General features: G+C 44.0%; 2 protein-coding genes across 2 annotated transcripts; both read left to right on the top strand.

Annotated features, from left to right (window-relative positions):
• The first annotated feature begins 4496 nt into the window (after positions 1-4496).
• On the top strand, positions 4497-5825 carry LOC137915099 (E3 ubiquitin-protein ligase RNF26-like). The gene has a single exon (XM_068758585.1). The coding sequence runs from the start codon at positions 4497-4499 to the stop codon at positions 5823-5825; it is 1329 nt and encodes a 442-aa protein (XP_068614686.1).
• Positions 5826-25576: 19751 nt separating this feature from the next.
• Positions 25577-58421, top strand: LOC137915092 (dedicator of cytokinesis protein 10-like). The gene is made up of 56 exons (XM_068758577.1): positions 25577-25735; positions 31793-31912; positions 33316-33405; positions 34236-34318; positions 34777-34849; positions 35137-35268; positions 35420-35554; positions 36054-36240; positions 37019-37107; positions 37478-37561; positions 37694-37852; positions 38184-38411; positions 38528-38650; positions 39128-39210; positions 39292-39414; positions 39494-39573; positions 39654-39841; positions 40004-40069; positions 40175-40267; positions 40361-40484; positions 40579-40700; positions 41116-41199; positions 42072-42164; positions 42335-42453; positions 42719-42788; positions 43200-43313; positions 43404-43475; positions 43567-43713; positions 43947-44030; positions 44683-44779; positions 44905-44937; positions 45195-45373; positions 46643-46759; positions 47546-47663; positions 47746-47867; positions 47965-48079; positions 48358-48424; positions 48667-48714; positions 50242-50352; positions 50756-50868; positions 50953-51068; positions 51702-51839; positions 51920-52102; positions 52186-52296; positions 52396-52611; positions 52701-52758; positions 53331-53432; positions 53762-53868; positions 53986-54108; positions 54247-54360; positions 55385-55531; positions 55839-56049; positions 56127-56317; positions 56404-56504; positions 57009-57147; positions 57473-58421. The coding sequence occupies exons 1-56, from the start codon at positions 25577-25579 to the stop codon at positions 57518-57520; spliced, it is 6549 nt and encodes a 2182-aa protein (XP_068614678.1). The 3' UTR covers positions 57521-58421.
• The last annotated feature ends 595 nt before the right edge of the window (positions 58422-59016 follow it).

Genomic DNA, 59016 nt, shown 5'->3' on the forward strand with positions numbered 1-59016 from the left:
CTAGACAGTTTCCCAAGCTGTCTGTTAAATAAAATCAATCATGACAACGTAATGGCATTCCCTCTTGTGTGAAGTGTCGCTGTCTGTTGGAAACAGTTCAAAGAATGGTGGGATAGTTATGCACGTTGATCTCTGTGGCCTTTGCTGCTTGGAAAACACCTCCGTGTCTGCCCATCTGTGCCTGCCAAAGAGCATTGTCTGTGTGTGCAGGTCAGATCCACAGAGGAAGGAGGAGGCGGTGATACCAAAACATTCCAGTAAAAATGCTCCACAACGGAGACGACGTCCACTGCTGAAGTACAGCTGGACGGTGACAGTCGACAGAGGAGGACAGTTTACCAGCTGTCGGTTTTGTATGACGCCCCCCCCACACACACACACACATTGTCGTGGCTGTGAAAGACAAAGTTGTGAATAACTGCTCAACACAGATTGATTAATGCATTTCATGTGTTTTGTTTAATTCTGGTTTGGGCTATTTGGCGAAGGATTTTATCATGTTCACAAAAAAAAAGAGTTATTAGTCTCAGCCATAAACTGCTGTTGATGTGGTTTTCTATTTGTTTTCGTTTTGTGGCTTCCAAATAAAGAGGTCATGAGAGCTTCCGGGAGCGGTTTTCTTTTTCTTCAACTCTAGTTGTGTGTGCGCTAAATTGGGTGAGGTGATAGGACAATTCCATCCATAGTTTTAGTGTAGATCTTTATTTTTTGGATTGTGCTGTGACTTTCAAATATTAGAAGCAGGTAAAGAACAGAAAGAAGACAGAAAGAACATTTTCTGGTTCTGTTTCAATCAATCTGTTGGCCAGAGGTGAGTGGTGCTCTCTGCTATGAGACGGGATCAGTGGCTGCAGATACTGAACATGTTGCTTTGTTTTGATGGAAACGTTAGGCCATTACTGATAAAACATTTGCAACCCTCTCCCTCTGCTGGGACATTTGGGCTTCTGTTGAAGGGAAATCCGTGCAACCTTCTCTCTGGATTGCTTTACCACGTCTGCCACACAACTGCGATTGTCGGCCCCGTCACTATCAGATGTTTCATGTTGATCAGAGACGTCCCTGCAAAATATTTGCAAAATATATTTCTTACAATATACATTATATTAAACTCAACAAAACAATGGAAGGTCCATTTGACTAGGACACGGTACAGTGTATGTGGACATGAAATTTAACATAAAATCTGAGGTGACAATTTTTCTCGTCGGAATTTCAACAATGTCCAAATGTTGCCCTTTATTTAATAGGGAGTATCGGAAATCCAAAACAGGAAATGCACAATGTCCTCCCCGCAGTTTTAAAAGAGACCTCAAAGCCCTGAAGCATGTTAGAGCGCATGCTTCTCAGCCTGCAGGAAGCCTCCAGCTATCCACAAAAACCGCACAATTAGCACACAATAACATCTACAACAGGGGTGCGCAATACGTCGATCGCGATCGACCGGTCATTCATGATCCCATCATACAGTAAAAAATAAAATAATGTAAAATGTAAATGAAAAAAATGACTCATTTTCTCTGTTAACTCCAAATGAAAATGCATCCTGTTGTCCCAGAGTCATTTGAAGGATGCCGTTCCAGCTGCAGCGAGCTGTTGGCTAACATTCCTACCTGCCATAGAAGCACTTTGCAGTTCTCAATAACGAGGCCCGTCCACAGGGGCCGGCTGGCTGACTTTACACACATACAGCCTGAATCATGCCCTGGAATGTTTGACTACGTAAAGCATGATGTTTGACTTCACTGCCTGTGATTTTACATTTACAGCACAAGTTAGAATGAAACAGTAACATCCAATCTGATATGGTGTTTTCCTTGCTTTGGACATGCTGATAGGCTGATCCGTTTGAAGTGTGAACAGAGCCTGCCGGGCTGTTTCCCTCTGCTTCCAGGCTTTAGGCTGAACAATGCAGCTTTTGTCTCTACCTCTATACACTTGTCCTGTATGCAGCCTGGTATTCCCTCGCTCATCTCATTATGAACAAGAAAATCCATTTAAATATTTTTCCACAATGGCAAACAATTTGTTTAAGTAACATTTATGCAAATTAGAACCAATAAATGTGACATCTTTAATTTACTTGACTGAGAAATCAACTTTTTTTTTTTTACTGCACTCTGGACTGGCTCATTCTACCAAATAAATAATTTTACTTAGTACGTCAATCCCTCCTGTTGTTTGTACTTCTGTCCCTTTAGTTTTGTGAAATTGTAAAACCATGAAACATTTTGACATTTGAGTATTATTGTGGTAGTAAAAAATATGACTGACCCTTCCTCCATTGGTTCAATCCTTTATCCTCAGATACTCTTCTCAAGAAAGTTTTCACCCTCTATATTCTAGCTTTAAACCTTTCCACCCCTGGTGCCCGTGTCCTTACCATGGACCCCCATGTGCAACCATTCCTTGTGTGACATGATGGATATACACAACTTCTGTTTATCTTACCAGGGCTCTCAGTGCTCTGCTGATGGGTTAAGGAAAAGCTGGAGGAAGGAAGGAAAGGCGAAGAAGTCATTCTTTCCAAGCTTTCAGGACCAGACTGAGAACAAGTTGTTTTGGGGGGTTGTCTACCCAACATGAGAGACATCTATTGTCAGAGGAGTTCCAGAGGATGGGGGGGCTTTTTGGGCATCTACTTGTATGGAGAGGGGACATGGGAGTGGGAGTAAAATTTGAATTTCTGCTAAACTACGTCACACCAGCAGGGAATGTGACAAAGAGACACTTTGATAGCTACATGGGACCAGAGATTGAGCGTAGCTTCTCCATGGTGATTATATGTATTAGGGGGCATTAATCATTGCTAATCTATTCACGGACATGTTTTGTCATTTCAAGAACCACTTTAGAGAGAATAAAGTTTTTTGTTCTGTCTAAAATTTGAATCTAAAAAAAACTTATTTTCCTAAAGCTGGTTGAACACAAATGCAAAGATAGAAAAAAAAAAACATTCAGATATAGAGCTCTGGTTCCAAAACCAGAACAGTCAGTAAGAGCAGTCAGAAAGAACAGGCAGAAAGAACAGGGCTCAATCTGAAAAAAAACCCAAACAAACTGGCAAATAGGATCAAATACAGAAAACATGAATTACTGTACAGTACAAGGTAAATGGCTTGGTTGAATATATTTAACAATGTGACAATGAAAGGTGAAACCAAACCAAATTTAAAAAGAACTTAAAAAGAAACGAGTGGTTCATTAAAAATGATTTCCTAACGTTCCTGCTTTGGGTCCCTCTGCCAACTGGAGTGAATGTGTCACGGATGAAAGAGAAATAAAGTAGTCGTTTTATGCTTAACCTTGTTGTATGAGTAAATGCAAAAACAAGAATGTTTTATCAAGTGACCAGAGGTTCAGAACAGGATTTCCCATGATTGAAATGACAGTTTCCCTTTGCAAGGAACAGATGAGATGGGGAGGATGAGGTACAAGGCAAGGAAGGAAATTTGGTAGATATTGTTCAGGACTGCAGTTGGTGTGTTTCATTGTTACTGAAGTGGCTGAGGTAATGGGAGAGCATGGCTCAATGTGTGAGACGGTGTTAATGTAAAAGGCATGGAAAACCCAAATGACTCATGAAAGGTCATGAATAATCAGGAATGGTGAAAATTGTCTTCAGTTGTTTTTGTCTCCATCCCTCTCAAACACACACACACACACACACAAACACATGCACACACACATTGTTTAAGATCTAGTTTTGTTTTGTTTTTAGCACATATATATATCTTGTGTATCCAAAAAAGTAACTGAATGATATAATATAAAATGACACAAACCTAATGGTTGTCTGTCTGTCTGTGTGTGGCCATGAATTGGCGGCTTGTCCAGAAAGCGGTTAAAAAGATAAATGAAATGGAGGAGATGTAATGTTTCACACTGAAATGAAGTTTCATTTATTAATGTAATACTTGGGTAAAATAGAACACAGAGGTGAGGTGTTTATCATGGCTACAGCCCTACAAAAAACGTGTTCATTTTTTTCTGTCTGTGACGTTGCGTAACATCCCCGGAAGTACAGTGGGAAGCTGAATGACCATGACCAAAACAAATATGGCGGCCAGCTAAGCGACGGTAAAATTATCAATCGTATTGCTGTGTTTGTCGGTTTTAAATACTACATATTTTTAGAAAATTTGATTTTAACTCATGGGGATGTTTGTGTGGCACTTTCTGAACGGAAAGGCAAAAAAAAAAAAAAAACGAAAAACTAACGGAAGTGCCTTCCTCGTTTGAACCTAAACATCCGTCTCTCCGTAGCGCGTGCTTGTTAGCTCCGTCAACCGAGCAGATAACAGGGACGAATTTAAAGTAATTCTTTAATTAAATGTAACGAACAATGGCGTTAATTCCCGTTGTTTGTGGCACGGGACAAGCTAACGTTTGCATGTCTCGCCATAAGCAAATAAAGAAGACGTGGACTTTGCGCAGGGGACGAGCTGGGAGCACCGAGAGGCGAAGCGAGGTCATCTAACGATATTTCTGCCACCATGGGTTTGCTTAACCTCGTAATATCCAGCGTAGGAAAATGTCTGGACGCAGTTTGCTTCATGCTGGATGTCAATTTTCTCATCGTCCACACGGTGGTTCGAACTATCCTGGCGGCTATGGCGTTCATAAGCAGCCTGCCCACCCTCTTCCTCAACTCGCTGATGGACCTCGTGGACCTGGTCGTGTTCGGCCTGACGTCTGTGGCAGAAACGACTTCTAACGTAGCCCACGGGACCGCCGCCGCGCTGTGGCGCTTGCTGCTGTTCCTGGAGGGGCTGCTGGAGAGCCTGAAGATGGTGGGCTACCTGTCCAGCCACGTCGTGCTTCGGTCGAAGGAGCAGCTGTGTCGATGCTTCCTGTCCACGCTGGAGGGCTGCAGCATTGCTGCCAGTTTAGTTGTCTACCTGACCAATACTGTGATCAATTTCGCACTCATTGCCGCCCAGAACATTTACGCGGAAGTGGCCGGCGTGTGCCAGCTGGTCTCCAGTCCGCTGCAGACGTTGCTGGAGCTCGTCTTCACCTCCTGCACCTTTCTGTGCAGCAGCCTGGCTGGGACGTCGTCCTTCCTGTGGTCACCCTGTGAACTGCTGCTGGACTTTGCCGTTTCACTGGTCCAGATGTTCATCAGCGTCTTCATACTGAACACCAATGGCCTTGTGCTCACTGTCGCTATCGCTCTGATCACCACCGCCTACCTGAATCCGGAGCAGACACGAGCGATCGCTGTGCGACTTGTGCACCACGTCAACTCCTTTCCTGCCCTGCGTAGACTTTATCTGGTTCTCCTTGACCTCGCGTCGACCTTGTGGGGTGCGCCGCAAGTCATGCGTGGTGTCGTGCAGAGTCTGCCCAGGATTCTCCATCAACTCCACCTGCTGGAGAGAGGACTTCTGCAGCAGCTGTCGCAACTCAGCAGCCAGCTAGCTGGGAGGACGCGGTTCCACAGAGTGCACGGCGACGGCGACCCCGGGCAGGAGCGGCGTGACCCCCCGGACGGAAGAGCAGGAGACGTCGCCCACCAGGAGTTGGCTCCCCTCTCAACGAGACAACTAAAGGAGTCGGCGCCTTCGACTTCTTCTTCTTCTTCGGGCAAAGTCGGTAAAGCTATGCCCGCTGAGGATCTGCTTCAGCTGCTGAAGGAGCAGGAGGACAGGAAGAAGTGCGTCATCTGCCAGGACAGCTCCAAGACGGTGGTGCTGCTGCCCTGCAGGCACCTCTGCTTGTGCAGAGGCTGCACCAACATCCTGTTGAGGCAGCCCGTCTACCAACAGAACTGCCCGCTGTGTCGCCACATGATCTTCAGCACGATGGATGTGTATCTATGAGGGACCATCGAGGGTGGATTCGTGCGTCCACACGGAACAGTCGACGTTAGGTTTTGCTACTCCTGCTATGGTGTTGTGTGCCTAATTGTTTTACGAGGCTGTGTCGAACAACAGGTCTGGTGATTTTGTACATTTTTCTTCCTGTCAATAATCGGCGCTTCATTCCATCTCTTAACGCTTTTCATACTTTATTTCCTGACACTGCACTCGTTGCTTTTGTCTAAAGATGCAAACATTCAAAAACATTTATTTTCTTTTTTTTGGGAGTTTTCAACGATTGTCAACCGAACGGGAGGAACATTTCCAACTGCATGACATTTATTTGTCCTCACAAACAACGCTAGTTTGTAATGTTAATTGTTCATTTTGTGTTTTTGTGGATTTATCGTCAGTAACAAAGAGAATGCCATCAGGCAAGCCTTAAATTTAATATTTAAAAAATAGGACATACACTTACACAGTTGTAAACTATTTGCTATCTGTGTGCACTATGAATGAAATTGACATAATTGTCATTTCGACTAGTCAAGTAATGACATGCTTTTATTGTTGAATCAAATTACAACATTAAAATGGCATTACTAAAAAAATTGCTTCATCCACGATTAGTTTTTGTGTTTTGTTCTACAGTTTTTAGCGACAGTGATTATAGCAGTGAAACGTGTGCTATATTTGGGCTGCACACTGTCTGCTTTGAGCATTTCATTCATTCATCTTCTGAACCTTTTTATCCGTTACCGGGTCGTGGGAGGAAGCCGGAGGACCCGGAGAGAACCCACGCAGACATGGGGAGAACGTGCAAACTCAGACAAGGCACCCAAGGCAGATTTGAACCTGTTCAGAAATGTTCTGCTTTCCTTTGGCCAAGCCGAAAGAAATTCAACTTGCACTGTACTTGAATGCAAGTGATTCTGTTGTGTGGTAAACAAGCATTCCAAGCAGCACCATGTTTGTTTTGTCATCAATGTTCTGTAAATGCTGACCTCTGTAAAGAGGATACATTTTTTTTTCTGTATTTAGGGGAAGCGATATATAACATGAATGAACCATATCTAATATTCCAGTCCGACCTGATGAAACGCAGCTTCGTCTGTTTATTTGCTCCATCGATGGGGGTTATTCCAGTCTTCCATTAGAAGCACATTACAGTCACCACCAACACACAATCCATAAAAGGTTCACTCTTTCCTTTATTATTGTAATAAAACACAGTTTGCGTTGGATAAAAGGACTATAAACTAATAATTCTTTACAATTTCATTAGCTTTTGTTTCAGCAAAGCTGAAGTGTTATTGATCGGCGTTAGAGTTTATGGGGCATTATGTCACCACCATTCATTTGGGGTTTTTCTTTTTTCTTTTCGATGTTTAATGGCTTGAAATCATTAGATTTTTTTTCCTATTGTAGCTTTGATACCAATGTCTGACCGAGCTGTCCTCACACCTGCCGTTTCAATGGCACAGAACATATGCTGTGATTCAAATGCGTGAATGTCTTTTTTTGGAAGGCGGGTATGTCTGCCGCATCTGTTTTTAATAAAATAAAAAAAACCTGAGCATCAGTCACATCATAGTGTCTGTTTTTAATAAAAAATAAATATTTGACATGTTCAGTTTTGCCATAGTTACCATATGAAATATGTGTTTGCCATGTAAACAGAAAGTGATCTCATCTTTCGACTTGTGAAAGCTAAAATATAAGCAGCAGAAAGTGAAAGTGTTTGGTTGATGCCTTGAAATTGCTTTCCATGAGCAGACCTGCAACATAACACCACACCTGTTAGGCATAAAAGATTCATTTGTAGATTGGATAAACTCAGTTTTATCTGTAAGATCAAAGAAGAAACTCAAATAGGATCATCGCTAATCTGAGGCCGTTATTGAATATGTTGTTACAGTAGACATTAATCCGAATGCACCTCCTGCTGTGATTGAGAATGCGTAAAATCTGTTCAGCAGAAAACTAGATACTGGGGGAAAGGATTTAGGCAGGTGTGAAGAAATGCTTAAAAGTAAGAAATCGTTCAAAAATATATTCAATATTATTTTCCAAATACAAAGTGAGCGAATTTCTCTCTCTCTATATATGTATACATATATACTGTATATCCATTTCTGAAACTACAATCAAATTACCACGAGATACGTAGACCACGGATGGTCAACTGAAGTGTGTTTATCTGTTGACTTCATCGTACGTCCCATGCATGCTGCTGGCTGTGCTGCCTTCAGGTGTTCCCACCAAAAGTCTCAGGACTTTTCACTAGTCATTCGGTGTCGTGGCAGGTCTTGGCACAGGCACGAATGTAGAGTGTAAGTAAGTGTGAAGTGCTTGTGCTGAAGGACTGTAAGGTTAGAAGAGTGGGACTTTAATAGTCACACGGGGATTAGTTCCACCACGAAATGGCAATCCACCAGTGTTTCAGAGCTTCATTCCGCTTCTCAGTTTTCCCTCTGAAAAGTTTTCCAGATGCAAAGTAGGCTATCAAAGAATATACTTCAAGTAATGTGTATGAATTGAAATATAGAATTAAGGTTTGATGGGTTGTTTTTTTTTCACTTGTCCCTTAACATGAAATGACCAGATCAGAAAACAAATCCGCTATCTGTTTATCTTCTCCTGACCGCCAAGCCCCAATCTCAGCAGTTTTTATGCGTTCATGTCGGTAATAAATGAGGAGGAGAAAAGGATGTTTAATGTCAAGGGAAGAGTGACGGTAATGTAGTGATTTCTGCTCTGGGGATGTGACCTTTTCCCTCTGACCCCACTGGGCGTGCACAAGCAGCAGTGTGGGAAAATGCCTGTGCCGATCTGGGGCGGTCCCTGTCCTCATTGTGGGCGCTCACAAGAGAATTTCCCTGTATAAGATGACGAAGTAACTTTCCCCCAAAAAATTATTTTAGGTTCAACGTATTTAAATCTAAATGCCTTTGTGTTTTAAATCTTACATTTTGTTTCCCCTCTGGGGAAGGGGAGTAGGTAATTACAACTGAAAAGAGACTGGAAAAGGGAGGAAAGCATGCAGCAAAGCACCCAGGGTAGCCTCAAACACATTCCCATGTTGGGACTGAATGACAGGAATGCCATAGCTTTAATTATTTATTTTTTATTGAATATTATACTGTAAAAACAGGAAATTAATTTCTAATTACAACAATCAGTATTAGCATCACTTTATCCATCTACAGCAGTAAAATCAGGTTTTGTATTAAAGAGAGATGTTAAATTCTAGAACATATAGTTTTAATTTATATTACTATGACATATTGTATGAATTTATTAGATTATCTTTTTAAATATGGTATTAGTCCTATTACTGAAGTGGAGGGTGTGAATATTCCCTATAGAAACTACAACTGTTATCTAATTAAAATAAGTTTTGGACATTAAAATTAAGCAATGAGAACAAAGAGAAGTACATTTGGTGTGACTTCCTCACAACTGCATTTCAGAACTTGGTTTTAATTAATCCAGATTAACATGATGAACTGGAATATTTGCAGCATGATGTGTTGCTTTGGCCATGCAGAGATTAAATCTGGTGAGTCCCTAAATTGGAAGCTTGATGATAGCCATCAGGTTTGAGGGTCAGTTTATGGGTGACCCATGGGAGTCGAACTTTCACCTACTGGCTGACATGGGCTACTGTTCCCTCCCAGAAAGCCAGAGGGCCAGTGGGATAGATGAGATGATGTTAAATAAAAAAAATACTGATAAACCGCTCCTTGTTGGTTGATGCGCTTTGTTTTATTCGGACATTAATTCAGTGCGTGTCATGTCATGTTTTAGATAGTAATCCACACAAAACACCCAATAAAAGTATTTGAAAATAAATGAACAGTGATGTGATAGTGCCCTCTGCCGGACACATGTAATACATTCACCCTGCAGATTTTCTTTAATTGTACTTTGTTTGAAAAACCGATCAGAATACAATTATGTGCAATGAGATCCTTGTTTCACTGCCAGGTTTTATTTGATACTAATTTTTATGACTGAACTAGTGACAAGTTTAAAATAATTATTTAAAACAAAAGCTAATATGCATAATATATTTTACCAAAGTACGTTACACCTAACATCTACGATATTGGCAGTTTTGTGGTGAACTAAACAGCAGCAGCAAACACGTAAATAATCCCCCCCCCACGTGTTGATGAATGGGCAGTACATCCATCAACTGTTATTTTGCCACTATTGTTTCCTTTGAAGGGATCTTATGATTTAGGCAACATTAACTTTTGGATATTCATAATTTCACATGCAAATTGAACATAAAAGTTTGGTTTTGAGCGAAGCTTTATAAAGTAAAGCATTTGGATGCTTTTTTGCTCGACTGTGTTATTGTTGTTTTATTGCGACACGCTGGAGTATCCCGTTCATACCACTAGGTGTCGCTGTGGGTCTGTATTTCTCCCACATTCTCGCACAAACACTGTAAAAGGTTTTCCATTCATCTTTGGTCGTGGCTGAACTGCTAATGAAATTGTGACATGTTTTTATTTATTTTTAAATCTCCCCTTGATTAATTTACGTGCCGTAAACAGCATGATATATAATTTCATCCGGTAATGCTGCTGGAATTATTCAACTAGGCTTAAAATACATTTAAGCTCACAATGAATTCATGTATACAAGGTAAAATATAGAAATATATGTTAAAATAGCTAAATGAAAAATGGAATTCAGTTGGATGACCGAAAATCTTTTTACGCGTGAAGATAACAAAAGCGATGCTGCAAATGACGGTTTCAACCTCCGGAATAAACGCACTCCTCTCCCATTCGTTCCATTTCGCTTTATTTTGCCAACCCCTGTTTTAATGTGAAAGTCCTCACCGGACGTGCTTTTTTTTTTTTTTTTACTATCAAGCCAAAGAGACAACCATCCCTTGCGCTCAGCACTCCGAGAGTGTGTGTATACGCACGGTGTGTGAGAAACGTGTGTATGTGTGTGTGCGTAAACACACCTCGTGAGATGAGAACTGACTGCCGCAGAAACTAACAGGGTTGAATTGTGACCGCTCAGATGAGGAGATGGCAGCCGAATCCAGCCGGAGATTCACGAAGAACCTGCTGAAGCCGGGGAGCGCGGCGGAGATACGGCAGACGGCGTGCAACGCGGTGCGGCACTGCGCGGCGACGGTGAGTAGAGCCGAATGAATGAAGAGCGACAACATGGTGGTGGAGTGGGAGAACGCATCACCACCTGTGGGGGGGGGGGGGGGGTCCACTGCGCTGTTTGCTGCGCCGGGCTTCGAACGCGCTCCACCTGGGAGGCTTTTGCGCTGCAGCGGATGAGCGGCGGCGGCGCAGCGCAGGAGCGCAAAAGCCTCCTGCTGGGAGAACAATTCATTACGTTCTAAACGGATGAGCACATTTCATCTCCACTATAATGGGAAGAATCCGCTTATTGGCTGCTAACGTGGCTATAAAGCCGTAGAGCGCGCCCCCCCTCCTGTGCGTATAAATAGGAGCGTATTTCAACGTGGCCGCCTGAAATGAATGAAACGCAGCAAAGGAGCAGGTTCGGCAGGAGAGCAGCGAGATGCGGTTTACATCTGTCTCCAGCGGTGTGGAGAGAAACCCCGGAAAGATGGAGGGAGAAACCGAGCAGGAGTCAGGAGAGGGAGAAACCGAGCAGGAGTCAGGAGAGGGAGGATCCGAGCAGGAGTCAGGAGAGGGAGAAACCGAGCAGGAGTCAGGAGAGAGAGAACCCGAGCAGGAGTCAGGAGAGGGAGGATCCAAGCAGGAGTCAGGAGAGGGAGGATCCGAGCAGGAGTCAGGAGAGGGAGGATCCGAGCAGGAGTCAGGAGAGGGAGGATCCGAGCAGGAGTCAGGAGAGGGAGAACCCGAGCAGGAGCCAGGAGAGGGAGGATCCAAGCAGGAGTCAGGAGAGGGAGGATCCGAGCAGGAGTCAGGAGAGGGAGGATCCTCCGCCGGCCTTCACTGGTTCTGCCATCGGGCTGGTTGAATGCGTGACATAAAGGCTCCCCCGGTGGGTGTGTCGCCAGTTCAGGACCGGATTGACGCATTCGAGATGGAAGAAAAGGTTATCTCTGGAAAACCGCCACTTGCACACATCATAGATGCGCGCGCGCGCACACACACGAGGAGGATTTGTGCCCCCCCCGCCCCCATGATGTCCTTTTGATTCATCTGGCCGAGAACAAATCCTCATCCTTACGCGCGCGTGTATATGCGTGTGTGTGTGTGTGTGTGTGTGTGTGTGTGTGTGTGTGTGTGTGTGTATGAACATGGAGAAAGGGCTCTCCTCTCCAGTTGCTGCTCCTCCACATCATCCTTGGCTCGGATTTTAGTGTGTCAGTGGGGCACAGCGTAGTCAGTAATGATTGATCTCCAGCAGGATATCATTCAGTAGCGTGGATACTGTACCCCCCCCCCCCCCCCCCCCCCCAGGCCCAACAGCCCCCTTTAATGTGAAGACAAAAGCAAACCCCCCGTAAACACAAAGGTTGAAATGTGGATCTACATCAAACTACACACACTCATCAGTACCAGCTCCCTAAATATGACAGATTTCTATGTATATTTTCTCATCAACATCCAGAGAAGAAACATCAAAGCAAGTGTTTATTATTTACGGATTATATTCTGGTGCAAGACTCTTCTTTTTTTGACTTTTTTTTTTCCTGACAAACCAACAAAGCAAATCAATGGACTTGTCTGAAAACACAGCTTCCTACGCTGAGGCGATAAAGAGGGGAAATACACGATTACTTGTAAAAAAAATTTGTCTTTATTTTATTGAGTATACATGGCAGAAGGTGAGATTAAAATGCAGCAAACGCGGGGAAAAAAAATCACATCTAATGACATTGATTGATGAATCTGATCCATTTTTAATGCCACTAGGCTCTGCTGAATAGAACAAATAGCCATGCAGGAGCATTTAAGAGAGCAAAGGTTTTCTGACAGTATGCATTTGTCACGGCCTCAAATGGACGACAACAGAGCAGTTTATTGATCGACTGGTGGGTCACCTTGTGCTGTTATCATGATACGCATGCATAGGACCGCAGTGCAACACCTAAATGTCAAGCAAACACACACACAAAGTAAAAATAGAAAGGATGTGAGAAAATAAAATATATGGCCTGTTAGCGGAATGACGGACGGATGATATGCACAGAAGCTATAAAAGATAATATTCATTCATTCATTTTCTACTGCTTTTTCCATTTTGTGGGTCACGGGAAAGATAATAATTTATATAGTGGAACATATGTTATTTGATTTTTTTCTTTTTTACAGGAAACAAATATCACTTTTTTTTAAACTTTATATTCAATTTTTGCATTTGTTTTATAGGTTGAGTTATTCTGTGCTATAAAGATACACATAATTAATTGAAAACTAAGAAACAAATACGTGAAATAAACGGTAACTTATTTTTGCAACCGAGCTGCGGCATCTTCCCCACCTTTGCCAGGTGCAGCAGTATTGTAGTTTGTGTAATTATCACTACATACAAGCCAATAATATAGTATATAGTATATTAAATGGGGTATTCTACTTTATAGTACTTATATTTGATGTGCAGTTTTATGCTAATACTTTACTGAAGTTACATTCTGAATCCATTACATGCTCGTAACAGAATATTTCTAGTGATTTGATAGATAATCTACAAACAACAACTTTATCATAATACCATATATTTGTTTTGATCATTAAATGATAAATTGTTGTTGAATAAAATAACCAAAGTGATTTCAACTTGTGAATTAAATACCTAAATAAAATTAAGTCCAGAAATATATACCAGTATGTAAAATAATTCACTGTTCCCAATAATATTCAGTCGGCAACTTGTCCCCACAATGACGAGTTTGTATGTCATCGTTTCACATGGATATTGTTGTAGCTTTAAGGATTGATACTTAAAGCTACTGCATGCAAGTCGAAAGATGCAGTTTCTTTCTTTCTTTCTTTCTTTCTTTCTTAGGGTTAGGCGGGTGTCTAAATATCCATAGGCATTGTTTGTGCATACCTGTGGACGTTTGTGTGTGTGTGTGTGTGTGTGTGTGTTAATGCGTGGCATTAAGGTAAGAGAAACCAGGTCAGCAGAATCAGCCCTCATTGCACAACATTCACTGAAGCGTGAGGCTCTTTCTCTCTCTCTTTTCATAGTAGCCATTTCTTTTGCTCCTCATTCGCTTAATGTCTCCTCCCTCCCCTCCCTCCTCTGACTTTACTCCCCATCTCACCATGGCTTCCTTACTATGTCAGCTTCTTCTATATCTATGGTCAGACTGTTTTCTCCTTGCTTATTGCCCCACTACTCTGCATGGGCCCTTCTATTTTTAATGTGTGTGTGTGTGTTTGTCTATTTCTGTTTGTTTATTCTGTGTGTGCGTGTGTGTGTGTGTGTGTGTGTGTACCTGATAAATCCTCCCTGGTGTGGGCTGCATTCCCCCCTGAAGAACCTGTTGTGTGAAAGCCAGCACTGCTTTCTGACTGCTGCTCTGTTTCTCATAGTGGTCAGCCCACCCATCTTCAAATATGCAGGGAGCATTGTGGTGTAGGACTGTAGGTAGACGGAAGCAACAAGGAACTAAAGCCTTGCAGCTTCAGCGATGAATTAATAAAAAATAACATCATAAAAACATACTAAACAAACTATTTCATCTCTTATTTCCAGATCAAATAAAGATTAATTTGCAGGGTATAGAAGTAGGAGGGGTGATTAGAATGTGCAACTACAGTATAATCAACTATGTATCAATGAAATAAACTGCCTGTGTCTGGTGGAAAATCCCAATATTTCCATATTGCAGTGTGAATCTCTGAAAAAGATACCCCCCAATGCCCATTTTTTCCCAATATGGCGACACCCCAATTGAACATCCGGAATAATGACACAGGCTGTCTATGAAAGGGAGTGAAAGACAGATGCAAATCAAATCCACTCCCACCACTGCATGAATTTAGACCCCTTGACTTGCAAGCAAGGCGAGCTTGGTTACCGGGTCATCCTTGTGACGCTGACTTCCTGCCGGGTTCAACTGCCTCATTACCACGGCTGCCATTCACACCAACACACAGCTAGACGTACAGGCCAACACGGCCCCCCCGGGCATCCCACTGCACCATGAGTCCACATGCAGCCTCATGCATGCTTGCTTCCCTGCAGCATACTCACGTCTGGTACGTCCCCGTGGACAGTCAGAGCCTGATTTTGGTGCCCGTTCTAGTTATTTGCAAGGAATCTTCCATTTTGCTGTCCAGTCTTAGAGACAGAGCTTCAGTCCAAAAGCATCTAAATTATTATTGCTATCATTATTAGAATATATATATATTTTAATATCACTGTATATTTTTTAAATACAGTACTTTAATCCCTTTAACCCTTTCCCAAAGCACACCGTGAAAAAAAAGATGAGCTTGTTAACTATTTTAAGCAACAGGTTTTTATTATCATGCAGACTTTAGTCACATTTCATTGCTATTGATTGCTTTATAAATGAATTGCATAGGGAGTGATAAAAGTGGCCGTGTAATGATGTCAGCACCATAAACTGACACCAGTATCCGACTGCCTTAAAGGGACTCACCAGAGCTCATAGAGGCACAATGACACTTTAATCGCCATCCCTTAAAGTCATTCTATTAAGTGATCAGATCCATCAGGAAAGTCTTTGATGCATTTGAACCGTCTGGAAACGAAACTTTAGGTTTGCAGTGATGTAAAACACACACGACTGATAGTGAATGGGCTAAAACATGCAAAAAACGTTCTTTGGCATGATGGCCGTGGACCAATGTGGTTCACATCCCAGCCTCGTAGGTTGACTTGTGTTCTTTGGCCTCAGTGCCACATTGTGTGTAGAGCAGTCTGTAGCACTTTTTATATTATAGTTCAAGCGCTTTTCCCTCCTGTGGTTTTCACATTGTATTATTGGCTAAAGCTTGCGCCAGATGTTCTTAAATATTAAGTGGAGAGTTCATATTTCATTAACTTCCTTTTACTAGCATCCATCTCATTTGTTACCTAAATCCTCGCACAGCGTGCTTTGTGACAGACAGTAGGGAAGGCGTGGAGATATTCTACATCCCCCCCCCCCCCCCCTCTTCTGCTCTCCTCTCTGGAAATTGAATCGTTTTTAGCTCTTGACACTTTTTCCACATTCCATTATTTTAATTTTCTCTGCTCTCAGTTACAATGTGCAGAGCACAAGCACACCTTCATTGGTGGGGGTGGGGGGGCGGGGGGCAAGTTGTCAGACTTGTGCATCGTGTCAGCTGCCTGGGATGCATTGTGCACGCCTGCTGACCTGCCTTTTTTTTGTGCAACATACTTGCAGAACGGCCTGTTGTGTGCCTGCATGAGTGTGTGTGCACGTGCACCAGTCTGGTACTTGTGGTTGTGGAAAACCAACTATTTAGCTTGCAATAAAGCCTTGCAGGATACTACGGGCTTGTAAGGGATTTACATCTGTGGTTTGCGTCCTCAGTGAGCTGCTCTGTTTCAGGAAGAGATTTGTCCGAGATGCTTTAGTCAGATTCTGGCAGCATGAAACACGGACTTGTGTGTGTGTGTGTGTGTCCCAACCCAGTGGCTGTAACTGATAATGCTGAAAGTCAATTATCTCAGAGGAACCAGTTAGATTACCGGCAATTAGTTTGATCTCCCACAACTATGCTTCTGTTTCCATGGCAACAGACAAAGGGTCATTCGGCATGAAATTGTGACAGCGGCAGGACTGTTGCAACTCCTCGCACACCTCAACCCTTTTCACTTTCAGCACGTCTCATTGGATTTTGTCCATCGCTCTGCTCCCACGCTATTTCATAGATGGATGGAAGAGACTTTTTAAACCTGGATAAGGCAGGACAGGGACCGGAGCGGCGATGGAAGTAGACTCGAGCTCTTTATTGGACCCTGTGGACAGTTCATGTCAGCGTTGCAGCTCCGGAAACCAAGTCGGCCTCTCAACACTGCAGGACAAAAAAATCCTGCACGGTTGTGTTTACGTCTGTGGAAAACAGAGACAGCATTTCCATTCCCGCTACTGTTCCATCAGTTAGGGGTTTGGGGCATCATGCCACAGTTTGTTTTATGTTCATGTAAATAAGAACGAAGGGAGAATCCCCCCCTCCAGCAAAAACAAAATAAGATGATGATGTTAAACCCGTTGCTTGTGAAAGCAGCAAAACCTCATGGGCTGAGTTTGCATGAGTTCTTGCAAAGTGGGACAGGAAGCTGCAGTGCTCGCTCTTTCTCGTTCACACACTCTCACACACACACACACACCGTGCATTTTGTGACTCCGCTGTGCAGCTTCTTTGAAAAGCTATGCGCCTTCATGGTGCCTTCGCCTGATCGCCTGATCATATCGCTCGAGATATCTCGTCGGCAGGATGAGGCACACTAATGTCCCTCTTCCTGTCCAACCTTCTCTCGCTCTGTCCCCCCTCTGCTTCTTGTCCTTTCACCTTGCTTGGGCTCTCCTCCTGTCCCGCTCAGTGCTGTTGTGAGTGACGCCTCCAGTTTCCACCACTGTGTGCGTAATATATAGACACAGAGGCTGGAGAACAGAGCGAGGGATGAGAGATAGATGAATAGGCCTTTGACACTTGCTGTGACTGAGCTGCAGACGACGCGTCCTGATAACCGGGACCGCGGGACCGTGCACCACCAGGCCTTCGTCTGCCATCTCAATGGCTCATTCACGAAGGGCAGGGAAATAAAAGCAAAGAGAAGAGAGCAAAGTGTGCATTTGTGACTCTCTGACTGAATCTCCCCACTCTTTGACCGCTGCACAGAGTGAACTCACAGGTTAGTGTCCCCCCCTCCCCTCACCTGAAATAAATCTAACTTTTCAGCATCAGGCTGCCAGTTACTGGATTGTATGAGAAGACTAAACGTCTGTCCGCGTGGACTGAGAGAAATATGCGCCTGTCTGCGTGTCGGCGTTGTTTGTGAGCTACGGGAGTAGGAGCGCGAGGTCCCCGGGGGCTTTATGCATTGTGCCGGTCCACGCTCACAATCGGCCCTTTGGAGAGGCTTCTCAGCCTGTGAACTGTTCCACTCAGACTCAGCTGACCAGACCTTGTCCAAGTGAAGCTTGACTTTTGTCCTCGCCTCGTTCTTTCACTCCAAACCGGCCTCACTGCTCTTCCCCCCGTAACTTAATAGATATCAACTCGTCCATTCAGACCCTTTCCAGAGCCGCGGGGTTGTGAGTGGGTAAGAGAGGGGATGAAAGTGGGGTATGGGGCGGGGGGGCACTTAACATACTAGACTAAGAATAGTTCAGTGGCTCTCTGTGAGTGAATTGCATTGCTGTGTCTTCTCTTCACTCTGCATTCCAGAGTAGGAGGCCTGAATATGTTCGGGCCATTAGCGTCCGACCCTGAGCCCCGCCGCCCGAGGACCGTACTCGCCGTGTGACCGTGAGACTCTCTCCGGACTTTGCTTTCCAGCGCTGGCTGGACAGGGAGACAGAGAGAGAACAAGAGGGATCTCATTAACTCGTGCACAAGTACTTGTACCGGTGCTTTGACAATGAACAGATGCCCCAATAAATAAGATTGCATTTGATCTCATCCAGTAAATCTGATCATTTCATTTGATCTTATATCTCCAAGAGTGACTTGTTGAGGCGTCGCATCTTTTATTCAGTGGACATTTGTCTGCAAGACACCAGTTCTAAATGAACACGCTCCGGAGCCTCTGACTCAATAAGTGAAGGTGGAGGCGGGTGGCAGCTCCGTCCATTGCCTGTCATGCTTGAGGATGGATGATGAAGAGTGAGAGTGTACAGGATATTTAGAGTTAAAGTCTCCGCGTAGCCCTCCGTGCACCAATTTGACCCCGGATACGTCAAAACTGTGGAAAGGGATCCGAAAAAAGAAATAGGTGAGGGGAGACAGACGAGGGATTTTGCAGAGAAGGCATGAGGGGGGGGGGGCGGTGCTGGCACAAAGGCTGCGCAGAGGTTACGTGCTTGTGTAGGTGTCATACGTAGGCGCACGATGAATGATTTATCAGAATCAGGCATTCTAGTAGGCTTTTCTTCACTGTTAGGGCGTAGAGTGTGTGTGTGTGTGTGTGTGTGTGTGTAGGGGGGGGTTCTCTCTGTCTGCCACGAGGCTGATGCGATTACTCATGGCCGTAGTTGGTTATAACCATTGAATGTGTCTCTTCTGGCATGTTTACCAAAAAAGTAAAGTTGAGCTCAGACCTGATGTTAAGGTTCAGACTGAGGACAGACTCTAACAGAGTTGCTGGAAGGCAGAATTATTTGGGATGATTGTCGAAGGAGTTGTTACAGTGTCTCACATGTCAGCGGCTCAGCGGAGGTAAAAGGGAGTTTGGGGGGTATTTCAGAGTTTGATTTGGAAAGCAGATCCCAGGACAGGACACAGGAGATGCTTGACAGCGCTGCAAATGGGCCAGATAATATCACAGTCGTGATTTGCCGTAGTGGAATGGCTTTAATTATTTTTGCTGATTTACTTTTTCCAGTATTGTCAAGCCTTTCTGAACAGACTGATACGAGTGAAAGCCCCCCCCCCCCCCCTCTGCTGCCTGGGTCATTTTTCTTCTTCTAATCCTTGTTCTTGTTCTTGGATGGAAAAAGAAAAACACGCAATTAAAGCGGCAGCTCTGCTTACATGAACTTTTCTTGCAGTATGAACTTACACCCTTGAGTCGCGCTGGCCAAAGAAAGCTTTCCTACGCCGTGCATTTGTCCTGTCAGTGACGGGACAAGAGGGAGCGGAGGGAAGGAGGGATGAAGCGGCGGGGAGATGTGGGAGAAGAGATTAGTCAGACAGTGACACAGAGCTGCTATTGCTGCTGCTGCACGGCTGATAAATGAGACGTATCAGAGGCCACATCTTTACTTGTGTGATGCTTTTTATGAATGCAGGAGTGCATGAAAGAAACGCATGGGTGGAACGATTTGAGAATAAGTTTTATTCTGCTCTTAATCCAGCTATAAGGAGTGTTTCACAGAGGAGATCCAGGAACAGTTACATCCATATAACATGGATCCTGCTTGTTTCCCCCCCACAGGTCCCAAAGGTGGGTCACCTCGTCTGGCAATGAGAACACCTCCACCCATATCATAAAAACGCTGATCTAAACATAAAATAAAATGTGTAAATGAAACAAAAAAGAGAAAAGAAAAAGAGACTACTATTTCTTTATATACTGAGCATCAAGGTGTTTCAGATCTGGGCGTCATACATAATGAGTGCAACCATGAGCTTTATCCAATTTTTCTCCCATGAGACAATAATAATAAAAAATCGAATTACTTTTTAACTGTGTTAAAGTAAAGTAGTCTCTGTATCCACTGCTCAGCCATTTAGTTCCTGTAATTCAAAGCTCTCAGGATATGATTTTGATGCCCCGCTCAATTATCTGCTTTAACAAGCCACTCTTTCAGATTCCACAGATACGTTTGTGCTGTGTAACAGCTGGGCTCGTTTTCCTCTTCATTTTGTGCTTGTTCGCCCTGAACAAAAAAACGTAGAGCTACGGTAAAGAGAATGAATGGACCTTTTTCTTTTTAACAATGCCCCCCTTTCTCAGCACCACCTTCCTCTTCCCCATATTCTCTCGCTCATTCCATCCCTCCTGCCTCAGGACTTCTCATTTAAAGACATTTTGATGGCTTTCTTTTCTAAACACACCAGCAGCCGATGAACCAGATAACATCTGTGGCACTGCGCGCCTCCTGGAGCTCAGCGAGGGGGAGACATGATGGCAGTGGAGGCTGGCATAGGGCAAACGTTGCCTGCTGTGCTGACGACTCGGCACTAGATGGCATTGGCAGGTTTGCTGTGGCTCTTCCTGTTTCCTGCTTCAGGGAAAAGCTCAACTCAGAGCCAGACGGATTCACGGGAGAATTCCATTCAGCTTCCATCGCATCAAAGCCATCGCTCGGAATTGAAACGACTGTGTGTCGCTTGATCGAGTGATGATCAGCCATGAAAGAGGGACAGAAGCAAAATCAGATCTGATGTTTGTGACAGACGAGCAAGCAAAGCAAAACCAAAATGAGTCACAATCCAGCTCTGAGCTAAATGCTAAATGCTTAGAGCAGAAAAGGTCCTGCAGCCATTCAACAGGGCTCCGCTTTGGCTTCATAATGTCAAAGGCACATATTTTCCAAGCGCTAATTTGCCACAGCTGCAGCTCGTTCTGTCCAAACGACTCGCATTAAGATGAATCAGTTAAAGCCATGAAGACTACAAGAAAAAAACAAATGACGCGTCTGTAAAAACTTGTTGCAGGTTTTTTTTTATTGACGTGTTTTCAATCATCAGGTCTGAGGTAAGTATTGTCCCCAGTTGTAGTTGGAGTATAAGTCAGTTCATCAGATGAAGAACGCGCTCGGCCCGGCGTCTCACAGTGAGAGATGTGCTGCCACATCTGAGGCTGAGGCTTTACTGAGAGCATCGCTGCATCCGTTGAAATCAATAATCAATGATACCTCAATACATCCACAGAGGAGGTTCTATTTTTGCTGGCCTTTACCAAGATCCTGTGGATCCAGAAGAATCTGCCATTACTGAAAGTTAGCTTTTTGTGAATAACCTCTAAACTAATAATGATATCAATTTAAATCCAAAGGTTTGTTTTCATGGTTAAGGAATCTAAACATATAGACCAAATAAATGTATTATTTTTGGTGTAAATCACAATATAGGAAGACTGAGCTACTTGGCGGAGGTCTGTGCTCTCCGAGTGCTTTTCTAGTCTAAATTGAGTTCTTTAAAAAAATGATCCTGAGTTTCTGTATTTTTATTTTTTTATTTTTTTTGTGCAATCAGTGAGAGAAAACGCTGTATGTGTATGTGTGTGTGTGTTCTGTGTGAGACTAGAAGAGTGGGCAGTGCAACCAGGGGGAAGTTGACCCTGCGTCCTCCTGCGCTGCTCTAGGAGTGGCGGAGGCCACGCCGTAGTTTGCAGAGAATCCAGCATCCTTCCTGTTGTGGTTACCATGGGAACTGGAGAGTGTTTTCCCTAGTAAAGGCAGCAGAGCTCTGCACCACATCAAACGCCGCTGCCATGAGTCAGTCTGCCGCTCCACAGGGAGCCTAACTATAGCAGCACTAACCGCTTACAAGGCAGTGTGCACACATTTTAATGGACCGTGGTTTCCTTCTTGACCGAGTTGGCTGAGGTATTTGGAGTCTGTAAAATGGCTTAAGTTTTTTCTTTTGTCTAAACAGTAAACATGCATGTGCATGTAGAATACACAGACACACACACACACACACATCAGACACCAGGAAATCTGCACACACAGCTGTGTGTTCAGGACCAGTTCAGCCAGGAGTAGAGACCGAGGCTCTGCAGCTGGAAAACATTAGTGCTACAAATGATGGCAGCACACTGGCTCTCTACACCCAAATGAGTTCATCCTCTGAAGCGGTTCGGACGCACACACAGTTTAACCACTGACACAGAGGGATGTGAGGCAAACACAAACTCCAAGATAGCATCAGCCTAACAGTATAAAGGCTCCACACCTGTACAGAATGAAGGATGATACTTCAATATAGCTCAATTCTATAAAATAAAATAAAAATTAAGAATTGTTATTTTCTTTCATAACTTGAATAAACAAATATGTCCGGCTCCTGTTTGAAGGTTCGGGAATATAATGTGAAAATAAAATAAAAGGGCTCCTGCAAAACAAACAAAAAGCAGAAATGATGGTTGGTGGAAGACCAATGGTGGCATGTTATCACCGTGATTGTGATGTTAGCAGGCTTCAGTGCAAAGCAGACGGCGCCCCTCCTATAATGGTAACGCTCAGGACGTTCAACAAATCTGAAGGATAAGCAATAAAGGTGCCTCGTAGTTGTGACGTAGACAGAGCTATTGATTTGAATATCCCAGTGATGATCCCTACACTGAGGGTTAAAGAACGTTTCCTGGTTCACTCTACTCTTGTCAATAGCCTAATCCTGACGATTCGATTCCAGTTGGATTTGATTCCAAGGCAGCCAGAAAATCTCAAGTCTGTGTCTGAAAACAGAAGTGAGTGTGAGAGCGCCCTGCTGGATGCGTAACATGAGGACGTTGCTGGCATCTACAGGTCATGTGTGTGTGTGTGTGTGTGTGTGTACATACAAACTGTCGCTGTGTGGGAGAAGAATTGCAAGCCATGTATGTGCCCATACGCTGGTTTTATTTAGCTGTGTGAAGCATTATAATAGTGAGCCTTTGTGTAGGTGGTGGGTGTTTTTTTTCTGACACGGACATGGACACTAATGGCCTTAATCATGACCTAACAATGGCGCCGCGGTTGCCACCTACTCTCTGTGCGGAGATGAGCGAGGGCACATTTCTGGACGTGTGCATTATTTGTTGCTGGATTACAGATCTACTGGCAGCCTTTGCAAACAAGGCATACATTGAGCTAAATTATAATGTATCAGAACGTTCCCTCCGCTGACCCTGAGTGTGATGCTTTAAGGATATGCATTTAAATATATTCAATTATGGAATTTCCTTAACTCCTTAGCTCACTGTTTCTTAATCCATAACCTTTAATTACCTCACAGCTGTGAAAATTGTTTGTCCCCCTGATTTAACTCTTCCAGATCATCAAATAAATGTTAATATTAGACATCGATAGCCCAATTAAAATACAAAATGTAGTTTTTAAATGATTATTTCATTTATTAAGGCAGAGACCTCTATTGCACTCGGGCTCTGCAATAAGACAAACCTTTGAAAGCAAAATCCAAGATTTGGAGTGGTCTCGTCAATGTCCAGACTAAACTCCAAACCTTAAACCGGCAGTTCATCCTCAACTTCCCTCCAGTGTGGCTGAACTAAAACAGTTCTGCAAAGAAGAGTGGGCCAGATTTCCTCTACAGCAATGCAACATTTGGATTGGAGTTTTGGCCACTAAGGGTGGCACAACCAGTTATTAGATTGAGGGGGGCAAAAGAGGGCAGCTTTCTTAATCTTCTCAGTTTTGAAGATACATTGAACTCACGTTAAATATTTTTATTCTAATACTTGCGTGCTTCTCTTTGCCAATGTGTGTACAGCACTGGGTAAGAAAGACCACAATGGAGTGAGATATTTACATTCTGCAGCTCTAATAAGATTTGTCGCGTTCGAAGTCATAGACTATGAACCTTTATGAAGCACGTATTGGAAATAGCAACTATGTCGTCTTCTGACGCTCTAACAACCTCAACATTGTCAGCAACATTGTGGCTTTGCTAGTCTCTGTGGCTGTCTTGAAATGCAGCCGTTTGATGCCACAACACTGAGCTCTGCACTTCATCTCCTTCCTGTTCTTTATCATTTCAGATCTATTTCTCTACATGGCAGATTGAGGTGCATCATGTTATCGCCAGGAGGATTTCTTGCTCAGTATATTGTACATCTGTGATGCTTATGTTTGTAGTTTTGTTATATCGTACCAACAAAACGAAACCAAGCCAAGGAAATGTATTAATGCTGCCTTCTAATGTTCTTCCTACACTTGAGTCGATGGAAACATCCTCTCTTCTTTAATCTTGGATCTTTTATCCTCTCACATCTACAGCGTGTTTGACTGATTGTTGTATTGTTTTAGCCCATTATTTCTTTTTCCAAATTAAAGGTTGTTGGCTCCAGTCAGACAAAACTGGCAAAGAGCGGCGACTTGACATTCAGCCTTCAAAGCGTCTCTGCTGTCATGGACGCTGATACGTCCACAGGCTTTACTAAGTCTGTCTGTTTTGGAGAACCTCTGGCTCAGGAACGAACAAGGGGAATTTAGCATTAGACAAATGTCCGAATTGCCAGATGACTATATGAAAAACATTTTCTTCTCAATGTCTTTCAAACATGGAAGAAAAAGAAAAGCACAACCAGATGTTACAGAGATAGGAGAACAATTATAGCGGCAAAGGTTCAAACTGCTTTAATGGATCTTTGTACTTTTAGACCCATAAAAGTCCCAGCCTCTGTCCTGTTGTCTATTTACTGAACCACAGTCAGGGGAATTTCACTTTGACTCTGCTGTCTGAAAAACTCCACATTCATGCTTCATCTGTAGAGCGACCCGCGACACACTTTCCACCCACTTTCCATTCAATAGCCTCTCTCAGTACTCCCCAACACTCACCCTGGAGCATGGCACACATTCTGCCAAGCTCCACTTGGAACGCTAAGATGAATTTAACGCAGTAAACACATGCATATGAATAAAGTAACACATCATGAAAAGAAGCAACGGTGCATTTGGCCAAATCATCTGCAGTGCACAACAAAAATGGTGCTGCAGACTGAAAATGAATTAATTGTGTGTGTGTGTGTGTGTGTGTGTGTGTGGGGGGGCAGCTGGTTCTGGTCAGCTGACAGCTAATTCAGACTGTGATTTGTTGGTTCAACTGGGCTGGACTGACTACAGCTGCAGTTTGTGTGTATTACAGAACAAGAGAGAGAGAGGGAAGCAGAGAGAGAGAGCGGGTGAGAGACTGTGTGTAGCGCCAACAACATTAGGAGCTGGAGATCAGAGTGGAGCAGCAAAGGGAAAACACAGAAATCTTGCAAAGCAGGGCTGATGGTAGAGAAACAAGGCAGGTGAGGGTCGAGAAGGATGGAGTCTGAGTTGTCCTACTGGGTTTGAACTGGGCACAGCATCACTGGCTGGACCAGGGGCTGAACTCAATTTTGCAGCAAAGGTTGCCCTGGGTGAACAAGGAATCTAACTTCAGGTGACGCCTGGTTGGACGAGGACTAATCTGCAGTGCATTATGGGTTGCTCAGCCAGTGTGGCCCTGCTTCTGCGCTCAGTGGGCGGGGCTGACTGCAGTCACATGTGTTCACGACCAGACCAGATGTCATTGGACGCTGCAGCTCCTACCCTGGAGGGTTACACCACTACCACCTCGCCTGTGACCATCATTGTAATGGTAACCGTCATCTTTGCATGTGTGCACAAAATGTGTCATTTTATGTTTTTAGGTATTTTATGTGTAGATAATGGATCTTGGATGTTCAGCCAAAAGGTAAAAACTCTTACCTTGTGTGTAAACATAACTTTTCTTATTTCTGGAACTCCATTTTTTTTTTTTTTCTGGTCAAACTCTTTTCTTTTAGGCCTCTTTCTCTCTCCTCTGCTACAGAGGTTGATGTAGGATCAGTGATTGGGCCCTGGTTGTTTCCCCTCACAGTTGAGAGGAACAAGGACGGAAATGGAAGGAGAAGAAACAAGGGGGGGGGGGGGGGGGGGGTCAGACATGAGGAATCTAGTTTCTGTGGGAAAAAATCTGCTTTCTCTGCATATGTCTCACAGAGAGGATGATAAATATAGCTATTCAAATTGAGCCATGAATAAGACGGTGGATCGGAGGCGTTGAATGAATGGATCCAAGAATGCATGAGACTGAACTGCTGGACAAATGAATGGATTACATAAAACAGTACTTCATGCTAGACATCTGTTTGGTGTCTGCATCCCTTTGTATTGGCCAGATTTCTTTTTCTTTTTTTTTATTCTGAGAAGGGCCCTAGTTTCCCTAAGCCCAGTGGAAAAATGTTGGAAAACTGTTTTGGCAGAGTTTAATCTTAACAGCCATCCTTTCACTTTCTTCTTTCTTTCTTTCTGTCCCTCCATAAAATCTCCTTTCTGGTGCCTTTGTTTTTCTGGCCTCTGCGGCAAAGTCAAAGTTTGCCTGTTGATTCTTTTATTCTTTGCCTCTATTTAGGCCCGGGCTGTAGCACAAGATACTTCCATGTAATTGTGTCATGAAAAAAGTGTCATAATGGAAACAAGATTTCGAAATTGCAGTAATGATGCCTTTGCTCTTATCAACAGCTGCTTCCTGCTGCAAAGCCGTATGCATAATGCCGGGAATGTAATATGTGATTCATCAGCGTAGTTCTAGTCATCATCAATTTATGCTGGCGTCTGGATCAGGTTTGTCCGTGTTTCAAAAAGCTTTGAACTGCAACTGTGTGAGATCTGCATGAAAATGAACCAGGTGAGTTTTTAACTTTGTTAAATATTGGATACTGAACTGAACATCTAATTCCAATTAATGACGAGTGAAATGAAAAATGAAGTGGTTCTCAGTCGAGCACGTGCCGGTTTCAATTGCGGGACCCTTGGCCTAACCTTCCATAACATTTGGTTTGAATTGGTTCCGTAGTTTTCCCGGTGTGGAAAATCCCCCATCCCCTTGATTTGCACGAGAGTTTAACCAATGCCTGATCCTTCCACCAAGTTTCATGGCAGGCATTCCATTTGGCAGAATCCTGCTCGCAACAAACAAGTATGGGCTCCCATGGAACAAACCTCCTTGAGCAAATTTACCACAACAACAACAACATATAAAAGGATGTTGGGAATGATATTTGTTTTTATGAGCTTTTCTCCACACGATACATTAGACAGGTTATTGCGTCAGTGACTGCTAATGACTTTTGGTTAACCTCTGCAATATATTATTCATATCTGTCTGAATAAACTGTTCAAATTTAGTTGCGACAACAACGTGATGAAAGACAATTTATCAGAGCAACGAATTCCATCAAGGATTCTTGGTGAAAAGGGAAATAAATCACCTTCTGCATCATGTCTTTGAGATGCAGTGTACCCCCCCATCTCTGGCCTGACAGACTGTCTGTCGCTGTGTGTGTGTGTGTCCCCCCCCCCCCCCGCCCCCTCACTGACGCTGTGGTCTGGGAAATAATTTCAATTCTCAGCCTCTCTTTGCACTTAATTGAGAAGATGTGAGGTTTTTTTGGCAGCCCTCTCAGTGAGAAGCTGCTTATGGTTTGTAGAAGATCCTCCACGCAGAAGAATGGACACATTTATGGGGACAACATTGAGTAGGCGGCCACAACAAAAATGATGTGTGTGAATGGGCGAGTATGTTTTGGAAGGAGGCAAGATTTTCATCAGAGGGGTGACTCTTCTTCTTAGCATGAACCCCCCCCCCCCCCCCCATTCGTCTCGCAGCCCCACTTCAAACCCTGTGTTCCTCTCCTGATGGAAAGCAGATGGCTTCTGTCTAGTGTCTTCTCTCGGCTGTCTCTGATCCACTCTTTATTCTCTCTCTCTCTCTCTCTCTCTCATGCTGCCTCTTTCTCTACTTCCACAACCCCTCGTCCCTTTTTTTTTTAGTCCCAGCTTTCCTCACATCTTTCTCTTATAAAGATAAATAAAGATAATGAGCCCTTTAAGCCGGTGCTTGAGCACGATGTGATTTTGCTTCATCTTCAGCGTATGGATCATGTCACAACTTGCATTTATGCCGCACCACCAACTCGTTCCGACCCTCGTCATCCTCGTTGACATTTGCGATGCAGGAAGGCTATGCAGCAAGCTACCGTTTTCCTGCTGTATTTGTACCCCCCCCACACACACACACACACCTACATACCTGTAGTTCACCAACATCAACACCACCGAGCTCACCCCTGCTGAAATAGGGATTTTTTAATCGGTTGAGAACAGGGGAACAGGAAGGCATGCAGACAGAGAATCAAAGGCAGGACACATAAAGGAGTGCATTGGATGAAACCAAGAGGAGATCGGAGGAGGTGAGGGGGGAGGACAGGAGAGGAGGGTGGTGAAGAACAGATGATGGACAGAGGAAGGGAAAGCGTGTCAGAAGAGGCTGCTGGTAAATAGCCGAAATAGATTTGAAGGGGTGCAGCATGGAGGTTGTAATTATGATTAGTGTCCCACATGGAAAACATCATCCTTATTAATGGTTACGATTAAATTAGGAAGGATTAGGATTAAATTAGGATGGAGATCAAATCGTTACTTAGTAAGATGTTATCCTGACGGCCTTGCAGAGCCGTGTTGTTTCACCGTCTCATGTGAAATGCAGGAGGGATGTTATAGATTCATACACGGTACTTTAAAGAGATTCACTTACAGAGAGTCTCTGTGGTAAACCAAATAAATAATCCCCTTATGAAAACGGCCAAAGTTTTTAAACTTCTTTAAGCTTTTTAAATGCTGTCAGACTTCCTTCACCGTGATTGCGTTGTGGGCCGTAATCTATCTCGACAACCAGTGGAAAAACTTCCATTGGAATAAAAGTGAATTTAATGCAAACGATACAGTGCATTGATTTGTCTGTGGCATCGAATCAATCTGCCAATGGCAGCACCTTATGTGATGTATTTGTATCATATATAATTAACATTTCCTCTTTTATTGATCTCTGTTCTCCATTGGAGTTTAATCTGGGGAAGTGTGCTTTCAGACAAGAGTAGATTTGAATGTCATTGTCAAAGTGCGATATTTAATTTTATTTTGAAAGGAAACATATCAGATAATTTTACGTGTGTGTTTTTTTTAATTTTATTTTGCATTGTGGATGGTGTTGCGTAGGAGGAGCAGACAATTTAGCTCTTGAACAGGAAGTTGATTGTTTGCTGCAGAAGAAATTCGCATCCTTACAGTTTGTGTGTGTGTGTGTGTGTGCAGTAACATTCACAGAACTGTTTCATTTTTTTCTCGCATTTGCCAGAAAGTCAGCGACCTTGAGAGAGTTACAAATGACTGCTGAGTGTCCGGGTGCTTTTCTGCATGTGCGGTTTGCGTGTGCATGCTGATGTGTGTGTGTCGGACATCAAACAACGAACTTCCTCTCCATCCACGTGCGCTGACACACATTCAGAGATCCACCCTCAGTTTTAGTTCTGCTTCTGAAAGAGCTTCACGCTGATCAGTGTGTCGGTTGGCCTCCCTTCTGATTTAGCTGCCGTGCTGCTTGTGGCCTGTTTGACTGTGTTAGGGCTGCTGGACGCGCTCACAATGAGCTTTAGGAGTAAAATCACCTTCAGGAAGAGGCTGAAGAGCAAACGAGTGAGATCGGGTTTCATTCGCCTGAGTATTGTATGTATTTTATTTTCTCTCTTCTTTGCCGTGCTCACGCTGCATAGTTTAGTGCCAGTGCCACACGCGTGTGAATATGATGCCACTTCAGAATTGTGATTTATACAACTTTAAAGTCATAAACTGTATAACCGTTTTAATCAGTGCTTAATGACGTGTCATCTCCTCCTCCTTTGAAGATGAGTCTGTTCCAGCACATCAGGTTAGGGAGGAAAATTTGGAAAGTTGCAAAGTCACATAGAAACCTGAGCTTAACGCATGGCCCTGCTTATTGGCGCTCTCATTTAAATCAAATCATTGATCTGCTCCTACAAAACAGAAGTAAGAAGTTCATTAAGAAACCTATTGATAGCTTTGTATTTTTTGTATTTGATTCAGTGATTGAACGCTCAGGTTACCTAGGCGACGCTCGCGATGCAGTTCCGTTTCCCTGTTATGTCGTTGCATCTTAGAGCTCACACGCGCCAGTAATGCACTATAATGCTAGAACATTTATAATCTGTTCACATTGTCACATTATAGACAGCAGAAATGCAGCCCCACTGATGGAGGTGTGGATGTCAGACAAGGTGGTGCTCTGTGTGCAGAGGCCCTTTGCTGCATGTCTACTCCTTCATTCTCTCTCTCCCAATACTTGTCATAGGTTCTGCTGTCCCATTCGTTGAAGTTAGAGTATGGGTGTCTGAATGATGATGATGAATATATTTATAAGATAGAATGTTAGAGTACAAGTACAGTCAAACAGTAGTAGCATGTATTACAGTACAAGTACAGTCAAACATCCTGTCTAAGAGGAGCATTTCAAAAAATCCCTTGCGGTCTTGTTTCCATTAAAAGTCCTTGGTACATAAATCATCGACATGTAACAATACCAATAAAATAAAAATAAATTACTCCACAGATGCAAAATAACAATAAATTAAAAATACACATACTATGTACAAAAAAAATGGGGGGGGGGGGGTTTGATCCGGAGAGAGTCGTGATGACTATCTCCGTTTCTGCCCCCCTGAAAGGTGAATTTTTAGGGCTGTTTTGAAGGAGGCCATCAAGGTTCATGTTCTGAGGACAGGAGTCAAACAGTTGCACCCTTGGGTGGCAGTATGGCAAAAGTAATGCTGAAAAACAAAAGCCGATTGTGATCCATCGGAACCCGAGCTGACACCTGCAGACTGGCTGCTCTGCCAATTTAAGTTGAAGCAGCAAAAAGAATGAATGAACGATGCCAATATTTAGCTTGTGTTCCAAAATCATTCATTGGGAGGGTTTTGTTTGCTGATTTGGCTCGTTAGTCACAATCCTTTATATGGAAGAACATGTAATATATTGCTACATAATAAATGAGAATGATAAGTTAGATAAGCTGCATGAGCATAAAATATTGCGGAAAATGTGTGTAAATCAAAATACTTCATCATTTCCCGGGTGGTATATGATGAAGTACCCATCCATCACCTCCTGTTACGCTGTGCTCCCTCCTGGTTGCGTGCTAACAGGCCTGTTTTCTCTGTGAAGTTAGCTGTGGCGGATAAATACCGCAGTCTGTTTGCACGTGACAGGAAGCAGAGATTGTGACTTCCTGCTCCCGCCTCACCGCAGTATGCTCAGGCTGTCCCTTTGCCGTTGCTTTTCTGAGTGAATCATTTCACCGCTGTCCAAGCCCATGTTTTAAGACTGTGCGTTTCATATGGCTCACTGAGCGACAGTCGCAGATCTCTTTGAGGAAAGAGAAAGTCGGGCTGTAATGGATTGTTTCGACTGAAACCGTCGTCATTTCTACAACGTTGATTTTTCCTGTTTGGGAGTTTATATATTTGCGCATGTAAAATTGAGGTATTAATGTGCTGAATAGAAAACCCACTTCCATCATTGTGCTTATTGCATTGCATTTATTTAACTTCGGCAATGTAAAAACAAACAAATAATGGTTTCTTGAACTTGAACACATTTTGTGAAATGTAAACATTGTATTAAATGGAGTTTGAACATTTTGCCACTCAGAATATATTTGATGACTTTCAATGACAACCTTTCACTTTATGATCTTATAATATGTCGTCGTTTGTATTTAGCTTCGAAGCCTAACGTCTGTGTTGTGTTCGCCTTGTAGCAGGAGAAGCCGAAGATGATCGATCCTCTCGATTATGAGACTGTCATCTCTGAACTGGGGGGCGAGTTGAAGGAGGACCCTCTCCGAGACCTGCTCCTCTTTCCTGATAATGATTTCTCAGTAAGTGCATGTGTGTGCGTTTGTGTGTGTATGTAGGTGTGTGTGTGTGTGTGTGGCCATATAGAAAGAAACACATTCACACATAACAGCCTTTTTTGGGAACACGGGCAACGGACAACCCAGAGAGGAGCCACACAGACTCAGGGAGAACACGCAAACTCCTTATAGATAGGATCGATTTGAACCCAGGATCTTACCTCGAGGAAAGTCTTTAATTTAAAGCCATATTTTTCCTTTTCATTTTATGCTATTGTTACAAACGAGATTTGTGTGCAAATAAAATTGATTAACTATTGTTCTGAAATGCCAACAGTTAAGTTGTAAGGAGCACGCACAGACCATGTAGTGTCAATAAGCCTCAGTTAAAGAACTACTTTTCTCCTCAAAAGCTGATGCAGGGCTTGAGTCGCCCTTAGCAGCAGATCACAAGTGAGTAAACATGTTGACACAAAGATCTCCGCATCTGGCCTGTTATTGAATCAAGAGGCCGGCGCTTCCACTCAAAGACAAGACAAGAAAAATCTGCGTCAAATACATTTTTGTTTAAATTTTACCAGTAAATTTCCAATCAGCCATTTCCTTGCAGTCGAGACGACCTATCCGAGCTGACTAATGGTGAGGGGGTGGGGTGGCGGTGGGGGGGTTCACCCCGGATGTATCGCCAGCGCATTGTGACACCACACAAAGACAGACAACCAAACACACGGAAACCCACGCAGACACGGGGCATTAACCACCAGTTCATTTATATCTACATGATGGAACCAAAATGAGTCCCTCATTCACATTTCTTTCCCTCATAATTATGTACCAGCACCTGATCAGGCCTTTTAAAGTTAGCAGTCTTTTCGTTATAGTCGGCTCTCCTGCTCCATTCACATGTTCGTTGGTTTTTTTTTTGTGCTGAGCATTTCAGCAGATCCACATTAAGAAGACCTAACTGGCTCCTTGTGCTAAAAGGAAATGCACGAGTCTGCTGGTTCAAAGCCGTCTCTGGACACAGCGCAACTTTCTCACATCATCTATGTCTCTGTGGCTTACGATCAACTTCCATGATTGCAAGTGAAGGCGGCTTGGCAGAGTTACGCTAATGCACCAAAGGCATTTACTAGATGTGCTTCACTGCCAGTTGCTTTTGGATCTCGCCACTTTACCCGTCTGATTGGTTCGTATAAATCAAAGTTTGCCCGGGGTCATGCAACAAAACCTTGTTTTTGTTGGCTTTCTGCACACGAAGAAGAATGTGTCTGCCTTCCTTTTCAGTGTCAGTGTGCACGTTAAAAACTGAATGTTGATTTTTGGTCTCGGTGAACATGAAGCATTCTATGTGCATACCTCCGAGTCCTTACACAACAGTTTGTGGAAATCTATGTGGTAGTTGCAGAATTCTGTTTTCCCTCCAGGTATCCACTGTGCCTCAAGAGAGTCGGACTCTCAAGTCAACCGTTCCAGAGGGGGCAGAACTACAGGCTGAATGTCTGCTGGTCAGACAGGTAGGGCACTTGTGTGTGTGTATGTGTGTGTGTATGTGTGTGTGTGTATAGGTGTTTATTGGAATTAACTGAGGCCTCTGTGGTTGGTGTTCATTTGTCAGTTAAGACTGAGCTTAATATAGAGCATCCTGATAGCAATGGAAGGAATTAATCATGCCTCAAACGTTTACCAGATGTCTGCGTAACTTGATGTGTATTTGACTGTGTGTGTGTGTGTGTGTGGGTGTGTGTGTGTTTTCTGACTGGGGCTATCTGCGATCATTTCACATCATCCATCTATAATCTCAAAGACTCAGCGGAGAAAATATCTTTGTAGACGGAAACTCTCCAGACAGTACTCTCACAGATAACTGGCGACTATAGAGTGTGTGTACGTGCGTGTGTGTGTGTGTGTGCGTGCGTGCTGTCCGCTTGATATTGTAGACGATCATATGTATGTGGTGTTTATAGCAACAACAGACCACAACCTTTCTAAACAAATTGATTAAAGTGAATAGTAGAGGCCTTGTGTAGTACATAGACATTGTACACACAGTGTACAGAGTGTACTTTTCCGACCCCTGACACAGATGATGCTATTAAGATGCTAACAGACCTTGATTTGCAGTTGCACTGCAAACAGAGTTTTACCACAGTTCCAATTATGATTGAAATAATCTAATGCTGAATCCCCGTCTCCAGATCAGCGACCAGGCTTTAGGGGAGCCGAGGTCTTACTGTACTCTGAGTTGTTTAGAATGTCTTGATTGTCTCTCGACTTTATTCCCAGGAAGGCAATCATTTTGTAAAGCGAACATTTAACTTTAACGGACATCCATCCTGTCTTACAGGCCTGTAAGTATTACAACTCTGAGCTAAATGTGGTCCAGTTCAAATATGACGACTACGCTGGAGACTACCGCCTGCTGCCCAGGTAATACACTCGGACTTTGTCGCCATGGCTACTGCTTCCTCAGTGTGGCTTTCAGGTGAACAGTCTTCCTCCCGCATTAGTTGTTCTTTGTGGAGATACTCATGAATCTCTTGTAGGATTGGTCAGTCATTACCTTTCATCTTGAGAGTTGGAGGTTATGTTATTACCTACATGTCTTTGTTTAGTTTGACTACAAGATATCGTAAAAAGCTTTTGTGCAGGGGTGGATCATGGGCCATGGAAGAGTCGATGACATTTTGAGGCGGATCCATATATGGATGATGATTCCGGATCTCTTTTTCCATTTCCTCAACATTGTTTCTTTTAAACATCAAATACAAATACTCAGGCAATCGGATCCAGATCTGGATTGTCATCCAGAACAGGAAGAATAAAATAGATTTTTTAAGGCGGGGGCGGGGCATATTCATATACTCTGTTTCTCTGTTCCTCTGCAGGAAACTGTACAAAGCTGAGAAGCTGCCGTCCCATTCTTTTGAGATTGACCATGAAGACGTGGACAAAGACGAGGTCAGTAAAGAGAAAATGCCTTCAGAATGAATGCATGACATACCGGAAACATCCTGAGGCTCATGTTTAACTTGGTTCATTGCAGCTTTAAAGCTTTTAAACTATACTTTGGAAGAGCAGTTTGCTCATCGCAGCTCAGTGGGACATTGTTTATGAGCATCATGTGCTTGACAAAGGACCATCCACAGATAGAAACACTCCTCCTTTATTTATTATCGATTATCTGTTGCTCTCTGCCAGTTAATGGAATGGAAAGCTAATATATGGCCACTTGTGTGTTTTTTCAGGACACAACCTCTCTGTCCTCATCCAAAGGAGGAGGTGGGGGTGGAGGCGGGCTGGGGATAGGTGTGTTTCGGTCAGGCTGGCTCTACAAAGGGAACTTTAACAGCACCGTCAACAATAGCATCACTGTTCGGGTGAGGAAATGCACAACAGCTTCCTTTTCACGCTCCCTTTTATTTGTCCCGCATATTATTTATTTAGCTCAGTTATTTATGACATGTATTAGAATATAAATAATAAGTGAGCCCCAAATGAATGTGTGTGTATTTGATTCTGTCTGTGCAGTCATTCAAAAGAAGATATTTCCAGCTCACCCAGTTGACTGATAACTCCTACATCATGAACTTCTACAAAGATGAGAAGATCTCCAAGGAACCCAAAGGGTGCATCTTCCTCGACTCGTGCACTGGTGTGGTACAGGTGGGTCTGCGCCGCCTCTATATTGCAAACCTTGAGTGATAAATAAATAAATAAATCTTCTCTCGACGGCGAGCTGATGTTAAACAGGAATTCACTGGATGTAGAAAAATAACAAAGAGTAACCAAAACATCTAAAAGTACAGTTTGTCACTGCAAGCATTCTTTCACCAAGAACCTCGTTAGAGCTTCCCCTTAGACTTTGTATTCAATGCTGTAAAATAAGGCCTGTGAGACAATAACAAAGTTAAAAACGTCACTGTGATGCGTATTTATTTTTATTTATGTTATTTTACATTTGAAATATTAACGATGGGATTAAAAAAAATGTTTTAGACGTTTTCTGTAGCACTTAGACAAAGAGAAGATTAGCTGTAATATAACAGGCCCTTAGAAAAACTGCTTGCACAAGAAGCAATGGCATTTTTCAAGGACACAACCATTGATTTTGTTGTTGTTTCTCCATACCAATCTCTCCATCCCTCCATTCATTCCCTTGAAGAACAACCGTCTAAGAAAGCATGCCTTTGAGCTGAAGATGAACGAGGTGACATACTTCGTGCTGGCCGCGGAGAGTGAGCAAGACATGGAGGAATGGATAAGCACCTTGACCCGCATCTTACAGATCAGCCCCCATGACGGTCCGGCCCCCGACCGCAAAAGTCTGGATCTCACCGACCATCGGCAAGGTGAGCGTGGGCGTGTATCTGTGTCAAGGTGTGCAGAACGTTTACCTGTGACTGATGAAATTTAGAATTTGATCATTTAAAGTAGAAATCTGAATTGTAGCACATGCGTTAATAACGGTGCCCTTAAAGTAGTGCAATCCTTTCACGCTCTCTTTTTGACTTGCCATCTTGCTTTACCTTAATGCTGAACGTGGTCGGTCTATCTGTGACATCATCATCACGCAATGACACCGACCTTCACCCCACTGTTTATGACATCATGCCTTGTTATTACAACAAAAAACTTCACATGATCAAAAGTGGGTACCAACTGTAAGAGTTTTAGTACAGGATCACAACGGTCAATGTAACACACCCTACGAAGCACGGAGACTTGGCCCAGTGTGAAATGATGTCATCGCCTCAGTCGCCATGGCTCTGTGGTCTTGTAGCATGCCTCTAAATCAGGCTGAGGGTGTATGGGGACCTACCATTAATGTACCATTTGGTTCAGCGAGGCCTTTGAGAAGAATCGCCCCAGGCACATTTAGATTATATGTCTGCAAAAGCATTTTCACTTTTGTTATTCACAAATACGAGGAATTGAGTTATATTTTTTTCCCTGAGATGGGCAGACGCGTCAGCTGACTCCCATTTCGGAGCTGCCAAACCTATTCTAGAAAAGGCTATAAGGTCATAAGATCTTAAACTCAGATGGGGACAATGTACATGCTTCGGCAAACCTCCTCATCTATTCACGAACTTCTCTAAGCTCTCGTTGTGTTTGTTCTCTCTCCAGATGTGTTTGACCTGTCACTGAGTGACAGCTGTTTGCAGGAGAATGAAGAAACTACCACAGAGAATGGCATCAATCCAGAGCTAGCAAAGGTTGGCTACGTTGAAATGGCCTCATATTTAAAAGCCAGTCTTCTCTGCTGCAGCTGCAGCACAGTTTATATTATTAAATCGTTATTTAAGACTGTTAGTTTATGTAAACATAAATGTGAAGGTTTCCGGTCTTCAGATATTTGGAAAGTTGGCTTTTTGAATATTTTATGAAGAAGGAAATGCATTGATACGTTTTGATAGGCGTCAAACATACATAGCAAAAAAGACAAGCTAGCATTAGAAAGCATGTACTGTATTACTAAAAGTAAAAAGGCAATCTATGGTGTTTTTATTGAGTGGTTGATTCACTGGATCTCTTCCATCCACCTGCCCTTTGACCCTGTCCTTCTTCCCACCTCCTCCCTGACAGTATATCTCTGAGACGGAGGAAGGCATTCGCTGTGCAAGGAGAGAAGAGAGGCTCAATCTGTTCTCGCTTGATCCAGATACTCCTGTAAATAAAATGAATGAAATAACTGCACATCCACAGAACATGCGTTCATCATCATTATTATTATTATTTTATTTGCTATACTTTGGTTAAATGAAATAAAGCAACTAATGAACTCTGATGCCCCACCCACAGGTTCTGAGGAGCCCACGGACCGAGCATCCCACAGCGGAGAACTCGGCAGTCCGTCCGTTTGAGGAGAAACTGGGCCGAAGGTTTATGGTAACCTGCCGATCGCTCAACCTCCTGCTGCAGGGCTGCGTCAGCGAGAGTGAAGCTGGACCAGTCACTAATGTGAGCCTCCAAAAAAACACAACGTTTGCATTAATGTGTTTCAGGGTAATAACTAGTGAAGACACTCCAACCTGTAAAGCAGTTATAATACACTCAAGGAATTAAAAAAATATATCTAATGCTGGATGGGAAAAAATAATTGAAACCCTGAACCCACCACCCGAGAGCAGATGACATCATCAAGGGGTCGTACCAACTCATAAGGAGTAGGATTGCTGCTGTTAGCTATGCTGATTGTTAATTCTAAATTCCAACACAAACTACCCAAGAAAAATCTGCAAGTAAAAACAGTTTTAGATATAAAAGAACTGCTTCTTGTCTGCTCCGTCAGATCGAACCGTTCTTTGTGTCGCTGGCACTGATGGATGCACGAGAGGGGCGAAAGGTCTCTGCCGACTTCCACGTAGACCTCAACCACGAGACGGTGCGTCAGATGCTCGGTGGCCCCGGATCGGCCGCTGGCGGGCAGGAGAACGGCGTGTGCTCTCCCGCTGAGAGGAAACCAGGAGAGTGTTACCTCAGCCTGGACATGAATCACTGGCTATGTTACCCCAAACAGGTACAAGGACGTTGCTCCTTTATTATGTTTTACAAATCAGTCAAAGTTAAAGAAATATAATAATACTCCTGCTTTCTGTAATTGATATATGGTGTGACTGGAAAATGCATTTTCAGGCCATTTTTTCTGTGACCAACCCCCATACGGACATAGTGATGGTGGCAAGAGTGGAAAAGGTGCTGATGGGAAATATTGCTTGTGGGACAGAACCTTACATCAAAAACGCAGACTCCAGTAAGGTCAGCGCTTCTCTTTCCTCCGGTCGTTCTCCCTCGCATTGCTCGATTTACTTCTATCACTGGCATTAGAGCCAAATGGGTTTGCGTTGCCTTATGTCTCGCAGCAAGCTTGGAAAAACATCCTGTAAAACATTCGCTCAACTCAGCGGATGACATTTACAAGAGGATTTTCCTCTACGGCCAGAGTTGATCTTCATTATCGAATGCCAGTCCGAACGGATAGTTTAGAATTTCTTTTTTTTTTTTTCCGAAAACCTATCCAAGACATTTCCAGGCTGGCCGGCTGGCGCTGCTCCATGTGGTCCCTTAATCGCTGAGTGAATCCCCGGACATTCAACCAGCTGCCAGCATCAAACAAGCTCATATTTAGCGTGTCGCTTCTGTCTTTGTAAATGATGATTTGTGGCGGATCGCATCCCATCAGCTGACGTGTCTTTCTAATGTCCCTGTCCTTTCATCTGCCCTTTTGTCCCACAGACGGTACAGAAGATTTTGAAATCCAACAAGCAGTTCTGTAGTAAACTGGGGAAGTACCGCATGCCGTTCGCTTGGTCTGTGAGGTCAGTGGGCCCTGGTTAGAGGCTCAATAATTGCTTTAACATATTTCCCTCACAGCTCAATTCCCCTTCTGTCCGCCACAGGCCGGTGTTTAAAGACAACCACGGGGCGCTGGACAGAGAGGCTCGTTTCTCACCGCTCTTCAAACAGGAGAGCAACAAGATTTGCACAGAGGACCTGATTAAGCTTGTATCCGAGTACAGGAGGTGAGGCCTCTGACGGCTGTGTGCTTCTCCAAGAGTATTCAAAACTCTTCTTACGTTCCGTTGACATTTTGTCGGGTAGGGCTGAGAAGACGAGCAAACTGCAAACCATTCCCGGGGCGCTCGACATCGCAGTTGACTATGTTCCAATGGAGCATCCCAGTAGGTCCATTTCCAAACCCTTTATTTATATCTGTGTTCTCTTCTCTGGGTTCACATGCTTCCTGTTTTTTTTTTTTTAGACTGTGTTACATCCTCCTGTGTCCCCGTGAAGCCCTTCGAAGAGCTGAGCAAGCACCAGCCGACTGTTGAGGTGGAGGAGTTTGTCCAGGACGCCACCAAGTTCGCGCAGCCACACCGTGTCTACAAAAACCACATCTATGTCTATCCTAAGCACCTCAAATACGACAGCCAGAAGAGCTTTGCCAAGGTGGGCCATCGTCGTCCCACCGTGGAAACAGCTCGAGAGGAGCGCGATCTTATGTTACCTGGTGTTTTCTTAATGCTTCGTGTACTTTCGATGTTGACTTTTTTTTTTTTTTTTTTACTATGCAGCCAATCATTAATGCCACAATGGCCCTCTTGTTCGCAGGCTCGTAACATTGCGGTCTACGTGGAGTTCCGCAGCTCGGATGACGAAGTTGCCAAACCTTTAAAGGTAGAATGGCATCCGTTGAGTTTTATTTGACTTTCCATTTAAACTATGTCTCTAATTACAAATCTGCCGAGCTATGATTTCTTTCTTTCTATTGCTGTTTCCTAGTGCCTCTATGGCAAGCCGGGAGGTCCAGTCTTCACCACAGCAGCGTGCTCCACAGTCCTGCATCACTCTCAGAACCCTGACTTCTACGACGAGGTAGAGGATTAAATGGCTGAATGGCAACCTGGAACGTCTTCATGGCTGACTCACCAACCTGCAGCAGAACATAACATGCTCTTGCATCTACAGGCAAAGATTGAGCTTCCTACCCAGCTTCATGAGAAGCACCACCTCCTTTTCTCCTTTTACCATGTGACCTGTGACATCAACGCCAAGACAAATTCCAAGAGGAAAGAATCCCTGGAAACTGCAGGTGAGTCGGCCTGGAGCTACCGTTTAGCCACACGGTCCCTATGTGGTAGGAGTTTTCCATCAGTCAGTGTACCCTTTTGTTTTTGTGTTTTTAGTGGGATATTCTTGGTTACCTCTCCTCAAAGAAGGCCGCCTTTTGTCTCAGGAGTTCAGCATCCCTGTCTCCTGCAACTTGGCACCGGGATACCTGGCCATCAAGGAAGCCAGCAACACTAAGGTGAGAAGGGGAAAGGGACAAGGAATGAAAGATGTTCATAGATTGAAATATTCAATGTGTGAGGCGGCACGGTGGCGTCGTGGGTTGCACTGTCGCCGCACAGCAAGAAGGTCCTGGGTTCCAGTTAGTATGTTAAAACCTTGTGTCTCCGTTGGTTCTGTCCGGGTTCTCCGGTTTCCTCCCACCTCCAAAAAACATGCAATTTAGATCAAATGATCATTCCAAATTGTCCATAGGTGTGAGTGTGTGCGTGAATGGTTGTCTGTCAATGTGTGGTCCCACGATGCATCTAGGTGCCCCCCCCCCCCGTATCAGCTGGTGGGGGTGGATGAGAAAATGGATGTTACGCGTGATGAATGGCGTTTGAACAGAAAGCGATTGTGTTAGTGATTTCGTTGCCGTGGCCATTTCACAGAATGGAGCAGATGTGAAATGGGTTGATGGAGGGAAAGCTATCTTCAAAGTATCTACCCATGTCATCTCAACAGTGTACACTCAGGTAAGACCATGATCCGGGTTTCTGCAATCTCCACAGTAATTCCTGGACATACGAGCGCTTTAACATACGAGATACGAGCCGGTCTGCGAGCAATATGTTTTGCAACTTCCAGATGCTGGCGCTAAATGTCTGCGCGCTCCTTCAGTGATTTTGCCTGTATCTGTAAATATTCTTTACAAAAAGTGATGGGTCCAAAGTAAGCCAGTGGTAAGGATGGCAGTGACAAGAAAAGACGCATGATGATGAAGATGAAGCATGAAATTATCAATAAACATGACCGTGGTGTCTGCGTGAGTGATTTGGCTCGCCGGTACGAGCGGAGTACATCGACGGTATGTAAGAGACGGATGCTACCAAGAACACAAAGCCTTCCAAAGGAACAACTGTTCTGTCTAAGTTTATGTACGAGTACGTGTAAAGTACAATTACTGCATAAAGTGTCTCCATACCGTCCAAGAAGATTATTTCCTCTATCTTTACAAAATAACTTCATAGTTCTCGTTCATTGTTTCCTGTTGCACACTAATGGTAAGCACACATCGTGAAGGCGACTGCAAACGCTCACTTTGTTGTTCAAGTACAGATATTTGATACTTTGCATTACGTGGCTGAAAGTAAAAAGAGACCAGATGGAGTGCAGAATAACAACATTACAAAGCACTGAAGAGTAAACGCCGGCCTTGGTGGACATTGATGGTTCCTTTCAGTGTGACGGTGAAGGCTGCAACAAATCCAACCTCCAGTAGCATCAGCAGCCGTAGAAGCGTGTCACAAAAATACCAATGTTGTTGTTGTTGTTGTTGTTGGTGAGGTCCATCAATTTAAGTTCATCCAATCCAAAAAGGTTCATAGACCCCCTCTCTCCATGCCAGGACCCCCACGTGAACCGATTCTTCCAGCAGTGCCAGAAGAGAGAGCTGGACCTCTCTCTACCTCCTCCCTCCAACTTCCTCAACTGCTTGAAGGTCGGGAAACACCCTGTATTCCCTCGGTTGTCGTTTATTGCGACTGAGGGAAAAGCAATCATCCTGCATCCTGTCTAATCCTGTCTACGTCAGACAACATTTCTTTTTCATCTATATCCACCTTTCTCTGTGTCCTAAACCTCCTACGCCTGTTCTACACCCTTCTCTAGGGTCTTCTCAGTATGGAGAGAATCCCAGTCATCATCCGGTTTCTTCCCGTGCTCTTCAACCAGCTGTTCAAGGTCCTGACGCAGAATGACAACGATGAGGTCACTACTGCCACCACCAGGTAGGGTGTGAATTCCTCCACAGCTGGATTCAGTCGCTCTACCGCCACTTACAGATGCTTTAGTTTAGACTCCTAGAGCAACCTCATTAGGGCAGCCTTTATTTAAAAACATCATTGATTTGGTTTATTAGAGGGTTTTTTGATTTGATTGATTATTCCAGCGTCATTAAAGAGGTTTTAGCTTTCAGTCAAAGCAACAAAGGAGATTGTCGTCCGTCATTATTTACGAGTAAAAGCTGTGGGTTTTTTTGTACTGTGTTTGCAGAGTGCTGGTGCACATTGTTGCAAAGTGCCACGAAGAAAACCGTGATCACTACCTGCACTCTTACATCAAGGTATTGCATGGGAACAACTTGTTTGTGTGTGATTTTGTAACGCGATATTTAGTTGACTATAAAATAAAGAAAAACTTGAAATCCTATTATTTGAGAATTTGGATTCATCTGACCGCCTCTTCAGTGGCGTTCTTCCTGCTAGCCATTAAAGACGATACTCTTTTTCACAACAAATCAAATTGCTACATGATATTCTGTGTTTCTCTACAGTCCCTCCTGGTTGACATATTTGCCAGTTGAGTTTCTTTCTATGAAATAACCAATTGATTATTGAATATTTGCACCTCAACTCTCTTGGATTCTGTTGTGTGTTGTCCTCACACCTGCCTTTCTCCTCATTATGAAAATAATATAACCCAATAAAGTTCTTACTTGTCATAAGTCATCTTGTCACTTCTTTCCAACATGTAGTATGTGTTCAAGTCAGAGGCCCACGGTTTCAGGACTGTTCATGAAGAGCTGGCCAAGGGCATGACCTTTGACCTGAAAAGCAACGATCAGACAGCAGTCAGGAATGTCTTGAAGGTTTGTCTCCCTCCTCACACTTCTAGAATGTGCATTATGAAATGGTATATATATATATATTGTCCTTCTTTTATCAACTCCTGGTTTCAGTTCTCCTGGTTTTTCTTTGAGCTGATTGTCAAGTCCATGGCTCAACACTTGGTTGAATGTGACAATGTAAAGGTAAGGCACGCGCCCCTATTTTCTCCTTTTCTTCCTTTGCATTTATATGATCTGAGCACATATAAGCATACCATCGGCAATGTTCTCCAAGCTTCCCAGACCCCAGCGTTTCCCCTCGTCCTATCTGAGCCGCGTCGAGGCGTTGGTGGAGACGGTGTCCGAACACATCTTCTGGAAAAACAAAGACCTGGCAGAAGAGACGCGGAGTGCCAACCAAGCCGTCGCGTCTTTTGTCAAGGTGGAAGCAAAACTTGTTTTATAATTTAAATAGTTATTTAGACTGTGGGGACCCAATAACATTTGCAGGCACGTAACGCAAACATAGTTTCAAGCGTACTGCATATTGTCCTAGAAATGGATCAACGCAAATTGCATGGACAAGTCGGGTAAATTGTTTCCTGGTGACATTTTTGCCAGTCGATTCCATATGTGTTAAATGTTTTCTGATCAACGGTCTCTGTCTCTTTGCAGCGCTGCTTTACGCTCTTGGACAGAGGCTTCTCGTTCAAGCTGATCAGCAACTACGTAAACATGATCACTGCTACTGACAGCAAGGTAAAAAAAAAAAACACATCCAAATACTGGGAAACGGTACTGATCATTAAGAAACGCAAACAAATGCTCGACCCCAAAATGTGAACTTGGAAAGACTGGTAGATGTAGATGGAAAGCCGTAACAGAATTATGGGGGAGTGGGGCTAAGCAGAGAAAGGACTGAGAAATGCTGGATTATGCAGGCAGGCTTATGAACCAGATGATGAACCCGAGGCACAGGAAAGCGTTGATTTGAGGGGGGGGGTGGATTCAGACGCACAATCAAAGAGACGAGACTTGAACTCGGCCATTGGATATGCAGGGACGTCTGCAAAGTGAAAGATCTGATAGAGAAGCGTGTTGAGCGGATGAGCTGCAGGTGTGCAGAGGTGCATGCTTCTTTGCATATGATGCCCCCACACCTCATAATTCCCGCTCCCTTTCTTAAAGACCCACCAAAAGATGGGTGAACTCTTGGATGAACTCCGGGGATTCCCACATCAAATCATACCACACTGTTGTCTTCTACAGTTCAGGCCATGTTGCACACTGAGAGAAGGAACCGAGATGAAACAAGGGAGGGGTCTTTGGGATTAAATGAAGTCAGTGACAGACACACCTGTAACAGTTTAAGTCAGTAAGATTATTTTTTGTGTGTGTGTGTGTTTGATAGGTCTTGTGTGAGCTTAAATTTGAATTCTTGAGAGAGGTGTGCAACCACGAACACTACATCCCTCTGAGTTTGCCCCTGACCTCTGCTCGTATAAAAGGTAAGAGCCCGATTGAGTCCTGCCATGAGGCACGCCTGGAGCAGCGCTCACTCTCGTTCGTATAATAACCCTCCGCCTTTCTCTCTCTCTCGCTCTCTCTCTCTCTCTCTCTTCGTCCCTGTCAGATCGTGCATCCCAAGAGCCACAAAGTAGTCATGGTAAATGTTTTCACTCATTCCTTCTGAGTGTTGCGTGTGTGTGTGTGTGTGTGTGTGTGTCTGTGTGTGTGTGTGTGTGTGCATACCACACTGGCATGATGATAATGAAATGTATGGGAATCCTGGACGTTTCTTTTGTTGTTGCTCGTGCTATCCAGATTTGGATTGATGAGCTCCTTGATGAAAGCCAAATATGGGCAAAAACTGAATTTCCATCACCTGTGCATCAGCTGACTTCCGATCTATTTCCCCCACAGCGTTGGTGCCCGAGTACAATCTGACCGGCGAGTTCTGCAGGAAGCACTTCTTGACCGGCCTGCTGCTACGGGAGCTGGGGCTGGCCCTCCAGGATGAACAAGACCTCAGGCACTTAGCCTTGTCTACCTTGAAGACTCTAATGGCCAAACACTCCCTTGATGCACGCTATGCCACCAAGGTAGCCGGAACACACTTTCTTAAAAGCAGTACAGTACAGTCATGGGCTTACAGTGTCCAGATCGGACCGAGTCCTAAACACTACCAAATGCAGCATTAATACTACGTGAATGAATCTAGTGATGAATCCTCCAGGGATGCGCTCTGGGTTCTTTGCAGCAGTGACGTGCGGTGGGGTTCGTGTCTGGTGAGGCACAGTCAGATTTACAAATAAATGAACCTACAGCTTGTTCATCATTTGATTGGCAACATTTAACGTGTTTTGTTTAAAAATTTGTACCAGAATATTTTACATATTGTCACAAACCTGGCTCATTAGTTTATGACAAAAAGCGGAGACCACACATAATCTGCGTATTTACAAGAGATTTAATAAAATTATTCAACTCTGCGTATCAGTGTGCGTGCAGCGTTGAATGTGTGTGGATGCGTGTGTTGATCAGTTAAAGCTTAACTGATGTTTAACTGTTAAACATATGTTCTGAGACGGGTCTGTGTGTGGGTGAGGGGGCGTGTCGCAGTCCAGCTGGGGCTGCGGAGAGAGAGAGAGAGAGAGAGAACGGAACGGAACGGAACGGCAGAGATATGCCAGCGATGGAGGAAAAGCTGGGCTTCATTTGACAGCTTATGTTCTCCAGAACGTTACAGAACACTCGTTCACATCCAATGGACTCTGTCAGGCCCAGTCCGCCGCGGTTCTGCTCGAATCGGTCCCGCAATTTGACCATGAATACGCGCGGTCGCTGCTCGTGTTTGGAGGCTTCTCGGTAAATTCTTCATGTCGCAATATCCCATCCGAGTCCAGACATCTTCAGAAGTTGAGAAAAGAAGGCAGGAAAAGCAGAAAACACGGGTTCTTGCTTGACGTCCAGACATCCAGACAGCCAGCGCTTCCGTGTTTACAAGCCCGTCTCGAATGAGCGGATCAGCTGATAAGTGCGCTGAATCACTCACTGGTCTCCTATCGGCTGAAGGCCATATTACATGTGGCCTCATTCTGCAGTATTTTAATGCCGCTGAGCACAAGAATACGTGACGCACTAATTGTATTATTTAAAATAAAAAAATCATAAAATATACAATATAATATCACTGATGTTATATTATATATTATATGATTTTTATATTATTTTTAATAATACAAATACATGATTTTTATATGATTTTATATGATGACAGGTGAGGCTGTGCCTCACCTGCCTCCACTGACTGCACGTCACTGCTTTGCAGTCCTATTAAAATGCGTCCCTTTTATTTGCCACCTTTCTAGGAGAAACAGGCAAGAATTGCGTCTCTCTACCTGCCGCTGTACGGCCTGATCCTGGACAACATGCCTCGATTCTTTCTCAGGGATCTCTTCCCCATCTACTTCACTTCCAGTGACCAAGTAAGAGTCCAGATGAACACAGTGAGCTCTGCTCTGTGCTCCAACATTGGGATATATATTTCCAGACCTCTGCTGAAAATATTTTACCCAAATCTCTTCTACACGCAACAATCACGTATTGAAATGACGCATTTATCCCTAAATTCCCTATTTCAGGATTTCTATCATTTACATTTTTCCCAGTTTTAACAGTAAAATATGGATTTAGGACTGCACCATTCTCTCAGCTGATATGTTCTTGTTTTGGGAAGTGGGTCTTCATGAATTTAACGGACTTCTGTCTTCTGATCACTTTTCCTGATCGCTATCGTCTACATTTCCTAATTAGAGGACGCCACACCAAACCTTTTATCAGCCTTCTTATATTATATTGCCATTAATACCAAATATTTTTAATTTTCCTCTATATCTTATATACTAATAGTAATTACATGACCAGCTCATGTAGCTCGTTTGCTAAATGCTCATCTTCCAGCCTAATGGTCGTGGGTTCGAGGCTGCTTTGTTCTCTTTATTTTCCCACTTGCAGATTCAGAGGTGTTTGCATCTCCATCAGCCAACAAGGCTCCATATACCGTATATACAAAATTGCAGTCAATTATATTTACCCTTGTTGTGAAGGTAAATAATATTAACATAATATTGTTATTAGAATCAGGGTATCAGAGTTCCCTGCTCTCCTGGATTCTGTTCTACACTCATGTCTGAAATGTTGGAACTCCTTTCAGACTAATATTCTGTTCATCCATTTACACAAGTCCTCTCCCCGCTCTGCTCACCGACCAGGGCTCAAGAGATGACCTCAGTGTGGGAGGGGGAGTGGCTGGAGGAACAATCTCTGTCACCCGCCATGGAAATTCTGTCGATGCCTCCTTTTCCAAAGAAGTACTCAACTCAATCACAGGTAGCTGTGTGCCTCTCTCTCTCTCTCTCTATATATATATATAAATAAAATTCAAATGAGGACAACAATGCTCCCTTCCCAGCTTTCTCATCCTTGGCAATTGGGACAGGGAACCAAGCAGACTCACATGGTTCTCTGATCAGCGTTGACTCCAACCCCAGCAACAGTGACAGGAACAGTGAGAAGATGGACGGCTGTGAGAAGGTGAACATATATATATATATACATATATTTAATCGACATCCTGCTTATACAAACCTCGTATCTTTGACTGTATTCCTGTCGACTCCTTCCTCCTCAGTTTGCTCGGCCACAGTCCCTCATAGGCTACGGTTCTCGTTGCGACAAGCTGGATCAGGCGGAGACCCGAAGTCTCCTCATGTGCTTTTTGCACATCATGAAAACCATATCTGAGGGTACAATTTAAAAGCGCGTGCACACGGATCTATGCCACCTAGTCCAGGCTGTGGCTTGTAAAAGCTATTTTATGCTCTGATGTATTTTTTATTAGGTTTCACACCGGAACATTTCAACAATAGCTGCTTTTCTGTTATTAATATACTCTACATTAAAATGGCATTACATTAATGATTGTGTGTGTTGACAGCTACCATCTTTTCAGTTTTACTTGTTTTGCCTCTCAGAACGTCTGCCGTATGTATTTGATACACATTGTTCTCTTACCTGTTCACAGATGTGCTGGTTTCCTACTGGCACAGAGCCATTCACCAGGAGATCGCTGACTTTTTTAACATTTTAGAGTAAGTAAATACAGAGAACCTCAATTTTATGTTGACTATTTCTAATCTGCACCAAGGGGGGGGCAATGGAACCATAAGTGAAGGGATAAAAGCAAGGAGACAGAAATAGAAGTAAATGTTCTGTAATTACAGTGAGCGCTGATGAACTGCTTCCTGTTTGTCACGTTTCATTTATCAGATGTTTAACTCGTGAAGCAATTTGAACAAAAACAAGCCAAGATGTGTTTTTTGCATTTCTTCAGGCTTTGCCTTCAGCACTTCAGGTTCCTGGGAAAACGCCACATAGCCAGGTGAGTCTGGGTTGCCCTCGGAAGCATCTGCTGGGCCTCATCCACATGCAATCATTGTAACGCTGCAGATATGGGAGGATCTTGTTAACGCAAACGCACACGCTGCATTCAAAGGTTGCAATATTCCCCACCCGCTGCTCCGTGAGTCGTACGTGACTGCACACAAATGCAAATGCAGTCAAACAGTATACATAAATGCAAACACACACACAAGTAAATGAAAGGAGCCGAGTTGTGCAATAAAATATTAACATGTGCTCTGTATGCGAGGGCATGCCGGGGATGAGCTTCGCGAGGAGAATAGGTAAAGAGGTGGGGGGGGGGGGGGGGCTGAAACGCTTTGATCCTGTGGTTGAGTGGAAAGCACTGCTGGATATTGGGACATTGCACTGTTGTAGTTGGCCAGCGCAGGATGGGGGTCGTTACGGTGCATGTGTGCCATTCTTTCTGGAGCGAAGCCATCGGCACCGCTCGAGTGCTCCGTCTTCTGGCTCCTCCCAGCTAATTAAATTAGCCCTCTCTCTTTTTCCTTTACGGCAGTAAGATGCTGAGATGTGAGCCAACGAGAGGCGGAGCGAGCGCCATGACTTACTGTGTGTGTGTGGAGGCTTTGCAGAGTGAGATATAGCTGCAAGCTTTGCTCGCGCTCTCAGATGTCGTTGATCCTGTCTGGGGCCTGCCAGCTACTTAACATTCATCTGCAACACCAGGCCGTGAGGGATTCACCGTCTTACACTTGTTTCTGTCTCTCGGTGCGTCTCTCTCTGTTATCGCTTTCACACCTGGCTGATTTATTCGAGCATGAACTCAGAAGACTGCTCGCTGGGCTGCGAGCCCATCAAGTACTCCGCTTTCTAAAGGCCCTTAAAATTGGTTTGAGATATTTTGATATTAGATGGCCACACCATGATAAAAGCAAACGTTTGTGAAGTTGAATCTGATCCGTTTCATCCCTCATCAATCAACAAGCCCTTCTGTTGATTGGCTCGTACAATACATTTCTCCTCGCTCTTTTGGCTGGCAGAAGCCATGTTTAATTTCCTGATCAAGCCTGATGAAATGATCATAAGAATCTGATTTTGAGCTGCGTCCCAAGTGTCTCATGGTTTCGTCCCACCCAAATGTCATAGTCTCCTCGCTGCCTGTCCAGTATTGCATTAATGCTGACATAAAGCACACACACACACACACAAAAATCACACAATGTGATACTAGTAATGAACCAATTCCATCGACTCGGCTGCCTCTGAACTTTCTATCTGGATCGAGCCACGCTTATCATGCCCTGGTCACTTTGGATCTCCTACGTGTGTTTAGCATGAAGTGTTGCAGGAACACAATGTTACATGGTTGCTTCAAAAAGGTCCGATAACATCATATAGATCAATATGTATGGATTGCAAGCATGTACAAGCAGCCACCAGCGTGCCACACAGTTACTATGACTGATTACTGGTGATATATTATAATCGTCTCATCTAAACCAACTAATGTTAGCGATTGCGATTGCGATTGGATTGTGAACAGGAAGCTGGCGGCGGCCGTAAAGCTGGCCCAGTCCACGCAGGCCAACGGAACCCTGAAGGGCTCGAGCCACCCCTCCCAGTCCTCTCAACCCTCCAGCCTCTTCCCACAATGGTAATCACCCTTGATCAAGTCTTTTGAAGCTGCTGAGTCTTTCGTTGGTTACTGAATTTGCTCTTGATGCTGGCGATGTCTGCAGTTTGGCTCAAATATGTACATATTTAACTCTTTGTGCCATTCAACCCTTACTGGGGCACTCCGCATATAGCTGAGGTGAAAATAGCTGGCACTCGTTACTATGTTATGCAGACTCTTTTCGTAGAGGGGCGACCCGAAACGACCCGTGGATTTAGCATCCTCGCTGTCATACACTATGAGTCTCAGCATGACTCTCCTCATGCCTGCTGTGTTATGTGTGATTAGTGAGCCCTTCCTGTGTGTCCAGACTCCCGACAGCAGCACAGGTAAACAGGTAGTAAAATAATGGAGCACTAATGCGTGCCGCCGGTTCCTCCAGGATGGCGCCATCTGGAGGCGAAGGCCACCGACACGCTCGCTCCCAAACCATGCCCATCATCAGAGGCAAGAATGCGCTCACCAACCCCAAGCTGCTGCAGATGATGGAGACCGGTAAGCACGCAGACGCATACGCATGCTGTACGAGACGAATACACGACGCTACTGAGATGGATTCATGTTCGATTCTGCGTCCAGATGGGAGCATTCAGGACGGCGACACCCTGAATCCCACAGATATCGAGGCGAACTTGTCCACCGAGGTGTCCCTCACTGTGCTGGATGTACTGGAGCTCTTTGTTCACCATCACAAGGTCTGGCCTCAAGCGACACTCACTTTGTATTTCATCTGTGTATTTCATTACCGTGATACGTGAGGTCCCTAATATTGCATTATATGTCCTTGATATCAGCGTTATCTGTGCTTTGAGCTCAGTTTGGGGATGTTTAAAATTACTTATCAAAGACGCTCTTGAAAGTATGGCTTAATGTCTTTGTTTGGGGGTCGTGTCAGACATGTAGTCCATATTACCCTCCCTCTCTTATTTATATATTTAAAGTGCATTTATTTAAATTACAAAGTGAATAACGTATTGATACTATACTGCCACCTGGTGGTTAAAAACTGCAGCTTCCATCCATCCACCCGCTTTGTGGGTTACGGGAGTTGCTGGAGACCCCAGCTGGTACACCCCGAATGCGTCGCCAGCGTGTCATGGAGCCACACAAAGACAAACACCCATCGCGCACAAACTACGGCCAGTTTTGAGTAATCAATTGACGTAAATTGCATGTTTTTTTGGATGAGGAAACCCGAGAAAACCCACGCGGACACAGGGAGAACATACAAACTCCGCACAGATAGGATTCGAACCCAGTACCTTCTTAACCCCTTAACTGTACCCTGCGTGATATTAAAGTGTGTTTGTTTCTTCTTCTTCTCACAGAAGCAGCTGCTGATGGATGATGGACAAAACGCGCTGGTGAAGAAGGTGCTGGACACCTATTTGCTCTTCTTCCAGATCAACCAATCAACTGCCACGCTGCGGCACATATTCGCTGCACTCAGGCTCTTTGTACAAAAGGTCGAGCCAATCCCGCGGGCTGCGGCGAGGATTCTCGTTGTTTTCCTTCCGCATGGTGACGTCTGAATCTCTTCCTGCAGTTCCCCAGTGCCTTCTTCCAGGGTAAGGCCGACCTGTGTGGCTGTCTGTGCTATGAAATCCTCAAGTGCTGCAACCACCGCTCCAGCTCCACGCAGACGGAGGCAGCTGCCCTGCTGTACTTTGTCATGAGAAAAAACTTTGAGTTCACCAAGGGCAAGTCTATAGTCCGCTCACATCTGCAGGTTAGTGAGGTGGCATGCAGGGCAGATGTAGTATTTTGTGAATGGTGCCATGTTCTCACCTCACACGCCGGTTTCCTCTCCAGGTTATCAAGGCGGTGAGCCAGTTGATAGCAGATGCTGGCATCGGAGGCTCGAGATTCCAACAGTCCCTGGCTATCATCAATAACTTTGCCAATGGAGATTCGCCACTGAAGGCATCCCAGGCTACATCCCTGCAGCTGTATTTGATGTATTTCAGTCTATGTCCCGATTTGAAATAACTGAAATGTTGTTGTTGTTGTTTTTTTCTGCAGAACACTCCATTCCCAGCTGAGGTAAAGGACTTGACCAAACGGATCAGAACGGTTCTGATGGCCACAGCCCAAATGAAGGAGCACGAGAAGGATCCAGAGATGCTGGTGGATCTGCAGTACAGTCTGGCCAACTCCTACGCCAGCACCCCCGAGCTTCGATGCACGTGGCTGGAGAGCACGGCGAAAGTTCATGTCCGCAACGGCGATCTGTCGGAGGTCACGGGCGTTACGCTTTCTACTTCACAGCACTTCATGGTTTTTGGATCCTTTCAGTATTTCTTACATGCGTCTGTATGTTTCCACAGGCTGCCATGTGCTACATCCACATATCAGCCTTGATTGCTGAATCCCTGAAGAGGAGAGGTTAGTGCGGGCATGCGCCCCCCCCCCCGGAACTGCTTTTTGAGGCATGGTCTACGCATGCATGTGAGAGCTATGAGAGTGTGTGCAACCTTGCAGACGTGGTATAATATGAGTAGAACGTCTGAGCACAGCCTCTTTTAACAATTTGCAAATCTACTTGGGGGGGGGGGGGGGGGGCTGAATGTGATCATACGGGTGCTGACTTCAGTGCGTCTTGGTATGATGAAGATCAATTAGGAATTCATATGGGATTAAACTGGACTGTATAGCTCTGTGCTTGCATCCAACTACTGGTCCTATTTACAGCCTCTAGTAGACAAAGGAGCTTCTGTCTGCACGTCGTGCTGTGACTCATCTTCCTCGATTTGTGCACGCTTTGACTCCAGCATGCGTCTGTCCTTCACTGTCCATGTCTGACTTCTAGTTTGCATGCGCTGCCTGCACCGTGCTACTTGCCCTCCGAGCATGTCAGCAGCTTGGCTGATTTGTGAGCCTTGTCCTTGAGCATAAAAGAACAAAAGCAAGAGTAAAACTCCTCCCCCTCCTCATCCTCCTGCACTCCGACCAAATAGGCTACTGGAGAGCTGACAAGGCCAGGATGTCCAGCGTGTCCCATGAAGAAAGCCCTGTCTTTAACTGTAGCTCCTTACTAACTACCTCCAGAGAACAAGACAGTGAGTGTGAGCGCCTGGGGCCTGCTGCGTGGGGGGGGGGGGGGGGGGGGATAGTAAAGCGATGGAAGGACAGGGATTGGATGTAAGGAATTTTGATTAGTCAAATACAAATTCATCTTTTAATAACTCACGGATTAGGTTTTCTGCTCTGAGTAGGTGTCAGGTTTTCACTTCGTATCGGCTCACTCTCCCTGGATAGGATGTCCAGCGTCCCCCCCGGGGGGGTCGCTACGAAGCACGCTCACATTCCACGTGAATTCTAGTCCGATGTTGCGGCAAAACCAGAATTCCTCACAGTGATGTTTCGTTCTCTCGTCTAAAACTCGCAGCATCGTTCTCTATGGGCTGGGCTGCATTTATGTGCATCAGCCCCAACGTCAAAGAGGAGGGGGCCATGAAGGAAGACGCGGGGACACAAGACACACCCTACACAGAGGTCAGCGCTCCGTTTCCACTGTTCCCAGGCAAGGTGGGCGTTCCCTTCCTGTGGCGTCTCTTATGTGTCCCTGACGGTGTGTGTGTGTGTGTGTGTGTTTCTTCTTCTGCTGTGTAGGACACACTGGTGGAGCAGCTGGAGCTGTGCGTGGACTACCTGTGGAAATCAGAGAGGCACGAGCTCATCGCTGACATCAACAAACCCGTCATCGCCGTTTTTGAAAAGAGGAGGGACTTTAAGGTCATTTTTAACCCGTGCATCTTTTTGGGCATCCGTAATAAATTTAAGCTCACTCACCTGTACCATACTACTGTGTGCGTGTGTGCGTGTGTGCGTGTGTGTGTGTGTGTGTGTGTGTGTGTGTGTGTGTGTCCACAGAGGCTGTCAGAGCTTTACTATGACATCCATCGCTCATATCTCAAGGTGACAGAGGTGGTGAACTCAGAAAAGCGTCTCTTTGGTCGCTACTACCGTGTAGCGTTTTATGGACAGGTGAGTACAGGTCTCGCTCATGAGAACAACGTACACACACACACACACACACACGCTGAAAAACTCTCCGATCGCTTCCTATTCCGTAGCCCTAGAGCGACTAAGACCGTACTGCTGCTTTCCAATCATCTCTTCTGGAAAAGGACTTTGCTGTTCAATTATTCCAGTGCAGTTTTAATGCTTATTTTCTTGATCCACGGAGACGGAATTCAAGGCTAGGATTTCAAATCCGCTGCCAAAATCTTTTATTTGTTTTATTTTAATATCACAAGGGATATGTGGGAGGTTTTTTCATTATTTTTGAAATAACTAAAACGTCGAAATCCCTGACCGTATCTGTGGCTCCAGTTTCGGACTCTTTTCAAGGCTCTCATCACAGCTTCCTAATTAAAACTGAGCAGATAATACTGTCATTTTATGGAAGGATTTCAGAGCTACGAAATGAAGGCGTCTAAAAAGCTGATTGTAAGAATATCAGGAGAAGAATGGCACAAAGCCCCGTCAGTGGCACATGCAAATGGAAAGATATGAAGAACAGATTTATCTTTACTGAGGCAGCATCTTTAATTTCTCTGTCTGCTCTTTTCTTCTTCTTTAAAAAAAATATATATATATATATTCTTTATCAAGATTGCGGTAAGTTTTGTATGTCTTTGAATTTCCCATTTTCTTCCGTTAACCACCTTTACCTCTCTTCTCCTCCCCACTATTAACATCTGCTGATCTTACCCTTTAGAAAGGTCCGTGTCAAGCTTGCTGTGATCCGTTTAACTTCCTATAATCTCCAATAATGAAGTTATTGGCTCTCTAATAATTAAAAGCTGGTGCAAAAAAAAAAAAAACAGGGCAGGAAAGGGCTCCCATGTTGCTTTGATGACCTCTGTCCTCTCCCTTATAGAACTTGATGCTGGAAAGGTGTCCGGCTGTTATGTCTATAAGAAACCACTAGGGGGAAATGTAAACCCAGTGGACAGAACAGGGTTTGTTCATTTGTGTTTGCATGTGTGTGTGTGTGTTGTGGCAGGGCTTCTTTGAGGAGGAGGAGAGCAAAGAGTTCATCTACAAAGAGCCCAAGCTGACAGGGCTGTCAGAAATCTCCCAGAGATTACTCAAACTCTACTCAGACAAGTTTGGAGCTGATAACGTCAAGATGATCCAGGACTCCAATAAGGTGATTGAGCATCGAAAAATTTATCAGAACAGGATCTGTAAAAAAAAATTAAATAGCTTACTTATGACTTTAAAACTGATATTGAAATAAATGTGAATCTATTTGTAATTGGATCTGTTATTTAAATTCCTACATGCAAAACATGAATAAGGAATAAACATATTTGTAAAATTGTGGAATATCGGAGGATCCCGTTGTTGTGCATTTACATTTAAGACATATTTAGTTTAGTTTGGCCTACATTACGGCAGTACACGTAACCTCGCGTAATATTCACTGCCGCTTGCTTACCACCCTTCAAAAACAGGTAAATCCTAAAGACCTGGACCCTAAGTTTGCCTACGTTCAGGTGACGTACGTCCTGCCCTACTTTGACGAGAAAGAGCAGCAGGACAAAAGAACAGATTTTGAGAGGCATCACAACATCAACCGCTTCGTGTTTGAGACGCCGTTCACTCTGTCGGGGAAGAAACACGGAGACGTGGAGGAGCAGTGCAAGAGACGCACCATATTGACCAGTAAGTGTGTGTTTGCAGACGTTTTCGTTTCCTCAAAATCAGACAGGTAGGAAACTGAAAGGTTCTTGTTTCCTCAGCGAGCTCCAGCTTCCCCTACCTCAAGAAGCGGATCCAGGTGGTGGAGCAGCAGAGCACAGAAATGAACCCGATTGAAGTGGCCATCGACGAGATGTCACGCAAAGTCTCTGAGCTCAACCAGCTGTGCAGCATGGAGGAGGTGGACATGATCCGGCTGCAGCTGAAGCTGCAGGGCAGCGTCAGCGTCAAGGTGGGGGAATGTTCCGACACGCAGCTTTCTGGAGGGGGGGGGGTTCATGGGTGGGATTGTTTTATTTCCTGATCCTCTCCTTTCAGGTGAATGCGGGGCCTATGGCTTATGCAAGGGCATTTTTAGAGGAGAGGAATGCCAAGAAATACCCAGACAACCAGGTCAAGCTGCTCAAGGAGATCTTTAGGTAAGATGAAATATCGACTTTAGTGTCAACTGTTGTTGATTTCCCCCCCCCTGACAATATTACTCATTATTTGCATGAAGGTTTCAATTCTATCATCTAATACTGAATACACAGGAGTGAGAGGAGGTGCAAACATTATATCATCCAAGGACGGGGAAACTTTAGCAAACTCAATTGTTCCGTTCTGCTACAATCTTGAACGCATTACGTATATCGTTTCAGTTATTTACGTGTAAAAGCAAGCCTAAATATGCAATATTAACTAAGATGTTTTAGAATAATAATTACTAGAAGTTGAGTTTTCATTTTTACTTCTATTTATAAATGCAATAATAAACCCCTCAGCATTAATTATGTTTAAAAAGCATTTCAGAAAACCTGTTTATTGTATGTTTAATGAATATCAGTAGAGTCTACTGGCGTCTAACTGCAGGGCAACGCTTACGGACCTCATTGAGGTCAGGTTCATCACTAGAATAAAGGTTGACTCCTTTCCTCCTGCAGGCAGTTTGCAGAAGCCTGTGGACAGGCTTTGGATGTGAACGAGCGTCTGATCAAGGAGGACCAGCTCGAGTACCAGGAGGAGATGCGAGCCCATTACCGGGACATGCTGACGGAGCTGTCTGGCATCATGAATGAACAGGTCTCATCATGCACTGGCCAATGAGCATCCAGATCGTTGTCAATTACGACACTGTCTCCATTCAGTTGCACGGCACGATCCACCCTTTTCCTTTTGTACTGTTTCATGATGCATTTTGCAGAATTTTTAGGGATCGCGTCGGCCTTTTCTGTTCCTCTCTGCTACGCTTTGAACGTTTTCTCTCATTGCAGTTATTTAGAAGTGTTCTTACCATCGTGATACTTTGCTTTCTTCGGCCAATCCCAGACTAAAAACCTGACACCTACATCCTTTTGATTTCTTGTTCCAATGGAAAAACTTTTTTTTTTCTCTCTCTCTTGTCCAGATCCTTCACACAAGACAACCCAGAGTGGAACGACACAGCGCCTACTGAATAGTCAATATACTCACAAGAGCTTCTTTTTGTTTTTGTTTTTTGTGACACTGTGAGTCTCAGACTGGCTCTTTGGCTTGTTTCTGACTCCAGGGAGAACTTTGGCTCAGAAGACGAGGGATAAAGTGTGTAGAACGTAGTGGTGATAGTCTGTAGTCCTGTCATTGATAACGTCGACTATCTGCAGTAGAGGCCAGGCTGCTGGACTGTTAGGGACTGTTCTGTTTTGGTTTTAGAGAACCGGTCCGTGTGTCATATGGATTTTCCTGCCCTACCAACTGATTTATCGGCTAACATACTGACAGACACACTCACCGTAAAAAAAATTATAAAATAAAAAAGCAAACGCTGTGCATTTGTTCACGTAGGCATCCACAGAGTCACTAAACATGCTCCTTCTCAGTCCCTTCAGGCAGGAGAGACCTTACTGATTTTGAGGTGCATTCACCTGTATATGTAATATACAGCTTTCTGGTGCAATTTCATAACAGTAGTTTTTATATTTTTTTGCCTCTGTAGAATATCATTTGACATCAAACTAGGTCAAGTGATCTGATATAAGGTGACTAATGTGAAAAAAATAATTGGATCACAGGTCTTGCAGTTACGAAACTGAAGAACTGAGCACACCTCCTCTTCCTGTTTGAATGTAGACCAGCTCCACGTTTGCTCTGAAAATATCAATTTAGCCGATTTCCAACTGGAAAGAAAAAAAAAAGGGAAGAAAAAAGGTTTTGTAACATTTTTATGAAATTGCATTGTTACTGTTATTATTTCATGTAATGTTCTCAATTGTAAATAAGACATATTAATATTTAAAATGTTTGAAATGTTTCTTTTTTATATATATATAAAACATATGATATATATATATAAATATTTGTTTAGCTGGATTCGGAAAAAAAGAACACGTTTTATGTATAACATTTAAATAAATTTTTATCCCCAAACTACTTTAGCTTCATCATTTCTTCATCCTCTGTCAGTGTGCTGCTCACAGTCGTATATTTCTTTCTTTATCATGGGGGTGCAGTGGTTAGCGCTGTTGCCTCACACAATTTAATAATTGGAGCACACTGCGCATGCGCGGAAGTGATCGCCGCGTCACTGCGATCCAGCGCCCCCCCCCCCCCCCCGAGGGCCGTCGAGCGATATGACGGAGAATCCAGGAGACTTTCCTATCGACTCCAGTAAGTTTCGTGTGTTTCCTACACAACACTGATTTATAGATGATCCTGTGCACTATTATCGATCAATAATCGATCAACTAAGCAGGCGGTCCTGAAGCTTCTTCCTGCCACGGACAGGTTTCATGCCGGGCAATTGTTTTTTTTGCGGACAGGGGAGTAATTAAATTAAAAAAGAGGAATATAATCTTACCAATTAACTTTATATCATGAAGTTGCAATAACTATTAAAGAATTATTTATACCAATATATACCGGCCATAAGTTGCGGTCTCAGTAATTACTTATGTCCTTGGTCACGTTTTTCTT

The sequence above is a fragment of the Brachionichthys hirsutus genome, unplaced genomic scaffold, assembly GCF_040956055.1.
Source record: "Brachionichthys hirsutus isolate HB-005 unplaced genomic scaffold, CSIRO-AGI_Bhir_v1 contig_981, whole genome shotgun sequence".
Taxonomy (NCBI): domain Eukaryota; kingdom Metazoa; phylum Chordata; class Actinopteri; order Lophiiformes; family Brachionichthyidae; genus Brachionichthys; species Brachionichthys hirsutus.

Coding starts and splice junctions, on each gene's coding strand:
- LOC137915099 (XM_068758585.1), top strand. CDS start 4,497: ATGGGTTTGCTTAACCTCGTAATATCCAGCGTAGGAAAATGTCTGGAC.
- LOC137915092 (XM_068758577.1), top strand. CDS start 25,577: ATGGGTTGCTCAGCCAGTGTGGCCCTGCTTCTGCGCTCAGTGGGCGGG. Junction 37,853..38,183: donor AAGCTGGACCAGTCACTAAT/GTGAGCCTCCAA, acceptor CTGCTCCGTCAG/ATCGAACCGTTCTTTGTGTC. Junction 56,505..57,008: donor CTGCTCAAGGAGATCTTTAG/GTAAGATGAAAT, acceptor TTCCTCCTGCAG/GCAGTTTGCAGAAGCCTGTG.